Below are 51487 nucleotides of genomic sequence, written 5' to 3'. Positions count from 1 at the left end.
AAAGTTCCTGTTTTTTCATTCTCACTGACAAAAACCATAAAACATACATAAATGTGAGAAAGTTCCTGTTTTTTCATTCTCACTGACAAAAACCATAAAACAGACATAAATGTGAGAAAGTTCCTGTTTTTCAATCTCACTGACAAAAACCATAAAAACATCCATAAATTACTGTTGACATCCATGAAAAACATCAAATAAATTGACCAACACACATAACCATCCATAAAACATCCATAAAAGTGACAAAATTCCTGTTTTTTCATTCTCACTGACAACAAACAGACATAAATTATGTAAACAAAAAGTTGTAGGTGGCAGCAGGGGTTTCGTCTCGGAGATATTAGGGCATCTCTACTGATGTCTTGTCAGGGTTGGGGGGGGGGGGGGAGCATGTAATGTCATTTTGGGTTGAACTACAGCTTAAAAATTAGGGTAGAGACAATAAGAATTTTTCCCATGGAAGAGTTGAAAATCTAACAGGTACTCAAAGAATGGATATTTTCCTTAAAAGCTGTTAATATGTCTTAAATTGGCATGTAATATCATCTTTAGTACTCTGGTATTGCTTGCTAGGGGGGGGCGTAGTGTCGCGATAGTGTGAAATCTAAAATCCTGCGCTAAGAAACGATACATTTCGTTTTATCGTTGTTAATATCTTGAGAGCAAATGTCCCCTGGAGTATATCAAATCGCAAGAGTAACGCATCATTCTAAAGAGTGCCAAAAAAATGGGGAATCTTAGCTGTCATGCAATAGGTTATTTTTAAAATGTGGTTCCTGATAAAAAATACTGTGAATGGTTTCATGGACGACTTGCTTGGGGCGCTGTACCATTCAAAGGGAATGACCTTTCGAGTCCTGGCGGGATCAAGAACTATAGAAAAAGAAAAAATATGAAAGGTCTTTCGAGCGAAAAATGAAACAAAAAAACACATACACACACACACACACATACACAAAAAGAGACACGCAAACACACACACACACACACAGACACACACACACACACACACAAACAAGCGCACACACACACACACAAACAAACACACGCGCGCACGTCATTGGAGTCCAGAGGGGTGTGTCACGGTGGCTTGGCAACTGTGTTCCCTTTAATAGAACTGGTAATTGTATTGCGTCGGTGTGACGACTCTAGGGGTTGGTAGCTCCACTTATCTGACCCTTTAAAGGCGAGGGTGTGTCGCGTGGAGTAACATACGCTTGAAACGGGGGTGCTTCATATGACGTCAGAGGGCATGTCATAGATTTACACCTTACCTAACCGTACCATTGAACTCTTGCCAAGGACATTGAACTCTTGCCAAAAATGGGAATCTTGCCAGCTAGGGAGAGGTGCGAGGGTGTGACGTCAGAGGGCATGACTTTGAAATCCCATGGGAAACGGGATAGGGATAACTTTGAAACTGGGGAGGGCATGTCATAGAATCAATTATGGCCGCACTACTCATATAGGACCGTAAAGGCAAAGGTATACTAAAAAAAAGGCTGATCAATTTTTGCGGATGCTTGAATTACGTCGGCCTGTATTAGCTTTGACAAGATTTTTGAAGACGCTAAATTTCATCTTAGGAGGACTGAGGTCTGGAGGAGCGGTTAACCCCCCGCCCCATAGCAAATTATGCCCCTGTGTATATCCCAAGCATTATATATTATTTTTATTTAATTGCACTTTCATTATAATATTTGATGCCACGTTTTATAGAAGGGTTTGAATTTGTTTGGAAACTGAAATTTGTAGTTCCCTATCTAAAGACCAAAAGCTATTGTAGGACAACCAGCCTCTTTCTCATGCGCTTTCTTTGCCCTGTGGCATCCTCGTGACCCCAGTGGTATCGGATAAAGCCTGGTTTAACAGGATAGGAATCAATCCTTATTAAAATAATAGTAATAAAATAAAATAAATAATCAATCTTAATAAAACATAGAAAGTGAGGAATCAACCTTTTGAGTAAAAATTTTTCATTGCCATTGTTTTCACAACATGCCTCCACAAGTTTAGCTTTTGGTGCGCTTCTGATTAATTGTTCTATAGGGTATATAATAGATTTTTTTTCTACAACTACTACTGAGAAAGCAAATAATGCTGAAGGAAAATAAAAAGCGGGCGAGGGTCGAAGCCTCAGCCAATCGAGGCCACATTTGCGAGGGTGGAAGACTCGAGCAAGTGGAAGGAGGTATGCTTTTTGATAGCCAAAAGGTCCGAGAAGTCGGCCCTTTTTGTTATTGCAAAAATAGTAACTACAATTACCTATTGTTAATCCAGTTGGATAATTTTCACAGATAAAGTTATCCTGTGGAATACGACTTCATCGATAGCATAAGATGGTATCTTGGGAGTTTTGAAGACACTCTAAGTTAGTAACTACCTAAAATGAACACTTTTGTTTGTTTGGTAAGTTAGAGTCTGCTTTAGTTTTGTTTAATTGCCAGCGCTGAAGTATGCCCCTAGACACGTGCACCGTTTTTAATATTGTATTTATATTCATTTTAAAATAAAATTGATCTAATCTACTGGGTTGTTTCACGTAATTGAGCAAAAACTACTATACAATCCGATAAAAATGATTCATCCATCCCAAGGTGTCGTTCCTTCATATGTAAACCTCTTTACAGTGGTCCTACTAACACACAAATAAGCTTGTTTTTTGAAAATTCTTGGTTTGATCGGTTTCAGTATAGGCTATATTCATCAACTAGCTTACCCGTTACACCCTAATGCGATCCAAAAAAAGAAGAAATTCAAGGAAAATCCCTTCCCACGTATTAATATTTTTGAATTTAAATGTAATTGAACAATTCCCTTTACGCCAAATTCTATACCGAAAAATATTTTAAAAATTTTAGTTTAAAAGTATTTGAAATAATCAGGTTAGGATTATTAACTGACTCGCCAGATGCTCATTCGTCACATGATCTTAATTACCATGAGGCGAAATAGGTGCACCATTTTTATATGTGTGGGATAGTGGAAGCGGTGGGGGGGGGGGGGTGTTTACAGAGCCCTGATTTTCGTTATTTCTTTAGTAGTTTTAGCACAGTGTATTTTTCACTTTAGTAGAGAAACACACAATTTTTTTCTTACACAGAATAAATATTCTCGTGTTTTTTTCATTTCGAAAAGATATTATATGTCCTCCTTTATACTAAAACGAATCTTTGCAAGTCCCTGTTTTAAACAAGCTTTTCGCAAAATATGATGCCCTTACATCTGGGGCTGGACGCATTAATAAATAAGTAAGTAAGTTTATTTGTAACCCACAATATAAAATAAACGCGAAGTAAGAAAAGAAAAAAAGAAAATAATATAATTTACAAGGAAATAAGAAGGAAAACACAACATAAATAACGTAACAATATCCATTGAATCACTGATCTGGACAAAAATAAGTGAAAGGATCACTGGCACATATCTTCTTTGGAGTATTGGTCCTCAGATCCTTAGCTATGTTGTCAAGCAGCACTAGAGGGTCGATAAGTCCAAAATGAAAAACAATCTTGTGATTTCTGTACCATCTTGGTAAATATAGCAGGAATTTACAATATTTAAAACAACCTCTCTTTAGCTGAAGAAGGTCTTTTTTCTGCAATAGAGGCTTAAAACCAGAAAGAAAAAGAATTGTAGGAGAACAAAAACTATGGTCATAAAGTTTACATAAGCCTCGGCGGTTGTACCTCCCTCTATTAGGCGAGATTTTACCATATGAGATGCGAATACACTGCCAACCAGAGACGAGCATGTAAACGAAAGTGTATGACAAAAAGTAATCCCAAGCCATTTCAACTTTGAAACACACTCGATTAGCATTGTACCCACATGTAAAGGAGGAGCTGGTTTAGAAATATGAAAACACAGAAACTCGCATTTTGAAGCATTCACAGAAAGTCCAATCAAACTCAAAGCATTAATCAGAACATTTAGATTCTTTTTGAGGCCTGACCCAGTATGACTAACTAGCAGTATGTCATCAGCATAGCTCCAACGTCTCTGATGCTAATGATCCGAGAAGTCAAATCCTGTTCGCAGCCTGCCTGAGTCTGCGGGTACTGAGAAACAGAGCAGACTTCACGTATGTGCATAATTCCGGTCCCACGTCCTCGCTCGACTTTCTGCTCTGCTCGTCCTGACTTGAGGACTCACGGTGACTATGATGTTGATTTCGACTTCTGTATTTCTGATCGCCATCCGGTGGCTAATACCTTCTTTATGAATGACCTCCTGAATGATACTCCAAATGGGAAAAGGTGGTTCCAGAAGACTGAATGGCAAAAAGCTAATTTAGCCCTGTTCAGATCTGTGTGTGACGGAATCCTGGAAAAGATTAAAGGCCCTTTCCAGCTATTACTCCAAAGCTCACCGATTGCATGTGATGAGAAACAAATACTTCTAAATATCTACTGTAATGAAATAACCCACATCTTGCGCTATGCAGAAAACAAACGCGGTTCCTATTCGTAAAGTGAGAATTGGGTCAGAAGTTCCAGGATGGTCGGAAAACCCAGCTTTGGTTAATGCGTGTCAACAAGCTAAAATGTGGTAGATTTTGTGGATTGATTCGGACCGTCCTAAACACGGTGTCGTAAACAGTGTTCAATTGCATACAAAGTGACAGTTCTTCAAATATCTCGCCTCGCATCGCTCTCGTGTGATTGATGAAAACAGTGAGTCGCTACGAGTCGATCCAAACAAAATTTGGAAATTCATCAAGAAGAATCGATCTGCAAAAGCACCCAGTAACGAATCCGCCCCTAGTGAAAGTGAATGGAATAGTTATTTCACGAGCGAGTTTGCTTCACCAGATCCTGAATTGAAGTGTAAGTTTGAGAGAGATCTTGATCTCTGTTTAGAATCTTTGGAACCGGGTCTTGGCCACGTAGTGAGCATTTCGGATGTTTGTTCGGCTATCCTTAAACTAAAAAAGAAGTACTCTAAAGGAGTAGATACTATTTGTGGTATGCATATGATTCTCGGTAGTGAACTGTTAACAGTACATCTAGCACTTATGTTCCAAATGATTTTTAGTTGCGGCCTAGTGCAAGATATTTTTTGTACCGGTGTAATTACCCCTGTCATCAAGAGAGGTAAAGACCCATCCGAATCTTGTTCTTACCGCCCGATAACTCCCGTTTTTTGTAAATTGATGGAGTTATTAGTTATTGATAAGATAAAGTATGTCTCTAGTACGCCAAATTTGTAGTTTGGTTTCCAGAGAAATATTAGTCGTGAACCCGTGAAAAGCTTATTATGTAGTGTTTTGTTGGACGCAGATGCTAAAGGAGAATCCGTGGTACTTGCAGGCCACGACGTCCGCAGGGCTTTTAATTCGGGTATCCATGCGCAACTGCTTGTCTCTGCGTTTAAGAGAGGTCTTGACAGATCTATAATTGCCACATATAGGAACATACATTTTAAATTGAAGGTTAGAGTAAGGGAAGTAAAAAACCAGAGCCCGACTGTATCCGATTTCCTCATACCAGTACGGAAAGGCATTCTCCAAGGGGCTTTATCATCCCCGCCTCTTTATAATAACAGTATCATCGAGTCTCAGAAGCCGGTGAAAACGTGCTTTATTTTTCGTGGAATTGATTTGTCTCTTGTTAATTATGCCGATGACATTTTAAATCTGAGAGTCAGTGGCATAGAGAGTAATTTCAGAGTTTTGTCTAACGAATATGCTAACATAGGCCTAGAATTCAACTCCAGCAAGAGCGAGGTGGTCGTCTTTAATTGTCATAAGAAAGAGTCGGCGCCTGTCGTGTTTGCACTAGGTAGTAATACAATTACTGCAGCAGCGTCAATGACTTACCTTGGTTTGCCAATTGGGTCTAATATTAAAGCTACCCGGTCCTATCTAATAAATAATCTTAAGCAGAAAGTCTGAAAAGCGTATGGGATGATTTTGTCATGTAAACGCCTATATAGCCGCCGCTTTCTAGCACGGATCTTCAACTCCTTTGCCACCCCTCATATCTTAGCTTTGTCACCTTTCTAGTCTTTGTTTAATTTTGATGATAAAAAAACAATCCGTACAGTGTTCTATAAGTTTGCAAAATATCTGCTTAGCCTTCCCTCTGGCGAAGAAACCGCCAGATTTCAGCACGTTACGGACTCGATGACCCCTTCGTCGTGATCGCGACCAGGAGGGAAAAGTTCCTGAAATCTTTAGACCCAACGCATAGTATATATGAAGCTATAGTCAGAATGGGTAATAGTTGTCTTTTTATGTAAATATTTTCGCCATTGTTTTTTTTTTTCTTAGTTATTGAAGTATTAATTTTAAGTTGTTCGTTTGTTTGATGTGTTTTGTTTCTTTTTTTTAATTTTCTCTCTGCTCCATTTTTACTTTTTTGTATTGTTAAATATTGCTTGTAAAAATCCTTCGTTCATTCAAAAATGGGGCTATAAAAATTGATAGCATAGATGGTGTGCCAATCTACCTGAAAAAAAATGGCGCTGATGAAAATACCCAAAAAAGGCCTAAAAGTTATTATAAACACTACTTAGAAAAAAAAAATATATCTTTAGAAGGTAAACAATAATAGGAAAAAAACCTCAAAATAATTCAGAAACTTTATCCTGATAACAAAAAAGAAGTAAACTCAGCCACAATAACATTGAACATACTATAGAGGCATATTTTTTGGCTTCTTGGCAATTTTGATTTAGATGGCTATCTAGAAATTTTGATTTAACATCATATGCGGTGCCAGGAGCAAAGTCCACACAGCAAGAGCTTTTATGCCCTCCAATAGGTTTCATTACGAAAAAATGCTATTAGATGTCGTAATTTGCGATCACCTGAGTCCTCTTTTAACTTTTTAGAATTATTTTGATGTGGCCAAAAAAGACTCCGAAAACGACGTAGAGCCGCTTAGAGGCTTCCATCTTTTCAGTAGACTCTGGGACAGAGATTGGCTCTGCTACGTCGAAGTCGTTGGACATGACCGTGCCTCATGGAAAAATTCTATTGGTAAAATTATGGATGCCAAGCGAGGCGAAGCAGCTTCTAGTTCCCGTCAGAAGTATGTAAAGTGAGTAATTTTCATCAATTAGAGATATGATTGCAACTGCGGTTCTCCAAAAGCTCAAGACATTCTGGACTGGATGAAACTTGACTCAACCGTGTTAAAAAAAGGTAAACAAAAAAGAAAAGAAAAAATAAGGGTGAAAGATCTAGCTTTACCAATTGCCTTTTGCTGAACCTTATAGGTTCAACAGATTCAATCTTTTGTCCCCAACGGTTTCTGAATCTCTTTTATCAGTATCAGTTACTGTTGAATTGTTCTATTACTCTGAACGGAAGATAAGTTATAGAGTCGTAGATATCGTTACGGTTTTTAGGATAAAGCTGCCTAAAATGACTTGCTAAGAACGATGCCACATTATGAGGGAATAATTCGACGAGGAAGGTGTCGCTCATAAGTCTCAAACGACCTGTTTAGGAAGGACCTTACCGATGGTAGATGAAAGATATGAGAAAAGATGAGAGCAATTCACACACCAAAGGTAGTTCTCCCCGAGTAATATTATTTCCAACCTGCCAACCGAAAAAAACTAGGCTGTCGTTTGATGGGCTATAGTTTTTGACACAAGCAAATAGGGCACAAGTACCACCGTTCAGTGGTGAAGAAATAGCAATCTCACCATTATTCTTTATTAAAGAAAATTCGACAAAAGGCACCGGTTACTGAGCAGTACACTCATGACCGTAGTAAAAGAGTTTCAAAAAGAGTAAATCCAGGCCTGTGTATGAAGTTTGTTATATTGCAAAGTGAATTTTCATTTTTAGACATAAAAGGCACACCGGTAAAGATTACGTAATGAATCTGGATGTTCTACTACATATAAAAATACTCTAAATTTACTATTCATGCACCAGGAAAACCTAATATCCAGGTTATTGCAAAATTTATCTCAAAGGAAAACCAAATATTTCCTCTTTGAGTAATTTGGGAATTAATAGTCTTTTGATGGAAGTGATGTTCTTCGAGCCCCTTTTTTCGGAAAAAAAAATCCAGCTATTATTCACAACTACAGAATTTCACTTTGTGTCAGAAAACTCAATTATGTATAGATCAGGGACGCTTTGACTCCAAATAAATTTTCTCTCCTAGTCTTCCCATTTACACTGTCAAATAAAACTAGACGACTTGGAAATAATGAAGAAGGATTATTAATTTATTACTAATCGTTTGTGATCACAACACAACGTAGAGTTTATCCTTATTTTTTTGACTTGCTCACACAATATGGTAAACCAAAAGGTCCAAAAATGTACATGTTTGGCAACATTTCAAACTTAGAAAATATACAACCAACAGTAAAAAAAAAGGGGTAAAACCTAAGATAATTAATATCATAATCCATTTACATAAGTTCACACATTCAGAAACCCAAAGAAAAATCAAGATTTTTCCAGGGGGGAGATATCTATAAATTAAAAAAAAGCGCGTTCTAGGCTCAACTATTCCTTTTTGCGTCCAAGATATTTTTCTCTAGATTTCCCTTAGGGTTGGGGTCCTGCGTTACCTTTGGGTTTCTGAACGATCAATATTGTATCTTAAAGGCAGATATAGAGAAATAAATAAAAAGAATTGTCATTAAAAAAATATACTGATACAATGGTTTCGTTGACTACCGACAACAGAGAACACCGTTGGACCTAAATTTTTAGTTTGTCTAGGAAACAAAAATTAATGTAAATATTAAAGATACGAGGTTTTCAGGAGCCCACAGTATTTTGACCTAATAAGTCCATCGCTTGAACTACCCATGTATGTCAAAGTCAGATATACAAAAATACATTAAAGGAACAATCGATAAAACGTATAGATACGATAATCACTGTCCGTATAATGTATAATGACGTATAACGTATAATCATTATAAACGTATAATCACTGCTCATTGTTGATATGATTTACAATCAGGGAAGATGGGCACACCTCCTCAGTTGCACAAACAAAACAAATTATTGATATCGCATGCCAAAAGAATTTTGCTGCTGCTGCTGCGAGTTGTTGCTATACATCACATTGGTATTACTTATGTGAGAATGGTAATCGTTACTAACTTGCCCTTGTTGAGGCATTCCAGATGAACTAACAGGGTGTGGAGGAGCCATTCTCACTCGTTTAGCTTGGGGACCGTGGTTGGGATCCCCAGTTTGAACAGTTTGCTGGCCACCCTAAAAAGAACGAAATGATTATTAGAGGTATGAAATGGAGTAACAAAATTGATCAGAGTTGAAGGCCATAATCCAAATAAAAGTGATAGATCAGTTTCTGGAGATTTTCGGAGGATACATAATGTTTTTACCCCGAAGAATTTGATCTAGCTCTTGCACTAGCTTTGATAAAAAAAAAATGCAATTAAAATGGAACTCCTTTTAAATTATTATAAATTCTTTAACTTCAAAATGATAATAATTCAAATAGCAAAGTAAACGTAAAATAAAGTTAAACTCCACAATTTTATTGAGAATAGGGTAACCTCATTTATTTCATCTCTGAAACTTAAAAACCTTAGCTGAGGTTGAGTAATTAATAGCTCCTCCAACGCTTAGAACCATAAATTGATAGCATACGGAAGTTGATGCAGTCGTATTAACTATTAAGCAAATACAGGCATTAGGTTCACACAAAATGCTTAATCTTTTGAAGCGTCACATTAAACACAACCCATTAAACGTCACATTTTTTTTTTGGCGAATCCAACCTTTTTATACCCGAACAATTAGCACGTTTTACAAAAGCCTTAATTCCAAGTATAGAGCACAATTTAAAACGCTTCTTTATGCTGAAGAAAACGTAGGATGCACTCTTGAACTAATTTTTGGTTTAATGGAGTTCTTCACTTTTTTTTGAAAAACTTATTTTGTTGAAAATTTTTTTTTAATTAATCTCTAAACGGGTCAGCTACTGGACATATTCGAGCAGCCAAATCGTATTTGACACGTCCTTCTCCATGTGAGTAATCGATGATTCAACACACTTGTCGATTGTCATGTTGGTTTTACCAATAAAAGATTGCATCAAAGAGTTGATTTTCTCACACGTTGGCCTGGCCGATGCCCATACACTGCCAATACAAGACGCACGAAAAAAAACAAAAACATAACAAACAAGGATAGTTTTTAATTAGTGAATAAAGAAAGTAAAATAGATGTTTTGCCATATATATATATATATATATATATATATATATATATATATATATATATATATATATATATATATATATATATATATATATATATATATATATATATATATATATATATATATATATATATATATATATATATATATATATATATATATATATATATATATATATATTTTAAGAAATCCCATCTCCTCTCCTCTCAGTGACGATAAGTTTTAAATTCAAAATACATCTAATTTTAACTTTAGACGTTACCTACTCTTTTTTATTAATTAGCAGCCAAACTGGACACACTTCAAGTCACCATATACTTCCAAAAACACTCCAATAAAAGAAAACAAAATTGCCATTCCCGTGGAAAAGGGCGTCTTCCCCAAAAGGAAGCCTTTCATACGGTGGCTATTTCTTACCAAACCAAACGTTATGAATTTTTAGACAAATACAGTAGATAGCACCATAAGAACATCTTTGTGTGTGCATCTTATAAACAAAGCAGCAATGAAAGTTTAAAAAAAATTTCATCGAAACGACGGCATATATTTTCGAAGGCCGAAGAGCCAACCCCTTTCTCATTGGGAACGTCAGTACGTTCATAAAAAGCCCGTTCCTAGGATTTCTACTAGAATCTTTCGTCTAGTTATAGAAGAATTTAGATTGTTCAAAATATTGCAGGTCACGGGCTAAAGCATACAGCCTAACTTTATTGATTACCTTACCTGTCTTCTCTGTTTGTCTTACCGTTGGGAAATTCAGCAGAAACTTTCAAAAAAATTGTTTTATAATCCTTACAAAATAATATATTCTATGGTGCTTTTTCTTTTAAATGCCTGCCATCCGTAAGACTCTTTGGCTCTTGAAGACAGAAACAGACATTAAATCAGAAGCCACAAGCCTTACTTAAACCAAAAACCATAACATAATTAAACCAGAACCAAGTTGGTTGAATACTTTTTGTACATTTCTTGAACTGATTTACTTTTTTGAATTATGAAACTCTTATTTACCTTGTGTCATTGGCAGACTATTCTTTTTGCAAAATTATCCTTCAAACCATGCCTGAATATGGAAAAAAACTTTAAACTGATCCGTTAAAATGATTCAACACGAATAGTCGTTCCTTTCTTTTTACTTCAGTCAATTAAGCTCGTATTCTCAAAGTTATTAGTTTATTATGAAAATATATAAAAATAAATATATATTATCGATAATTTTTGACATAAAAATATATGAAAATAGTTGAAAGAAATAAAAACGAGTTACGAAAACGAATTATAGTATATAACCATTCACCTCTTATGTGTGACACATTTAAAGATTTACATGTAGAGCCTCAGCTTAACGGAGCTGAGATTTGCAGAAAGAAAAAACTTTAATAAAGACTTTAGTAGGTTTTCAAAAAATAAACGTCAATATCTGATTCAAACAGCAATTGCTATTAAAAATAATAAGGTATTGCTAAAAATGGGTAATTGTTTCTAACGGAGTCATCGAAAACGGTAAAATATAAAATTGAAGTGCTTAAGGGACGTCCCAGGTTGAGAGCAAAAAAGTACTTCTTTTAACAAAAACGTAACTTCAGTTAAATTTTGTTGTCTTGCACTTGAAATCTTAATTTAAGACAATTTTAAAGCCTCTAAACCTTAACTTTTCGGAGAGAGTGGAAAACTTTGTAAATTTTTGTAACAATGACGAACATTGAATGTATAGCCGAGGAAAGAATTTGGTCCAAATAACTACTTGTTAACCATCCCCCACCCGTTTTGAACCGCAAACTAAGAAAAAAACAATGAAAAACAAACTGAGGAGAGAGAGAGAGAGAGAGAGAGAGAGAGAGAGAGAGAGAGAGAGAGAGAGAGAGAGAGAGAGAGAGAGAGAGAGAGAGAGAGAGAGAGAGAGAGAGAGAGAGAGAGAGAGAGAGAGGGATAAAGGGGGAGAGAGGGAGGCATAGAGACAGACAGACAGACAGAGAGAGAGAGAGAGAGAGAGAGAGAGAGAGAGAGAGAGAGAGAGAGAGAGAGAGAGAGAGAGAGAGAGAGAGAGAGAGAGAGAGAACCTTAGACGCATCAGACTTGTCTTCTTGATCGTCATCTGTAAGGAATTCCCTTTTGGGATACGGGATGGGATGCCCTGCAAAGACGTCACTTGTTGGTAATGGTTCTTCCTGAAAATATGGATCTTGTAGGGACTGCTCAGATGTTATTCGTTTTGTTGGGTCCATCAATAGCAGCTTGGATAAAAGTATGAATGCTTTCGTATCCGGCTTAATCTTATATCTGTCCATGTATTTAACTAGTGAACACGATTGGTAGCTGAAAAAGAAAAAGAAAAGGGATAAAAATTGAAATTAATTTTAATTATAGAGAATTAAATTAACGAAAATGCAGGGTGAGGGTGGACAATTTTTTATTCTTTTAATTGCTCATTCGACGCATTTCCTGTACACCAAATTAATGAAAAAAAAACAGAAAAAAACGGAACAGCTTTGAGCAAATATACTTGACACAGGGGGTATTTGTGGCAGAAGGTATAATAGCTATGAAAAAGGGAGGCACAGGGGTGACCAATACAAACGACCAGTTACCCAAAGTTACTGGTTTAGAATAGAAATACTAGAAATAAAAAAGATTTATCAAGGCATTTCCAAAAATCTAGGCGAGAGCATCCTTCCCCAGCCACCCCCACCCCTAATTAGCACCACTATTAAATTTACTCATATCAAGTGCTGTTATGTTTATATAAGTTGTAGGTAGTCATAACTACAGACGTATTATTAATTAAAACTGGCGAAACAGTACTTTGGTATTGCCAAAACTACTTTATTCATTAGTTACTTTGTGAATGTTCATTCTTTTTAATTAAAAGAGACAATTTCTATTTGTTAACTAAAGCTTAGCTAGAATTTGGGTATCAGCCCAACAATTCTATTGGGTAATTTATTCTGGAGAGAAAAAGGAAAAAGCCGAGGTTTCAGTTAAATATACATTAAAAATAGGATAATCCTAATTCCACAGAGAGGAGAATTATAACAGGTAATCTCCGATCGGGCACTCGCCCAAAGAAACACCCTACATACCTAGAAATAAAAACTGGGTCTAAAGATAGGCCTTTTCCAACTCTTCGACCCCCTTTCTTAGAGAATGGCAGTCCGGTGCATGGCTACAAAATGTTCTATTGCTACAAACCCACATTAGTCACTAGTAAATTCTTCGCCATGACAAATTTGTAGGTACCCAACCAGTGTTTGAATTGAGTTGAGCTCCTATGAGGAAATTTGCTATTTTCTTCCTGCCAGGTTACAATTTCGTTCAATGGGGTATTAAGTTGCAGCTGAATACATAACATTTGACTTAGTTCACAGTTGCTAATGGATAACCCTTCAAAAACATTGTCATTGAGTAAATTTCATAAATGGTAAAGATAAGAACCTTTTATTTATCCCAGTTCAACTAGTCCTCATAAGCAATGCATTATGTCTGCTCCCTTTCTGATTTGGTGGAAGCAAAGAGAGGGGGTAGTGGAGACCCTTTAAATAGGGATTTACCCCAGTCTAAGATTCTCAATGCTATAGGAATTATAACATGTGCAGTATAGAATCCAACTTACTTTGCCCTTTTGAAATCCTTCATTAGATTTCCATGTTCAGGCATTTTTCTAATATCTTCCCAATCCTTTTCCTGGGGAAATCCCATCACATTAAATATCCTATCCAATTGGTCATGATGATACGGATTTGACGTCTTTATGTCCTCTTGCCGACAATGAAAAATTGGCTCCGATGTAAGAAGCTCAGCGAATATACAGCCAATAGCCCATATATCTGCAAAAAAAACAGGCTTTTGATCAGAAATGCAATTATAATAATATATTTAAAAGAAAAACACAAATAAAAAAATATCTTTGCAGCACGGTCAATTACGGGGCTTCCAATTATATTATTATTTCAATATAATGTTAATTAGAGCCGACAATAGAATTTAGTACCTAGTAGAGGTATCAAATATCGGGGATATCAAGTTTCTTCATGGTAACTTTTAAACAAAAAATTATTCAATTTTTTTGACGATTTCAGTCAGCACATCTTTTTTTAGATGTACAGAACATGTTTTTAATAATTATCTTTAATACTAAACAGATATATATATTTATATATATATTTATATTATATATATATATATATATATATATATATATATATATATATATATATATATATATATATATATATATATATATATATATATATATATATATATATATATATATATATATATATATATATATATATATATATATATATATATATATGTCATCATAAACCCAAAAATAAAAGCACCTCAAATCAAATTTATCCCGACTTATCACCATCAATTAGGGGTCATCAGAGAAACACACACTAGCTTTTCACCATCTATTAGGGCTCATCAGTTTATATATATATATATATATATATATATATATATATATATATATATATATATATATATATATATATATATATATATATATATATATATATATATATATATATATATATGTATATATATGTGTGTGTGTGTATATATACACCCAATCAACTAAAAAGGGGGATCCATGGACATACAAGGTTGTAGTTTTAGTGAATATATGTCATCATAAACCCCAAAATAAAAACACCTCAAATCAAATTTATCCCGACTTATCACCATCAATTAGGGGTCATCAGAGAAACACACAATATCTTTTCACGATCAATTAGGGCTCATCAGAGAAATACACACTAGCTTTTCACCATCAATTAGGGCTCATCAGAGAAATACGCACTAGCTTTTCACCACCAATTAGGGCTCATCAGAGAAATACACACAATGTTTATCATATCAAGCATTTTCACATGAATGTACATCTCCTGCGACGTGAATAAATTTGAACAAATCTTACAAAAAAAAAATTAGAGCACCATTCTGATGTTCAGACTATAGCGCTCTGGAAATACTATAATGAACCGTCTTCGGATCTGCCAAAAAATTTCCAACAATTCTTTTTTCTTCAAATTATGCAACGATGGAAACCGTTTTATCAGCCTATTTGGCAAGTTTTATCAGCCTACAAGGATTTTATAGAAAATCCTGCTTTGAATAGTTTTCAATTGAAACACCCATTCTGGGATCTTGGTAGTTGATCCGTTTGGGAAATAAATATGATTCTCTGAACGACTTTTGGGTGAATTTTAACACATTTGGTTACGTTTCTTATTCTGTCATGTTTACCCCATTAAATTTACTAGGGATACTACAGATAGAGGATCAAAAAAGGTAAAATAAGACAATAATGAACCCATCCCCTTTTCTTTAGTCAATTCTACAAACAAAAACTAAAATTTTACCATTTTACCAAATATGTCGGGACTCTAAAAGTTGAATGGTACTCTAAATTGAACTAAAAGTTGAACTTTTTTTTTAATTCTGGGAAGATAAAACTGATGCATGTACTTGGAAGTGGCGTTTACAGAATCTCGTTTTCTTTTGGGAACTTTTACATATACGGAACGCGTCAAAAGTTGAGAGAAAGACTACACGAGCACAAGCTTACAATAAACAAATCTCTAAAACATGAAACCAAAATAATGAGCTTGATTCTGCTTTGGTCCTCCACTCCACGCTTTTGAACATCCAGATCTTTTATTTCTTTTTTATTTTTCACAGTAAATGGTTTGCCAGAATCTTTCTAGGGAAAAAATTGAAATAAAAAATACATAAGTAAAGACCTCATTTTAAATATAGATACTGGGGATATTCCTATAAACCCAATTTGCAATACTTTAATAAAAAGGGAACCAAGTAAGATCTTTATTCATTTTAAACGAAATTCTTCTCACCGTATTAGCAAAGATAAGGTTAGCAGACGGGCAGGGTTAATCACCAGGGATATACATCTTGTCCAATCTCATTTTTGAATTACCTTTCATTTGTTCTGAATTTTTTTTATTGTGTCTTCTGTTTTGTTAAGTTTCACTTATTAAGGATTTTGTGTGTGTGTGTTTGTGTTTGAGGACTGAAATTTAAACAGTTCTGATTATCCGACAAGCACAAAGACGAGGGAAGGACCTACTAAAGGAGGTCCTTCCCTCCTGATCGCAGATGGCAGGAACCTGATCGCAGATCCTGCGATACAAGTATTGTCAAAGGCGTAGGTCCATACATACTCACAAACAAATTAAAAAAGCAGAAAAAGATTTTTTAAATCCAAAAAAGCAGAAAAAGATTAAAAATTATGAACAGGTTCAGTTATCATGTTTTGCAAGACAACTTACAGCCCATATTTGGCTGTAAGATGGCCAGATTTGGCCAGTACCTATCATCTCTTCCTCCACACTAGGAAGTGGCTCTCAGCACTTTGACGATGATGAAGAGCTGAAAGAAGAGTTCACAGGCTGACTCAAGACGGATGCTGCAGATTTCTACGCTGATGGAATTTTTCAAACTGGTGCAGAGATATAATACGTGATTGACAATTTAAGGTAATTACTATGAAAGGTAGAGCAAAGACGTCAGTCCAAGTGTATATAATATGTTCTTTTTATTTATTTTCTTCATAGCCAATGGGATTTTACTTTCCAAAAGACCCCTTATACGTTACTAGTGAAATATGATCCATATGAGTACTTGATATCTACCTTTAATACTACAGCTTTCGTCACAAACACGTATGTCTGTGTTGATACTGCTAAAATGACTGCCAATGATTTTTACAGCAATGTTTGTTCACTCAGTACCCAAATTTTAGTTTCACAGTTTTGTAGAGTAAATAGAATTGTTTAGCTTTGTTTAATTATCATGCTTATTCGTTTCGGGGAATCCACGACTGGCTTTGATTAGCAAATCTGCCAAGAAAGATAGCTCCGTATATATGCACACACCCGAGCCTGTAAACGATAAACTGATGTTAGCTTGTAAAATACACTTTGCCAGATGGTAAGACTGTCAAACATAACAACTCTAAAAAACCAACATCAGATTCACAAGAAGAGGAATGGTCAAATGATCTTATATTTACCATCAGCAAGGCTGGTATTAACCCTTCCAAAAGGGTCAAGAGAAGATAAAAAGGCACCCACAACACTAACACTTAAGGGGGTAAACTAAACATCATGATTGCAGCAGTATCTGAAAAGTAGTAAAGAGCACAACACAAGTAACAGTAGCCCCCTCCCCCCAAGAAAAACTGATCTTAACGGAAATTGCTTATGAAATAAATATTTCTCATGTAACACCGTTTTGGAAACAGTTATTTTCATCCAGATTTAAAATGACAGTAATCTGTAGTCGCGAGAAGACTGTTTCGATAATTTTGAAAGAGCCTGAAACTCCACAAAGCAACGCCAAAGTGAGCCAAAAAACAAATCATTAACAATGCCATTGACGGTAACCCTTGACGACTGAAATTCCTGGGGTACAGCCTAAAAAGGCCGTAACCCAAGAATATAACTTTCTGCCATTTTTGAAAAAAAAACTTACAGAAAATGACAATACTCAAAGTACTGCCTATGTTGATGAAGAAATAGCGTTATGTCCTAAAACAGCTACTGGGCCTCCCTAAACTTGTGTATTGAGCCATGCCATTTTTAAAAAATAAATGAGACAAACTTACCAATGGCTTTTGTATAATGTCTAGCACCGAGTAAAAGCTCGGGGGCACGATACCAAAAAGTGACAACGACTGGATCGAGATCGGCTAATGGCTTCAAAGGGGAATTAAAAAGTCGTGCAAAGCCCATATCGGCAATTTTAACTCGACCTCGCTCTGGTCCTTCTCCCATTACTAGTATATTCGCTGGTTTCTGAAAGAAAGAAAAGTCAAATATAATTAAATAATTCTCAAAATAATTATTTGAACGTTTTAAGCTTTTGACTCTAAATGCTTTTTCTATTAAACTTGAAATATAACACATATCAGAAATCTTGTAGCTGATTTTTTTTCTCTTTAAACTAGCTACTTGTGTAAGAAGTTACACACAAATCAGATGTCTATTCATATTTACTATAAACCTTTTAATCTTTGCATGGCAAATACTGAATCAATTGAAAAGATTCTGTTTCTGGTTAAATAGAAGAAAAATTTCCAAAATACAGATTTTAACTATTTAAGTGAACTTTAAATGAAGTTAATAAAACAAACACGGGAAAATTATGGTTTTGAACCAAAAAATTGCTTTGCAACTCACACTGTAATAATCAACCACTTTTTTTTAACGCTATGATGTGCGAAGGAATCAAATAGTTATTAAAAAAAGAAAAAGATGCTATGGTTGAAAAAGACGTTAGATGCACAAGAGCGAATCAACGCAACCAAGCTGGTTTCACCTTTAGCACAGACGTCCGGACCCGAATTCTATGTGAATCAGTTTTAATCCAACCTGATGCACAATTCAGAAGTGGATACGATATTTTACGAAGTATAAGACCACAAGTCTCGTCACCTACGTTTCTCTTTTTAAATCTGGCGCCCATTATTACCAAAAAATGCATAACTGCACGTGGAACTCTTTTTCATTAAATATTGGATTCCAAGTTTTTCCTAACCTTTTAAGATATAAATGATTGTCTCAGTTTCCATTTTCGGGACTATTTCCTACTTTTTAAAAAAAAATTTGAATTTACTTTTATTTTTAACGTACATACAAAAAGAGGCAAACAGCAAGAGGATAGAAAAAAGGGCAATACGTTAGCAGGAATGTGCGCAAGGGAGGGGGGGGGTGTCAGGAGTCTTAATATAGTAATGATAATCAGGGTTGCCAACTTTCTCACTTTTTTTTTTTACCTCAGAGGGGATGCGTAAGAGTGAAAATCAGTCATTTTGAGCGTCAATTTTCATTCGCTTTAAATGTCAGTAGTTGGCAACTCCGTGAGAAATGTATTTAACCCAAGGAACAGGGTTGCCAACTTAAACACTTTTCGTGTGAAATGCACTCTTTTTTACCTCAGAGGAGATCCGCACTCGGAGGCAGCCGAGCATATGCCAATTTTTTGACTTGCACTCTTTTTTTAGCAAAAAAATCCTCTTTTTGCCTTGATTTGCACGCTTTTTAGACGTTGGCAGTTGGCAACCCTGATGAGAATGTTCTAAACCACTAAAGACACCACAGGAAGCGTATAACTGAACCGTTGGAGAGGGATACAAATTCAATACACTACTGTCTTGGAGATTCTGTGTGTAAGTGGTTATCACTTCCTCTGTATATCCTGTAATGCCTGCTGGAGAGTGCTACTTGAAATAAAGTATCTGCTCCATAGACAAAGAAAACTCTATAAACTCAAACTAGTTCTGAAAGTTGTTTCAAAAAGATCCTTGGAGGTTGTGTTATCAGTCTCAAAACTAATTCTTGAGTGGCAGTTAGTATCCCAAATATTAGCCTTCATGAGTTTGACCTTAGGGGCTATTTTAAGGACAAAGTACTTGGAGAGAGTCTTAGGACCAATATTAGAGCCAAAGAAGCGATCATGAAGGAGGCCCTAGTGGTTAGCTGTTTGCATAAGCGAATTATGAAAAGCCTTGAGCTATTCTGAAAGAAATATTCAGAAGCAAATTTAGGTCATCTCTAACGTTCACTATAAAATGAACAAGAAAATTTTCAAAGTTTAATGTACTCAGTTATGCACAATGAACTATTTGAACTAAGCTGTCATTCAGTATTTAAAAAAGCCTATTGAAATCTTAGCAGTACATTTTCTTTAGCCACCCTGTTTGTGATATTTATAAATTAAGGCTTTATAATGAAGACTCTCTGCTAGTCATGTGGTTTTTCGTTCCATTTCGTTCTTCGTGCTTGTCGCTAAGGTCTGCGAAATGAATTTTTTTTTATTTGACGTTTTTCTTTATTTCTTCATAGGGTGAAGTATCGGATCCCTCCACTCTTACGAGCAGTTTCTACTTTTTGTATGATGCTTGAATCATCACCGCGCCAAGAAGCAAAATGTGGGCAATAACTGTCTTTATTTATTATAATTATAACAGTGCAGTAGTGTTTGTCGTTATCAAACAGTTCGAATAACGAACTGTAAGTAAGGAGCGACACGGCTTAATAGTAACGAAACACTAAAAAATTGGAATTTTAATACCAATAAATGTATCAAAAGAATTGGCTTATTATGCTGATTTCAAATATACAAATTTCATTAAGTTTAGTCTTACCCCTTAAAGGCTAGGAGCATGAGAAAATTTGCCTGATTTTTAAAAAAAGGGGGGAAACACCCCCAAAAAGAAATAGAATCTTAATAAAAATCATACCATCAGATTCAGCGTATCAGAGCACCCTACTGCAGAGGTTTGAAGCTTCTATCCGCAAAAAAGTGGAGTTTTTTTTTTAGAATAAAGATTACACATGCGTGTTTATTTGGTTTATTTCGTGTTTATAAAGGTCTGACTTAATAACGTAAGCCGTTATTGTGATATTACTTTATCACCTTTTTGAAAATCTACATGATTATAGTTCGTTTTGATTTAGTTCAACATCCACCTAAATATTTCTTAGAAGCTTAAACCGTGAAAGCTTCACGATAATACCCTTAGCTTGTGAAGTAACAATAATTGTAGTAGCAGCATGAACATAGCACATATGTTTTGTTTTCAACATCTCCTTCAACACACGATGGAATTTTCAACTTAATACCATCAACCAGTCTTGAAGCATTGCTGATCCGTCCTCTTGACAACTTATTTGGGCATAGTGTGTTTCGATTTATTTCAATACCGTTTCAATATTGCTTAAAATTTTCACCTTAATACGCTTAGGTTTATTAGCAGTAGTAGTAGCACCAGCTGTTATAGTAGTAGCAGTAGGAGTACACTTAATAGTAGTAGTCTTAGCTTTAGTTGCAGTAGTAGTAGTAGCAGTAATAGTGTTATGATGCAAATGTTGTCTTTTGGTTAGTTCAACATCCCCCACAACAAGCCTTGTGAATTTTAATTTCACACACGAAACTGTTCCAAAGATATTGCTGATGACAATCTATCATCCCTTTTGACAATCTGCATACGATTGGCAGGTTGTCATCCGTACAACAGAAATTTTTAGAAATATTTTCTGAGAAATGCACGTTCATACCCTTAGGTATAGTTGTAATAGTAGTCACAGCAGTAGTATTACTACTCAACTTAATACAATCAGCCATTGCTAATACATTGTCGATATGCCCTTTTGTTAACCTGTATATTCAAATACTTTTTGAAATTTTCATCTTAATGCTCTTAACCATACAAGTAGTTGCGATAGAAGTAGAAGTAGGAGCTATAGTAAAAGTAGTAGTAGATCTAGTAAATGTTGCAGTAGTAGTAAAATTAGTAACAGTGTGCACATATTGCCTTTTGGTTAATTAATCTTCCCCTTTAAGTATTCTCTGAAAGTTCCAACTTAATACCCAAATCCATTCTTCAGATACGCCATTTTGACAATCTTCATGCGCATAGTGTGTTTTGATTTAGTTCAATATTCCACGTCAATATTCTGTCAAACTTTCACCTTCGTACATGTAGCCTTAATTGTACTAGTATCATAATAATAGTGGAAATAGTAGGAACAGTAGTAGCAGTAATAGTATATTATTAGTGGTAACAGTAGTAGCAGCAGTAATAATAGCGGTAGTAGCAGGTACATTTTCCCTTTTTGTCAACTGAACATCCCACTCATGATGCCCCTGAAGTTTCCACTTAATACGATAAGCCGTTCCAAAAATATTCCTTAATATACCCGCATCAGCAATCTGTATACACATAGCATGTTTCGATTTAGTTCAACTTTCCCCTCAACGTTTCCTCAGATATTTTCTCCAATATCCTCAGCCTTAGTAGTAGTCGCTACAGAAGTAATAGTTTTAGTGATAGTAGTGGTATTAGTAATAATAGTTGTGGTAGCTGCAGAAGCAGCAGTAGTTGTAGTATTAGCACCGTGCAAATATGGTCTTTTTGGTCAATTGATCATCTCCCTTATAATTTCCTGAAAGTTCAAAATTAATATACTCAGTCATTCCTGAGTTACACCCCTTTGGACAACCCATATACACATAACATGTATTGAGTTAGTTCAAGACTCCCTTCAACATTCCCTGAAAGACTCATCTTAATTCCCTTCGTATTTTGGGAAGGTAGAAGTCAAACATGCATACGTTTTCTCAATAACATGTACTATATGTAAACAATGAACAAATTTCCTAACTTACAGCCCTTTCTCTGAGGCCTCGGGGGGGGGGGGGGGGGCGGGCATCCCAAACGCACAATTACTCAACCTTTCAATGATGCCGAAAGAAAATTAGGTCTCAAAATTTTGTTTGGATGTTTGTTTTCGGCAATGATGGGCGTGGAAAGGGGGGGGGGGTCTCTCAAATCACTTTGACTCTTAAAAAGGGCACTATAACTTCCAATTTCAAACCAAATGAGATCCATCTGAGTTTTATACGACCAATAATTCCATAAAAACCTTATATGCCCCCAGGGAATGACTTACAACCCTATCCCCAGGGCACTGGGGTGTTGTGACAACCCTAGAGGCATTGTTATATGTTCTTTGTTCTATTTTGAAGAAAATCACCATCTTACGATTTTAATTAGATTTTTTTTTGGTGAACAAGAGGTGTAGTCAGAGGGGGGAGGGGGTCTATCTAATCTCCATCACTTTTGACTCTTAAAAGGGAACCAGAACTTCCAATTTTCAACCAAATGAGTTTAAAATTCTAAAGTTTATACAACCATCCGTTCCATAAAAATCTTAAATGCTTCCGGGGCATAACTTACAATCCTTGCCCCCAGGCTTTGGGGGTTTATTTCAACCCCAAAAGCCATGTTACATAATACTTGAACTATTCTGAATAAAATGGCTATCTCAAAATTTCTATAAGAGGCATTTTGATAAAATACGACGTGTGGGTGGGGGGGGGGGTAGATGCCCTCCAATCACTTCGACTCTTAAAAAGAGTATTAGAGCTTCTGATTACCAACCCAATGAACCCCCTTCAAACTTTATACGACCACGCCTTCTATAAGAAAACCTTATATGCCCCCAGGGCATAACTTATAATCCTTGCCCTGAGGGCTGTGGAGTGGTTATAATCCTCAAAGACATAATTTCCTGTCTTTTTAACTACGTTGAACAAAATGGCTATCTCCAAATTTTAATTGGATGTGTTTGGGGATCATGTCTTAACTCACGAGGTGGCAAACAGCTACAAGGGGCGAATATCCTAACAGTCATTCAAGCAGATGGTAAATAAATACCACGAGAGGCTTTACCCACCAGCTCAATTTAAGGAAGAGTCACGGGTCTAAGACAACTGGGCTGAGAAATACACATACAGAAGGATATAATAGCTTCTAAAATTAAAAATTGTGCCATTTTACTTGTGCTCGACGTTCGACGTTTGCAAAAATCAGCTAGGGCTCAAATGAAGGAAGCATAAGCCATAGTTAATGCTTATATTAGTTACAAATTGTTTTTAAGGAAAACAGAGAAGAAAAAACAGGCTTTACCAGATCGCGATGCAGAATCCAATTCGTATGCAAGTAACGAATGCCATCTAGAATTTGATGTAGCAATGATTTGACCATTCCTTTTGGTACATACACATTCTTTTTATTAGCTTTGGCTGCTCTGTGAAACTTGATAATGTGCTGGAAGAAAAGAAATAATTTTATTACGATTATCAGATAATTCTATTTCTCAACAATCAATTCCTTTTTGTACTGCATTTTTATTTTGAGTGTAGTTTTACGGCTACAATTCGAGCAACTATTCCGCATTTGAAATCAAACTCTTGAGTCTAAAGAAATATTTGAGGTCAATTTGGATTGCTATGGTTTCAACACTTCCATTGCTTAAACAAATATTCTTTTTAGATGAATACTATCCAACATGGAAACTAAATATTGTTTATGCTCAATCCACATAATACGTCATGCAGGAAACCAATACAAAAAATACTATTTTTTTTATGATAAAATACAATTCATGAAAAAGCACGCTTATGACTCGGAAGAATTGCAAGCAACGAAAAAGAAAAGAAAAATGAAATATTTGAAGCCTGACACTACTACAGCTATTATTTCAATTTTCTTACTATACAAAAATTCTCGATACCAAACTGGCAAAACCAATTTTTCAGAAAAATCATTCATTTTCCGGATGCCTTCTAGTGTAAATATTCTAACGAATGCCCTGCAATTTTTCATGAATCCTTTCTAAATGACTAGTTCAAAGTCCAAAAAACTGCACTGTTTTTCAGCAAATACACCATATGGGAATGTAGGGTTAGGTGGAAGTGGCCTCTAGTCTATTCAGATGGACTCAAATTCGATCTATAGCACACTGGCACAGTAAGCTTAAACGACGCATCTAATTTTTTCGATCGAAAGTATGCAAAAATCATATTTCTTGAATAGGCACGGTAGACAACTATATTAAAATACAAAGTTCGACTTTTTTGAGATTCGTTTTTACAATGTGGATATTAAGGGTGACTGACTAGATTTTCATTTTTAAATTTTTTTCATATATTTTCAATTTTATCAGTAGGAATATTTAGACAGGATTAAGCTTATTGTTATATCCCTTTATATTAGCCATTTTCACAATATTATTGCGTCGTCTGGATTTTGTATTATTATTTTTAACTGTTCAGATTGTTCTATTTTATTATAGATTTGTGTTGTGTAGTGTTGTTACAATTGTTTGGTATGTGCGGTATTCTGTTCAATTTTTGTCGCGAATAATTCGTTTTCAACAAAGATACCATAAATACTACACATTTCATTCTGGTCAACTCATCAGACTGATTTCAACCAATCAGAAACGCCTTAAACTATAACGTTTGCTTATTTTCGGTTTAGGAAGATCGGACATATCAGAACAAGAGTCATCCATTTTTAATTAGTCAAGTTTTTCTCTTTTACGAAATTTTCTGATCTTAAAGACCAAACAGGCAGAATGACCGCAAAGAAATAAGCGAAAAAATCGCTGTGAATAGCGAAATAAGCGAAAAAATGAGAAATTGCTATACGAAGCTGTGTCAACATTTATTATTATTTGACGCCGACTTTATTATTTTTATTAAGTTTTAAACGAAATTTTCCCCAATTATTATATTTTTCGTCAATCCTTTAATGATGATGCTAGCCAAAGAAGCACGGAGGACTGAATGGTTTTAATCCTTCCCTGAGAAAGAGGAAGCAAGGTTGGAAAAGTAAATAAAGTGAATTTATGTCAACTTGAGTACAGAATGATATTGGTGAAGCATAACTTCCTTTATGTCTTTTGCATATGTTTTCCCCCTCTAGAGATAGTACTACTCTAACAAAAGTGCATATATTATAGTAACCAAGATTGTTGTTTAATCACATTAATGCTAAAAGAGTGGAAAGTCGCAGAGAAGATATTTTACTCTGCAGAAAAGTCTGCAGTAAGATACTTTTGAATTAATACTTTTCATACCAAAGCTAAAGAGCGTATCTCACACTTTTTCTAAAAGCGGTTTATTCTACCCCAAAGAAACCACTAACGGGTCCTTACCCACTGATCACAATAATAAAAGGTATATTTACTTTATAGAAGGCAGGGGATATCATCCATATTTGGGACAAAAATCTTAAAGTATCTCTAGATAAAAGACTGCTTGACCTAATTATATGCACTGTGTACCAGAATGAGGCCTTTTGTTTATACTTATCGTCATAGTAAGTTTCTACTATATATATATATATATATATATATATATATATATATATATATATATATATATATATATATATATATATATATATATATATATATATATATATATATATATATATATATATATATATATATATATATATATATTTTAAGAAATCCCATCTCCTCTCCTCTCAGTGACGACAAATTTTAAATTCAAAATACATCTAATTTTAACTTTAGACGTCACCTACTGTTTTTCTTATATTAATTAGCAGCCAAACTGGACACACTTCAAGTCACCATATACTACCAAAAACACTCCAATAAAAGAAAAAAATTTCCATTCCCGTGGAAAAGAGCGTCTCCCCCAAAAGGAAGCCTTTCATACGGTGGCTATTTCTTACCAGACCAAACGTTATGAATTTTTAGACAAATACAGTAGATAGCACCATAAGAACATCTTTTTGTGTCCATCTTATAAACAAAGCAGGAATGACAATTTTTAAAAATCTTCATCGAAACAACGGCATATATTTTCGAAGGCCGAAGAGCCAACCCCTTTCTCATTGGGAACGTCAGTACGTTCATAAAAAGCCCGTTCCTAGGATTTCTACTAGAATCTTTCGTCTAGTTATAGAAGAATTTTGATTGTTCAGAATATTGCAGGTCACGGGCTAAAGCATACAGCCTAACTTTATTGATTACCTTACCTGTCTTCTCTGTTTGTCTTACCGTTGGGGAATTCAGCAGAAACTTTCAAAAAAATTGTTTTATAATCCTTACAAAATAATATATTCTATGGTGCTTTTTCTTTTAAATGCCTGCCATCCGCAAGGCTCTTTGGCTCTTTTGTTGAAGACAGAAACACACATTAAATCAGAAGCCACGAGCCTTACTTAAACCAAAAACCATAACGTAATTAAACCAAAACCAAGTTGGTTGAATACTTTTTGTACATTTCTTGAACTGATTTACTTTTTTGAATTATGAAACTCTTATTTACCTTGTGTCATTGGCAGACTATTCTTTTTGCAAAATTATCCTTCAAACCATGCCTGAATATGAAAAAAAAACTTTAAACTGATCCGTTAAAATGACTCAACACGAATAGTCGTTCCTTTCTTTTTACTTCAGTCAATTAAGCTCGTATTCTCAAAGTTATTAGTTTATTATGAAAATATATAAAAATAAATATATATTATCGATAATTCTTGACATAAAAATATATGAAAATAGTTGAAAGAAATAAAAACTAGTTAAGAAAACGAATTATAGTATATAACCATTCACCTCTTATGTGTGACACATTTAAAGATTTACATGTAGAGCCTCAGCTTAACGGAGCCGAAATTTGCAGAAATAAAAAACTTTAACACTTTAGTAGGTTTTCAAAAAATAAACGTCAATACCTGATTGACGTTAAAATATATAGATATATATATATATATATATATATATATATATATATATATATATATATATATATATATATATATATATATATATATATATATATATATATATATAATATTCTTCAAAACAATAATTCCCTCAAAATCTGGGAAACTGTATTTCCACCCCCTGAAAAATTATGAGTGGAAAGGTGTCCTTTACTTTTGGGCACGATGATTTTTAATTTTTCATGCAAGTTATCGTCAAGCAAAAGCCTCAAAAATAACAGTTTTCACAAAAAAAACATCATTTTCGCCCCTCTACAACATTAAGAGAGAAGAAAACACGCCCTTTGGTTTTGAGTGTGACGAATTTCGAATGCAAGTAATTATAAACCAAGTTAAGAGAACTTGGTAAAAAAAAATCGAGCTTTGCAGGCACTTAGCTTGAGACAGTCTAGATTTGACTTTAAAAACAGTCTTTAAAGTTGCCCAGTAAATTTTCCTTATAGAATTATAGTTTTACTGAAATGAGAAACACAGAACAAAAAAACTGATCCATTTCATTCTGTTAAAATTGTTAAAATTGCCAAACTCTTCTTTTGTATATTCTGCTTCGTTCATGTTAATAGTTGAACCTATTTTAGATTATCAGTTTTTCCTTTTATTGGCAAAATACTTGCCTTCTAGTTTTAAGACAGGCAACCTATTCTATCAATTTTCCTTCCCTATTCATAAAAGAAGCAGAATGAATATTTAACGATCATTTCGTCAAATAACCAAAAGAGCAGACAAAGGGAGCTTTGCTTTGTTCCAACGACTTTTTCTTTGAAAAAAAAAGAAGCAAAAAGCTTACCCAGAGATCATGTTCTGCATACTCAATTAACAGCCAAACTTTCCTGTCACTATGAGACAAAAAAACTTTCTGTAAGTTTATTAAATTTGGATGCTTCAGTTCTCTAAGCAACTGAAAGAATAATACACATTAGACAGTAAAACTCGGACATCATAATAATAAAAACAAAACATATATATAATTTATTTCCACACCTCGCCTCTTTACACATACATACGATTGCAATCAATAATAGAAACTCTTCACAAAAATCTTTAATCATTGTAATTTCAACCTAGGACCTGCTATATACTGACAGAAGATCTAGACAACTAGAACATAATGATATATCCGAGGAACATAACAATTGAACAAGTGACAACGCACATAGTAATCCACTAATTTCATAGACATAAAACTTCATCAAGAAGAGTGTGGAAGGCACTATAGTTATTATTCCAAAATTACAAAAAGAAAATGTCCCACCCGTCCTCATTTATTTCAACAGCCTGTATTCTGAATAGTGGCCGAGGCGGCCCCTGATAATACAGACTCACTTAATAGTCTCTGATCCACGGCTTGCAATCGTTAAAAAGGGGCTTTGGTGGCAAACTTCTGCTGCAGTTGGTTTGAAGATGGTTTTTAAGGCAAATAATCGCGCTGATTTCGAATATCGGAGTGCACCAGTCTATATCCATGCACAGAATGTTCATTTTAGCCTAGAAAAGCCTACAGAAGCATGATATCCTGCTAAAAAAAAAAAAACAAAAAAAAAAAAAAAAAAAAAAAAAAAAAAAAATCAGTAAAACATCTATTTTCTACCGCTGTCAGAATATATGCGCCCTTAAACAAAAAAAATCAAAAAATCGACACAAATTCTCGAAATTTCCACAGAAAACACGCATTTTTTTTCTCGGAGAAGCCCAGGTTTACGTGCAAATTTTATCTCGTCAAGCGAAAGATCACTTTTTGATGAACTAGTATATATTTCCTTCTTTCACAAAAATCCTAAAATTACCAAGAAAAAAAACGCGCGTCGCTGCTTCGCAGATACGCTGTTTCCTGAGCGGTTTCTTTTTTTTCAGGAACGTTTTAATAGCGTTTTGTCTTTGAGTGAGTAAACAACCAAAAAATAAAATTGCTGCAGACTAACCTCTATTCTGTTCTGAAACAAAGCTAGACACTTCAAAATCTAGTGAGTTAGCGGCAGCCTTCCCTGTCCTGCAGATACTACCAGGAGCTCTGAAGTCGGAAACAGAAATCTCCCAGGATTTAAAGCAGACTCAGACTAATAAACACAACTTTGGACAGCTCTTCTCTATTGCCAAAGAGCATAAACATGCTCTTCCACTTGTCTATAGAGCTTTCCTTTTGCAAAAACCGTACCCGCGACTTCAGCTGAAGGTGAGCGGATCTTTAGTAAGACGAAAACAGTAAAAAAACCTTTTGAGGTCAACCATGGGTGATTATAGACTTGACTCACTTATGCTCCTCTACACTAGAAAAGACATAGATGCTGAGTTGGAGTCATCAGCACTTGTTAATCAGTGGAAATTGAAGAAAAAAAAGGCGTATCCATCTTAAGATTTGTTCCTTTGTAATCAGTTGGTTTTTGTGTATTAGAATTCTGTAATAAATCAAATTAAACCCGATAACTTTTATATATTCTTAATTTAGCTTATGTGTCCGCATTTTTCGGTACACTTGACGATTTTGTCAACACATTCTTTGTATCCACCTCCAAACTCAAAACACTAGCTGCGCCCCTGACCTCAACAACAGTTATGCTCAATGAATCTATATGTGAATCACTGTTCACCAATATACAAGTTTGTCTCTCTTAGTTTCGGTTGTTTATTTTCTTGTCTAGTTTCACGTTCAAATAAGGGATTTAGGCGGTTACAGATATACATTCCACGCTCTGTTTAATCAAGACAGAAACCAAAGCCTGCTCTTTTCAGAAGAACGTTAGACCGAAATATATTTTCGCAAATGAAACGGCTCAAGCTCATGAAACTGCGTTGATCAAACACCTTGATCAACACTGGTGATATTCCTAGTTTAGGGTTTACTCCAAAAATCTCTATGTTCATCAAACCCAGCCCTCAATTTGACACATGGCAAATTGCCACATATCTTTCCGTAAAGAAGAACCTGTGTTTGCAGGATCAAAATTATAGAGAACCAAATTACATCTTTCAGACCCATTTTCCAACCGTTACAATTTCAAAGCAGCATGCGATAGTTAAGCCTGTAAACTCAAATAATCCTTCTTCAGCTTCGATGTATCTTTTTTTTCCAAAATATAATTGTTTTTACTGTTTCTCTTTATGCTCTTGTCACATCAATTGCTTCACTTCATATTCGAATCCCATACTCATAATTATGCATACTTTGTAAAAAGCAGCCGACATGTACCATGACAATGTTCCTATGACCATGTCACAGGTTTAGTTAGAAAATATAGAACTCTCTCAAAAAATGTATTTTCACCACCAAAGAATATGCACAGTTTGTTACAAATCACTTTCAATTTCATACATTCAGAAAATAGACTGTGCAACTTTGGAATTAAAGGCAAAAAATTAACATGTTTTACAACAGTTTCGAGCTGCTTCGCCCCAATAATCGAAATTAGCACTATTGACTACCCTAAAAACCACCCTAAAACTAATTGCAAGAGATGTATACCACCCACCGACAGATATAAGCCCCTGGATCACAGTTTATAAATGGCTGAAGAGAACATGTAAAGCCTCATTGTGAGAATATAAGAAGCTTTGAATTTTCCGATATTCATAATTCCTTCCCCTGATTCACAATGTGGTTTAATCTTTATTCGTAACTTAATCTGGCTTTCCAGATTAATTTACGCTTTACAGCAGCGAAAAAGTTTTACAGTTTCTACCACATATATGTAATGTCTACTTTTCATAGATATGAACATACGCGGACACGAGACAAATTTAAAAATATTGTAAAAAATTATGTCCTTTCCTTATTTTGCCCCAAAAACAGGCTAGACTTAAGGGTACTTGAAATCAAAAGCGTGTGAATAACAAAATGTGGCTAAAAGTGGTGATTTCTTGAAAAACTAAAATGAACCTTTCTTTAAAAATAGAACCCTTAAAATTTATGTTTTCTTATCAAATTTAAACGATCTTTCACATTTTGGCAACATAGCCTACGTAAATATCAACCACGTTCTCTTTTCTTTTAACTTACAACACTGTTTTCTTAAATTTTCCAGTAGTTGGATTTTATTAAAAATGGAAATTAAAAATAGAAGCTCTTTCCCCTTTTGAGATTCTCCTTTTACTAAAACCATTTTGACTATTTTTCTACTATATTTTGCTCTTTTTTCTTCTTTTGCTATTAATAATGTAGTTTTTATCAGATCTTGGCAATCAAAAATTACAGTTCTTCCCCAATTGGATTCTTCTTTTACTTATAAATATACTTTTACCATATCTTGATAACCACAAATACTATACATTTAGTACAATAAAAGACATTAAATAAATCTTAAAAAACGAAGGAAAAATAAACTACCACCATATACTATACATAAACTTAAAAATAACTTACAGCAATTTCACGACAGGCAGACATTGATAGGCCAGTACCTTCTATTAGTTTGAGAGCATACTCTTTCTGATCGCCCCTAGAATACATTAGTATAATTGAAAGTATCAGCAGAAATCGTAACGAGTCTGATACTGCATAAGTAGCTACACTTTGACAAGAAATGGCTTTCTGTCTGACCCTCACTCTCTAAGCCTTAATCTGTTCATTTGGACTGAGCAATCACATGCAACTATGCATGCCTGAACATTAACTATGCAGCAAGCTGCAGTAGAACATAATCTATTGCTTATAAGGTTTTAAATTGTTGAATTAAATATTTCATCCATTCTTGATATTCTCCTTGTCCCTTAATTTTCAATATAAGATTCATTAAATTTAGTGATATCCACCAAAAACCACGAGCCTGAAAAATTCCCTGATTTTCAAAAAAGGGGAGTAACATACCACAAAAACAAGCAATCTTAATAAAAAATCGCACCATCAGATTCACCACAACAGAGAACCTCACTATAGAGGTTTCACACTCCCTTATGCAAAACTGTGGAATTTTGTATTTTTTTGCCAGAAGAAAGGTCACGGATGCGTTTTTATGTATTTTATTATTATTTTTCTTTCCCCTCAGAGGTGATCGTATCAAGCCAATGGTCCTAGAATACGGGGGTTGGCTAATCCGAATAGAAATTAAAAGTTCTAGTACCCTTTCTAAGGGACCAAACGATGGAGGGCTTCAAGAGATTGAAGTTTGAATATTGCTTCTTTTTCTTTTCTGTGGGAACCTTTGACCAGTCTTGGGGGAATCATCCCAATCCCAACATGTGTGCATATATAACAGAACATTATTACAAATACGGGTGTACTACGGAATTCAATTAGGTGAGTGGGAGGGAGGGGTCAAACACTATAAAATAGAAAAGCTTTTGCTTTGCTAATGAAATTAGCAAAGTAGCAGATTTTCTTCAGTAGACAAATTTAGGACACTTTAAAGCATTGGAGCCCTATGGGGGAAAGTCCTCTGTCTCCCCAACCCTATCCTTCATGATTGCACCCTTGGTTATGACCCATCCTGAGTATAGCCTAATTAAGCACATTTTTAGAATCAAAGGATAAATAGGATCATGGATAAAATTGCCAGGATCCGTAAAATGCAACCAGACAACACAGAAAATGAAAGGAAGCAGTTAGCTTGGACTTTTCCAAGTCAAAGAGCGGAATAGTCTTAATTAGTGATAAAAAAAAAAACACGAAATCGGTAGAGCAGAATAAAAAATTTGTCAACAAAATTGGAGGTGAAAAAAGATTGATTTTGTGAGGTGTTAGAGACAGCACTAATAAGATTGAAAAATAAAGGACTCATGTGCTGATAGTGTTGTGATTCCATGAAAAATGGTGGTTGTAAAGTTAGAGATAAATAACTGAAGATTACAAATACAATTTATCCAAAAGTGCTTATCCAGAGTGTCATTAAGAGTGAGAGCCATCACTTTGATTTCTGCAGGAAGCAAATTAATAAGCAAGATGCTGTTTACTAGACTAAGCATTAGTGTAGATAAAATTTAAGGAGAAGAACAGTGAATTTTCAGGGAGGGGGGGGAAGCATTGACCAAGCCCAATTCATCAATCATCAGACCCCTTTCTTCTTCAGTTTTATACACTTTGAACAGGCATTTGATTCAGAAGATAAAAAAGGTTTAGTTCGATCCTGTCCTAGTGTGGCATTCCCAGAAAAGTGCATTAACTGAATTAGTGCTATGTATGAGAATTAAATAAAAAAACAAGTTTTTTTTAACTGAAAGTAAGCAACGACGTTAACACTTAAAACGAACAGAAATTATTCCGTGTATGAAAGGGGCTGTCCCCTCCTCAACGCCTCCCTCTTTACGCTAAATTTTTTTATTTAAAAAAAAGCAGTGTTTTGAGAAAGTCAAACTTTAGCGTGAAGGGCGAGCCGTTAAGGAGGGGCCAGCCCCTTTCATATAGGGACTAATTTCTGTTCGTTTTAAGTTTTAAAGTCGTTCCTTACTTTCAATTAGAAAAACTTGTTTTTTTTTATTTAATTTTTGAATGTTTTTGAATTAATACTGGTTTTGATTTTGGCTCACCGTACATGAATAATTAAAACAAAATCTGCATATTAATTTTACTTTTATTTGGTTAAATGGCTTTCTTGAAACTTGTTTAATTTTATTTAAAAACGTTTTTATTAGTAATAAATATACGTAACTTACGAATTAACTTACGTAACGAACTTCTATATTCATATGTTTTTAATATGTATATTAGGGGGCTTACCCCTATTTCCATGCTATGCTCTTTAAGATAACGTTCAGATGTTAGTCTAATTCTTTAAAATCACACCACAGTCACGATTATCGACTATTATAATAAATAGCAGTGTTTAGCACACTAAAAAATCTCCTGCTTAAAGAGCAAAACACAAACATGGTGGTGAACCCAATGATACACTTAATACTTTCTGTTTGTTTTAAGCTTTAATGTTGCTCCTTACTTTCAGTTGAAAAACTTGTTTTTTTTTATATTTAATTTCTGATCTTTTTTAAAATAATGCTGGGGAATCCGGCGCCCCCTTCATAGCAATGTCCCTTCCCCCATGAAAACTTCCGTCACGGATATATCCTCCCACATAACCCCTAACCCCCCCCCCCACCACTACCAGAAAAAATCCCCCCTGAAAACGTCTGTATACTTCCCAATAATCAATACTATATGTTAACCTTGGGTAAAGTTCATAGCTTTCAGCCCTCCCCCCGGGGACTTCGGGGGATTAAGTCCTCCTAAAAGACATAATTATCATATTTTCGATCACGCTGAACAAAATGGCTATCTCAAAATTTTGATCGGCTGACTTTGGGAAAAAAATGAGTGGGGGAGGGGGCCTAGTTTCCCTCCATTTTGTTTGGTCACTTTAAAAGGACACTAGAACTTTTGATTTCTGTTCCAATGAGCCCTCCCACGATACTCTAGGATCACTGGGTTGATACAATCACCCCTGGAAAAAAATAATAATAAAAATAAACACTTATCTGTGATCTTTCTTAAGGTATATGATCTTTCATATCTGTGATCGATTTTCATCAAGGTTCTATAACATTTAGGGGTCTTTCTCCCTTTTTTCAAAAATCAGCCAAATTTTCTCAGGCGCGTAACTTTTGATGGTTAGGACTTAACTATGATGTAACTAATATATTCGAAATCAGCATTAAAATTTGATTCTTTTGATGTATCTATTGATATCAAAATCCCGTTTTTTAGAGTTTTGGTTACCATTGAGCCGGGTTGCTCCTTACTTACAGTTTGTTACCCAGAGCAGCTTCATATGGAAGGGGTGGTCACAGAAAGTTTGGAGGGTGTTCATTCAACTGGAAATTGAAGGTTCTAGTGAGCTTTTTGGGAGTCAAAAGTGACCACGAGGCAACCAGGCCCCTTCTTACTGTTAAAAAGGCCTCACCCCCCCCCCCAAGTCCCTGGGGCAAGGGCTGTAATTTATGTTTTACCTGTTGTTCACATAAAGGATTAGTTTGTGTAGGGAAGTGAGGCATGTTTAATCCTGGGTCTCCAAAAAAGCTTAGGACATTAAGGTTTAACATTCAGGAAGTTTTGAGCAGGAGGTTGAAAAAAATCACAACACACTAAGTGCATGCTGGTTGTCAATAGGGCGTATCAGTGATATCTTAGGAACAGTTGAGGGTGCTATGGAGAAACTTTCAGGGCATGTTGAAGGAATGTTGAAAATAAATTGGAAGGCAACCAGCCCTCTCGTCATTTTTAGATTCTCCCCCTTAACACTCATCAAAATTCAGAGATAGCCATTTTTCAGAATAGTCAAAAGGTCTAATAACTATATCTCCAGGGATGACATGGCCCCCCATAGCCTTCCGGGCAAGTGCAGCAAATTATGCAATTTGCCCACTGTTTACATTTAAAGCTTATCATTGGGAAAAGGGGGATTGCTCAATCCTACCTGGGTCTGAAAAGGCCAAGGGTGAAATTTCAGGGAATGTTGGCCTAGACCAAAAGACACTATGGGCATAAAGTTTATCAAAAGGGCATATCTAATATCTCAGGAATGGCCAAAAATATTAGGTTAAAACTTTCAGGGCATTTTAAAGAGGATGACAAAAAGTGATCATAGGGCATAATAAAACCTTTGATAGCCTTTAGCTGCCCCCTTCCAAACACATTCGATAAAAAATTTTGAGATAACTATTTTGTTCAAAATAGTCTGAAGGTCAGATAACAATGCCTTTGAGGATCTCACAACCCCCCCCCCCACAGCAGCTCGGGCAAGGACTGTAAGTTATGAAAAATTGTCCATTGTTTGTATATACAATTGTTTTTGTCTTTCAGGAAATGTTGAGGGGGTTGTTGAACAAAATCAAAACACACAAAGTAGGCTACATGTTGGTTGTCAAAATTATGTATCAGCTAAATCTAATGAACTTCTGAGGGTATTAAGTTGAAATATCCAGGGTATGCTGGAAGGTGATCAGAGGGAAACTAACCTCCTTCTTCTTTTTAGACCTCCCCCCCAAACATTGATCAGAATTTCTTTTCAGGGCAAGGGTTGTCAGTTATACCCTGGGGGCATATAAGTTTTTTTTTTTTTTTATAGAAAGCAATGTTGTAGAAACTTCAAAAAGGGCCCATTCAATTGGAAATTCAAAGGGCTAGTGCCCTTTTGAATAATCAACAGTGATTGGAGGAAAACTAGCCCCCCTCTCACACCCACCATTTCCCCAAACACGTCTAATAATTTTGAGATAGCCATTTTGTTCAATGTAGTTGAAAGTTCTGGAAATTAGATCTTTGAGGATGACACCCCCCCCCCATACCCCTCAGGGCAAAAGTTTTAAGTTATGCCTTGGGGGCATATAAGGTTTTTATAGATAGCGTTGTTGTAGAAACTTCAAAAAGGGCTCATTCAATTGGAATTGAAAGGGCTAGTGCCCTTTTTAATAGCAGAAAGTGATTGGAGGCCTACACACCCACCATTTTCCCCAAACATATCAAATCAAAATTTTGAGATAGCCATTTTTTTCAATGTAGTTGATAGTTCTGGAAATTATGTCTATCAGGATGACAACCCTCTCCCCCTCAGGGCAAGGGTTGTAAGTTATGGCCTGGGGACATCTAAGGTTTTTATAGAAAATGTTATTGTAGAAACTTCAAAAAGGGCTCATTCAATTGGAAATTGAAAGGGCTAGTGTCCTTTTTAATAGTCAAAAGTGATTGGAGGGCAACTAACCCTCCCCTCATGCTGACCATTTCCCAAAACACATCCAATCAAAATTTTGGGATAGCCATTTCGTTCAATGTAGTTTAAAATTCTGGAAATTATATCTTTGAGGATGACAACCCTCTCCCCCACACCCCCCGGGACAAGGGTAGTAAGTTATAGAAAATGTTATTGTAGAAACTTCATAAAGGGCTCATTCAACTGGAAATTGAAAGGGCTAGTGTCCTTTTTAATAGTCAAAAGTAATAAAAGGGCAACTAATCCACCTCTCAAGCCCACCATTTCCTCAAAAATACATCCAATCAAAATTTTGGGATAGCCATTTCATTCAATGTAGTTTAAAATTCTGGAAATTAGATCTTTGAGGATGACACCCCCCCCCACCACACAACCCTCAGGGTAAGGGTTGTAAATCATGCCCTGGGGGCATATATGGTTTTTATAGAATGCAGTGTTGTAGAAACTTCAAAAAAGACTCATTCAATTGGAAATTGAAAGGGCTAGTACCCTTATTAATAGTTGAAACTGATTGAAGGGCAACTAACTCCCTCTCACACCCACCAATTCCCCAAACACATTCAATCAAAATTTTGAGATAGCCATTTTGTTCAATGTAGTTGAAAGGTCTGGAAATTTTGTCTTTGAGGATGACAAACCCCCCACAGCCCTCAGGGCAAAGGTTGTAAGTGTTTTCGTAGAAACTTCAAAAAGGGCTCATTCAATTGGGAATTGAGAGGGCTAGTGCCCTTACTAATAGTCAAAAGCAATTGGAGAGTGAATGCCCCCCATGCCCATCATTTCCCCAAACACTTCCAATCAACATTTTTATATAGCCATTTTGTTGAACATATTTAAAGGGTCTAAAATTATGTCTTTGAGTGTGACAACCCTCCTGCCCACAGGGCTCAGTTTGTAAGTTATACCATGGGGGCATATAAGATTTTATAGAAAGTGTTGTTGCAAAAACTTCAAAAAAGGGCTCATTCAATTGGAAATTAAGAGGGCTATTGCTCTTTTTAATAGTCACAAGTAATGAGAGATAGAATCACCTCCCCCCAATGCCCATCATTTCCCCAAACATTTCCAATCAACATTTTCATGTGGCTATTTTGTTCAACATAGTTGAAAGGTCAGGAAATTATTTCTTTTAGAGTTGTGCTGTAAAAATTTCAAAAAGGGCTCATTTGATTATAAATTGAGAGGACTAGTGCCTTTTTTATCAGTCAAAAGTGATCAGAGGGCAAATGCCCCCCATGCCCATTGTTTCCCCAAACACTTTCAATCACAATTTTGAGATAGCCATTTTGTTCAACATGTTTGAAAGGTCTGGAAACTATGTCTTTCAGGATAACAAATCCCCACAGCCCTCAGGGCAAGGGTTGTAAGTTATGGCCTGGGGGCATATAAGTTTTTTTTATAGAAAGCATGGTCATATAAACTTCAGAGGGGGCTCATTGGATTGGTAAACATACGCTCTAGTGCTCTTTTTAAGAGTCAAAGTATTCAGAGGGCAGCGCCCCCCCCCCCACATACACATGTCATATTGTCCTGAAATGCATCTAATAGAAATTTTGAGATGGCTATTCAATTGAAAATAGTCTAAATATCATATAACAAGGCTTTTGGGGTTGAAACAAGCCCCAGAGATTAGGGGCAAGGATTGTAACTTAGGGGATATTTAAGGTTTTTATGGAAGGAATGGCTGTTCAACTTTAGAAGAGGTTCAGTTTTTTCCATGAAAAAGACTATGTCAATATAAAACCAACAGAAATTAATTAAAAAACTTTTTCCACAAAATAAGTTTTTTGAAAAAAGTAAAGAACTCTATTAAACCAAAAACAAACAAAAATAGAATCAAACAATCTACCAAGCATACAACTACCACAAATCAGTGTTAATAAATAAATGAAACCCCAAACAAACAGAAATTAAAATAAATAACAAGTCAAACTCAAAACAAGCAGAATTAATATGAGCAGGGTTTTAAACCTTTATCCTTTATAAAAGTCAAAATATAATTTGTACTTTACTGGAAAAATTGTTTTAAATGTTTTTTTTTATTTTTATAACTTTAAGACATAAAATCTACTTTAGTTACTTTTGGCTATCTTGGAAAGCAGTTGGGTTAGGAAAATGAAACTTTCAGGGATGGATGTACATGCTAAGGTTTGTCCCGGGAAGGTACTTTGAAGTACCTACCTCCACTCATCCCCCCCTCTATATAATGGTAAATTGCTGCACATTACTAGTTGTTTTAACTCATATTTCGTCCTATATTACTATCATAAATATAAATCACTGCTTACCTTACACAACTTCTGCTTTTAACCTTGTTCATTAAAATATATTCCAAAATCCTATTTAAATCCTAAGCCATTTAATTTTCAACCCATGCCAAATTTGTTTATGGTATATGAAACCAGGTTTGTTGTGATGTCACACTTGCCTTTTCAGAAACCCTTACCCTTAAGGGTAGCAGGCACATGCCAAACAACTCTGTTGATAAGACCATTTAAACTATATTAATTAGGGAAAGGATTTGACAAGAGAGAACAGTGAAAATAACCTGATCTTTTTTAGAGGACAAATTATGTTATGGGAAGATGTTTTTGAAATTTCCCTTCCATCCAAACTTAAAATTTTCTAAAATTCTACTCTAGAAGCTTTTAAAATATTTCTAAAGTACTAAAAGATAGAGTACAAAAAACATCAGAATCAACTTCAGAGGACACATTATATCATGGGAAGAGGTTTTTCAAATCACCCTTCCCCCCAAACTCAAAATTTTCTAAAATTCTACTTTAGAAGCTTTTAAAATATTTCTAAAGTACTAAAAGATACAGTGCTAAAAACATCAGAATCGACTTCAGAGGACACGTTATATCATGGAAAGATGTTTTTGAAATCCCCCTCCCCCCAAACTAAAAATTTTTCAAAATTCTACTTTAGAAGCTTTTAAAATATTTCTAAAGCTCTAATAGATAGAGAGCTAAAAACATCAGAATCGACTTCAGAGGACAAATAATGTTACGGGAAGATGTTTTTGAAATCCCCCTTCCCCCCAAACTCAAAATTTTCTAAAATTCTACTTTAGGAGTTTTTTAGATATTTCTAAAGCGCTAAGACATAGAGTGCTAAAAACATCAGAATCGACTTCAGAGGACACGTTATATCACAGGAAGAGGTTCTTAAAATCCCCCTTCCCCCAAATTCAAAATTTTACTTTCAAAGCTTTTTTACATATTTCTAAAGCGCTAAGACATAGAGCGCTACTAACATCAGAATTACTTTAGAGGATAAATTATGTTATGGGAAGACGTTTTTGAAATCCCCCGTCCCCCCAAACTCAAAAATTTCCAAAATTCTACTTCAGAAGCTTTTTTAAATATTTCTAAAGCGCTAAGATATAGAATGCTACAAACATCAGAATCAACTTTAGAGGACAATTCATGTCATGGGAAGAGGTTTTTAAAATCCCCCTTCCCCCAAACTCAAAATTTTCCAAAATTCTTCTTCAGATGCTTTTTTAAATATTTCTAAAGCGCTAAGACATAGAACGCTACAAATATCAGAATCAACTTCAGAGGACAAATTATGTTACGGGAAGATGTTTTTGGAATCCCCCTTCCCCCCAAACTCAAAATTTTCCAAAATTCTACTTCTAAATATTTCTAAAGCATTAATAGATAGAGTGCTAAAAACATCAGAATCGACTTCAGAGGACACGTTATATCACGGGAAGAGGTTTTTAAAATCCCCCTGCCCCCCCAACTCAAAATTTCCAAAATTTTACTTTAGAAGCTTTTTTAAATATTTCTAAAGCACTAATAGATAAGAGCGATACAAGGTTCAGAATAGACTTCAGAGGACACGTTATATCACAGGAAGAGGTTTTTAAAATCCCCCTTCCCCCCTAACTCAAAATTTTCCAAAATTTTATTTTAAAAGCTTTTTAAATATTTCTAAAGCACTAATAGATACAGTGCTAAAAACATCAGAATCGACTTCAGAGGACAAATTATGTTACAGGAAGATGTTTTTGGAATCCCCCTCCCCCCCCCAAACTCAAAATTTTCCAAAATTCTACTTCAGAAGCTTTTTTAAATATTTCTAAAGCACTAATAGATAGAGCGCTACAAGTTTCAGAATCGACTTCAGAGGACACGTTATATAACGGGAAGATGTTTTTAAAATCCCCCTTCCCCCCAAACACAAAATTTTCCAAAATTATAATTCAGAAGCTTTTAAAATATATATAATTCACTAAGTGATTGATTTCTAAACACAACAGAATCAACGTGAGAGAACACGCTAGCTTGCATATATTCTTAATGTATATCCCCATTCACTCCAAAATAAAAAATATCCAAAATTTTTCTTTCGGAACATATTAACTACGTTATATTGAAATAAGTGTTCGAGCACTAAAAGTTTTAGAATCGACTTCAGAGGACACGTTATATCTCGGGAAGAGGGTTTTAAAATCCCCCTTCCCCCCTAACTCAAAATTTTCCAAAATTCTACTTTAGAAGGTTTCAAAATATTTATAAATCACTAAGATACAGAGTGCTAAAACAACCAGGATCGCAGTCAGAGTACAAATTATTTTGTTGAAAGATGTTTTTGAAATCTTCCTTCCCCCCAACCTAAATATTTTACGAAATTTTTATTTAGAAGCTTTTCTAAGTATTTGTACATCACTAAGACACAAAATATGCAGAAATTCATTGAAAAAAACTACGTTTTTAATGTTACTACGTTTTACGTTAAACAGGCTGAGTCACAAGTTCGAACGATAAAACGGACAGGGATTAGGAGGTACAGTTGGGGGGCCTGCCGCCCCCCAAACTCCTGCTTTTGCAGCCTTTAGATAAAAAAACAAGTTTTTTAAACTGAAAGTAAGGAGCGACATTAAAAATTAAAACAAACAGAAATTATTCCGTATATGAAAGGGGCTATCCCCTCTTCAATGCCTCGCTCTTTAATCTAAAGTTTTTTATTTTTTAACAAAAAAAAAGTTGTGAGAAAGTCAAACGTTAGCGTAAAGAGCGAGGCGTTGAGGAGGGGAAAGACCCTTTCATATACGGAATAATTTCTGTTTGTTTCTAATGTCGCTCCTTACTTTCAGTTTAAAAAACTTTTTTTTGTTAAAGGCTACAAAAGCAGGGGTTTGGGGGGCGCCCGCCCCCCAACTGTACCTCCTAACCCCTGTATGTTTTAAGGTTCGAACTTCTGACTCAACCTATTTAGTGCCCGCCCTCCCCCTCCCCCTGCGATCAAATACCCTTGCAGCTAACCTTTCCACCCTCGAAAGAAAATTTTTATATAAGTTCCAGCATTTTCTACATATTTTGAATTGCGGATGTAAAAAAGAAAAGCAAAAATTTTCAACATTATTGGATTAAGCTATTTGAATATGTTTTATGTGGTTACCCAACTCAAAATGTTAAGGGGTTTCCAAAAAAAATAATCAAAACGAATATAGATTATTCGGTACTTGTGCATTATAAATAACCCACCGCTATAGACTTTACAAGGAAACCAGACAAACGGGTATTTGTTAGACAAATGGATCAAAAAGTGTTATTTCGTATTGCGTTTACAATATTTAAACTGTTGTTTTTTTGGGTTTAGGGAGGGAAAAAGTAACCTAGGTTAGATTACGTATTTAATATATGCTATAATTTACCCCCACCCCCTAATGAGCAAATATGTAGCCCAAATTTTTTTTTAAAATCGTATGTTCGTCCTTTTTTATTTTATTTCATTGGCAGCAACAAAACTTAAATTATTTCGTGTATAGTGGTGGGTTATTTATGATACACAAGTACCAATTATTCTCTAATTCATTATGTAATTCCGCCCCCTCTCTCCCCCTCAAGGGGGTCACGTCGAGAGCATCTCGCTGCTTAAATAACGAATAGTTATAAACTAACCACTTGGGAAAAAAACATTTCAATTGCTTTAATAACAAATGGGGTTAGATATCGAAAATTTAAGTATTTTCCGTTAAAACGTTTAAAAACTGAACTAGTAAATAATACCCATAAAAAACAAATTAGTTGGGGTTATAAAGCTCCGATATATGTTTCATGAAATGGTGCATTCTTGAGGAGATTGAATATTTTTTTTGAAATAGTGCTCTGCTAGATATCCTTCCATATGTTCTTCTCTTCTGCCATATGCTGATATATTTTCTTAAACTTTAAACCAGTGTCTTTCAATATTTTGTGTGAGCACCTGTTGCTGCGTCAGCGAAATTTATGCTGTGGTTGACGTGTAAATGCTGATAGCCCTGGCTAGCCAGGCAATTGTAGGCCCTCCAACAGTCACTGATAATTGTTGTCCCCTGCAAGATTTGGTTTTGGATAATTCCCAATAATTTGGCACTACTTCTATCTAACACATAAATCATGAATGAATTAACAGTTCCTCGCTCCATTCAACCAAACGCCAAACCATCCACAAGAATCCGACCACGATTAAATTTACGCTTCCCAAATTTGGCTTCATTTATCTCAACAATGACTCCGTCTCCTTCCACCGGAGCAGAGTTTGAATGATATCTTTTCAGACAAATCTCTCTTTAGAACTGCCTCCAATCAGAACTGTTTATTTTTACAACCAATAGCATTTTTGATCATAAAATTCTCCCTTGGAGGTAGTATTTAAAGCCAAATCATCAAAAAACAGAAATCCTCTAGCAGAGAAAGGTGTGAACCAGCCATCCATGCTTTGTCATAGACTGATTTTTAAAAATTACACTTTACCTGAGAATATTCTCGGCCACCTCGGATAGGTATAAGCCCATACTTCTGGCAACAAAATGAATTTCTATATTTTATACAAGTCTGGCCACAATTGCTGCTTTTCAACAACAAGCTATGGTTATAATACAACTCTAAGACTGCCTCAACAGTAGAAAATTGAATCATTTGGCTTGTTTAGTCCCAGATTGCAGAAATTTAACTTTGGCAGAAACCATAATGCTTTCGAGTCAGCACTGATGTTTGTTCAAAAAAAAAAAAAAACTTAAATGAAAGATTTAATTTACTTTATACAAGGATGTTCTTTTTTTTTTTTTTTTTTTTTATTTAAAAAAATTTAAATAAACCACGCTATTCTTATTTAATTTTTTAGTGGCCCTATTACCAATACTAAATTATTTTATTACTTCACACTGTCCAAATACTTTACCCCCCGGTTAAAATACCCCCCCCCCAGCGAACAAAAGTATAGACCTTTAAAAATTTGTTTGTTTTGGGCGAAGGGGGAGTTAAAAAAAATAGGTCCACACTATACTGTTTTCTATAACGGCGAGGAGTACGGTTTTATCACGAGATGTATTATCGATTCACAAATACTTGAAAAGATTGTAAAGTAGAATTTTGGAAAATTTTGAGTTTGGGGGAAGGGGGATTTTAAAAAACTCTTCCCGTGATATAACGTATCCTCTTAAGTCGATTCTGATGTTTTTAGCACTCCATCTATTAGTGCTTTAGAAATATTTAAAAAGCTTCTAAAGTATAATTTTGGAAATTTTTGAGTTTGGGGGGAAGGGGGATTTTAAAAACATCTTCCCGTGATATAAATTGTCCTCTGAAGTAGATTCTGATTGTTTTAGCTCTCTATATATTAGTGCTTTAGAAATATTTAAAAGGCTTTTAAAATAAAGTTTTGGAAAATTTTGAGTTAAGGGGGAAGGGGGATTTTAAAACCCTGTTCCCGTGATATAACGTGTCCTTTGAAGTCGATTCTGAAACTTGTAGCGCTCTATCTAGTAGTGCTTTAGAAATATTTAAAAAACCTTCTGAAGTAGAATTTTGGAAAATTTAGAGTTTGGGGGGAAGGGGGATTCCAAAAACATCTTCCCGTAAGAGAATTTGTCCTCTGAAGTCGATTCTGGTGATTTGAGTACTCTATCTATTAGTGCATTAGCAATAATTAAACAGTTTTTAAAATATTGTGTTGGAAAATTTTGAATGTGGGGGAACGGGGGATTTTCTAGAATTCTTCCTGTGATATAACGTTTACTCTGTCTTTAAAACTTTTACTATTAGCACTCTTATCTATTAGTGCTTTACAAATATTTAAAAAGCTTCTAAAGTAGAATTTTGGAAATTTTTGAGTTTGGGGTGAAGGGGGATTTTAAAAACATCTTCCCGTGATATAACATGTCCTCTGAAGTCGATTTTGATGTTTTTAGCACTCTATCTATTAATACTTTAGAAATATTTAAAAAGCTTCTAAAATATAATTTTGGAAAATTTTGTGTTTGGGGGGACGGGGGATTTTAAAAACATCTTCCCGTGAGATAAAGTGTCCTCTGAAGTAGATTCTGATGTTTTTAGCACTCTATCTATTAGTGCTTTAGAAATATTTAAAAAGCTTCTAAAGTATAATTTTGGAAAATTTTGAGTTTGGGGGGAAGGGGGATTTTAAAAACCTCTTCCCGTGATATAACGTGTCCTCTGAAGTCAATTCTGAAGGTTGTAGCGCTCTATCTAGTAGTGCTTTAGATATATTTAAAAAAGCTTCTGAAGTAGAATTTTGGAAAATTTAGAGTTTGGGGGGAAGGGGGATTCCAAAAACATCTTCCCGTAACATAATTTGTCCTCTGAAGTCAATTCTGATGTTTTTAGAACTCTATCTATTAGTGCTTTAGAAATATTTAAAAAGCTGTTAAAATAAAATTTTGGAAAATTTTGAGTTAGGGGGGAAGGGGGATTTTAAAACCCTCTTCCCGTGATATAACGTGTCCTCTGAAGTCGATTCTGAAACTTGTCGCGCTCTTATCTTGTATTTAATTTTAAATATTTAAAATATATTATTAATTTTAATTTTTTCAAATTTTGATTTTGGGTGGAAGGGGGGTTTTCAAACCATCTTCCTGTGATATAACGTGTCCTCTGAAGTTAATTCTAATGTTTTTAATACTCAATGTATTAATGCTTTAGAAATATTTAAAAAGCTTCTAAAGTAGAATTTTGGAAAATTTTGAGTTTGGGGGAAAGGGGGATTTTAAAAACCTATTCCCGTTAGATAACATGTCCTCTGAAGTCGATTCTCATGTTTGTAGCGCTCTATCTATTAGTGCTTTAGAAATATTTAAAAAGCTTATAAAATAAAGTTTAGGAAAATTCTGAGTTTGGGGGTAAGGGGGATTTTCAAGACCTCTTCCCGTCATATAACGTGTCCTCTGAAGTCGATTCTGAAAATTTTAGCGCTCTATCTATTAGTGCTTTAGAAATATTTAAAAAAGCTTCTAAAGTAAAATTTAGGAAATTTTTGAGTTTGGGGGGAAGGGGGGTTTTAATAACCTCTTCCCATTATATAATGTGTTCTCTGAAGTCACATCTGATGTTTTTAGCACTCTATCTATTAATGCTTTAGAAATATTTTAAAAGCTTCTAAAGTAGAATTTGGGAAAATTTTGAGTTTGGGGGAAAGGGGGATTTCAAAAACATCTTCCCGTAACATAATTTGCCCTCTGAAGTTGATTCTGATATTTGTAGCGTTCTATGTCTTAGCGCTTTAGAAATGTTTAAAAAAGTTTCTTAAGAATAATTTTGGAAAATTTTGAGTTTGGGGGGAAGGGGGATATCAAAAACATCTTCCCATTACATTAATTGTCCTCTAAAGTCAATTCTGATGTTTGTATCGCTCTATGTTTTAGCGCTTTAGAAATATTTAAAAAAAGCTTCTAAAGTAAAAATTTGGAAAATTTTGAGTTTGGGGGGAAGGGGGATTTCAAAAAAATCTTCCCATGATAAAATTTGTCCTCTAAAGATGATTCTGATGTTTGTAGCGCTCTATGTGTTAGCCCTTTAGAAATATGTAAAAAAGCTTCGAAAGTAAAATTTTGTAAAATTTTGAGTTTGGGGGAAGGGGGATTTTAAAAACCTCTTCCCGTGATATAACGTGTACTCTGAAGTCGATTCTGATGTTTTTAGCAATCGATTTCTTAGTACTTTATAAATATTAAAAAATCTCCTAAAGTATAATTATAGAAAATTTTGAGTTTGGGGGGAAGTGGAATTTCAAAAACATCTTCCCGTAACAAAATTTGGCCTCGGAAGTAGAGTCTAATTTTTTTAACACACTCTGTCTTAGTGCTTTAGAAATATTTTAAAAGCTTCTAAATTACAATTTTGAAAAATTTTGAGTTTGGGGGGAGGGGGGAGTTCAAAAACATCGTCCTGTGATATAATGTGTCCTCTGAAGTTGATTCTGATGTTTTTAGCACTGTATCTTTATGTACTTTAGAAATATTTTAAAAGCTTCTGAAGTAGAATTATAGAAAATTTGAGTTTGGGGGGAAGGGTGATTTCAAAAACCTCTTCCCATGATATAAGGTGTCCTCTGAAGTCGATTCTGATGTTTTTAGCACTCTATCTTTTAATACTTTGGAAATATTTTAAAAGCTTCTAAAGTAGAATTTTAGAAAATTTTAAGTTTGGGTAGAAGGGGAATTTCAAAAACATCTTTCCATGACATAATTTGTCCTTTAAAAAGGATTGGGTTATTTTTACTGGTGTCTCTTGTCAAATCCTTTCCCTAATTAATACAGTTTAAATGGTCTTATCAACAGAGTTGTTTGGCATGTGCCTGCTACCCTTAAGGGTAAGGGTTTCTGATAAGGCAAGTGTGACATCAAAACAAACCTGGTTTCATATACCAGAAAGAAATTTGGCATGGGTTGAAAATTAAATGGCTTAGATTTAAATAGGATTTTGGAATATATTTTAATGAACAAGGTTAAAAGCAGAATTTGTTTAATGTAAGCAGTGATTCATATTTATGATAGTAATATAGGATGAAATATGAGTTAAAAACAACTAGTAATGTGCAGTAATTTACCATTATATAGAGGGGGGGATGAGTGGAGGTGGGTACTTCAAAGGTACCTTCCCGGGACAAACCTTAGCATGCACATCCATCCCTGAAAGTTTCATTTTCCTAACCCAACCCCTTTCCAAGATAGCCAAAAGTAACTAAAGTAGAATTTTACCTTAAGCCCTTTTTGAGCTCTTGAAATGACCAAAATATTTATAGTTTTTGGTTATAAAAAAGGCTTAAAACATTGGTTTAATTTAATTGTAGCCTAAAGATGGAACACCATGTCATAGGATTGATACATGACCAAAAAGTCTATGTCAAGAAAACAACAAAACCAGTGATGAAGGCTGTTCCACTTTTCCATGGCTATACCTTCTTCTGTCAACTTTAATATTTTTGATATTTTGTCAAAAATGCATACTTGAACTTTTGGCATCAAGGAAGAAGAACACAGCATAATATTACAAAATTTATTTGTAGAAATTTTATTTATCCAACTTAATCATGGAAAATCAGTGCTTGTGGATTATTTAACATTAAAAATAATGGATTTATAATGAAACTGTACTTTTAAAACCAATGTTTTAAGCCTTTTTTATACCCAAAAACTAGAAATATTTTGGTCACTTTCAAGAGCCCAAAAAGGGCTTAAATTTGAATTTGTGACAGAAGCAATTATTATATTTGTAAAGAGCATAAAAAGGGCATTGAGTGGTATATTCTCTTTATTTGTAGGTCAATACTCTAACATGAACTGCAAAAAATTTACCAAATTGGGATTGAGAAAAGTTGTGAAGCTGAAAATAATTTTGTTGTAGGCCTATGCCATTTAAGCAGATGACCTATTTTGCAAGGTTTCACATTTATAGCTTACAGATTTTTAAAGGTCATCAAAGGTCAAAACCCTCTAGAGGGAGAAGGAGTGGAGGTAGGTACTTTGGTACTGTTCTATTAGCTACAAGATACACAAGATAGATGATAAAAGAAACTAGACAAACAGGTTCTTTCAACAGAGAATTGGATTGTAAACAGAGGTTTCTAACTGTGTTTACAATATTTAAACTTTAGTTTTTTGGGGTTCAGGGGAGAAAAAACGGTACCTAGGTTAAGTTATGTAGCCTATTTAATATATGCTATGCTTCCCCCCCCTAATGTGCAAATAGGCCTATAAAGCTAAGATTTGTTTCTAAACTAATATATTTTCATCATATTTTGTTTTATTTCATTAGCATTAACCAAACATAACTTCTTACATGTCTTTTAGCTAATAGAACAGCACCAGTACTTCAAAATACCTTCCTAGGAAATACTTCCGTCAATATATACCAAATCATATTATTGAGTTAGGACTAGGCCTAAAGTGAATACACCATTTGATGCCTTTTTTATGCTGATTACGAATATAATAAGCATTTCTATCGGAAATTAATTTCAGCCCCCCCCCCCGATATAGGCTATACCTTACCTAACCCAACCTAACCCTAAATAGGGGGGGGGGGGCTGAAATAAATTTCCGATAGAAATGCTTATTATATTTTTAATCAGCATAAAAAAAGGCATCGAATGGTGTATTCACTTTATTCCTAACTCAATAATATGATTTGGTATATATTGACCAATACTTTAGCCTATAGACTCATACCTGAAAGTTTCATTTCCTAATCTAACCCCTTTCCAAGATAGAAAAAAGTAGAATTTTACCAAAACAATTTCTAGGAGATATTATAGCATACCCCCTCCCCCAATTTTAGTCTAACTCCAAAATTAGCCTAGGCTTCAAAACAAATCACTCACTCGTTCTTGCTTTTAGCCTTATAAACGTGACCGTATGTTCCTCTCCCTACTTTGCATCCTTCATATTCAAATAAGTCTTCCACTTTGAGACGCTCTCCAGCAAGTTTGACTTTAAAATCATAGTCCATCCCGAAAACACATTGACCACATTTAAACAGCCTAGATGAAATATAACCAGCATTGCCAGATATTGCACTGAAAAGGTAAAACGACGCTTTGAAACATAAGCCACGCAATGTTTTGCCTAAACTAAAACACGCATTTTATCTTGTGCCCTTTTTTGCATTGGTTTGGATCATCTCTCAATTAATTTAGGTTTTAGTGTGGCATTTAGTAATGGTATTTTCAAAACGTTGATTTTGCCCACTGGTATTTCCTAACCCCAAATCCAGAGCAAGCCAAAAACTAAACCTAACTTAGTTATTTCAAATTTTTGAACCTGAAAATGCCAGATTTATATAATTTCTGAAAGAAAACAGATTTTTATAGGTTTCGTAAGCGGCGTTCTTGTAGTACGTAACTTTTGGAGGTAATGAATGATTTTCAAATGATGGCGGATAATGGTATTTTGTTTGATTGTATTTATATTGACTTTTCCAAAGCATTTGACAAAATTTCCATCCCACTTCTGATAAGGAAATGTCAACTATACGTTATCGGCCCGCAAACTAAAGCATGGATAACAGAATATCATAGGCAGTGAAATAACGCTGCTTAAGTAAAGAACGATCTTGGCACAATATATTATTATTTTTTTTTCCTTTAGACCAGGGCACTTAGTATCGAAGGAATTGTCGTAGTAATTTTGAAAAGGGCTCATTCGATTGGAATTTTATGTGGCTAGTGCCCTTTTTAATTGTTGAAAGTGATTGAAAGGCAACAAAGTCCATGCCTAATGACCCAAACGACTGGCTAGCTTACTTTACGAACGAATTTAGGGCCCCGAATGCCAGTGTAGCTAGACCGTATACCAAACAACTTAAATCTGTTCTATCAAACTCGAGTTTTCTGGACTTTACCGTATTTGTTTCAGATGTAACTGCAAATGCCTATAGGCTTTAAAAGAAAAAATCACGTGGAGTTGAAAGTTTGTGTAAACTTCACCTTGTGAATGGTACTCGTCTTTTGTATGAAATGTTAACATTGTTTTACCAGATAATATTTGTAGTCGGTTTTGTACCCGATGTTTTCTGAAGAGGGCAACTTACCTATGCTCCTTGTATCGCCCAATTACTGTGTTGCCAGTTTTATGCAAGCTTCTAGACATACTTAGATTGCCAAATATTAGACACTGTTGCTAAAAGCCACCAGTTTGGTTTAAAGGTGGGGCTCGGTTGCGCCCTTGCTGCTATTTTGTCGGATTCTGACGAAACGGGTGATCCACCAGTTATTGGCTCTTTTGATGTGAGCCGGGCTTTTGACTCGTCAGTGCACGTGCAGATCCTTCTAGAAGCGTATAAACAAGAGCTAAATTTGTGCACTGTCAGGGTGTTATATTATATACAACCTTAGAGTGCAAATCAAAATACCCTCAAGTCTGGTCGATTCCGCTGTTGTACCGGTCCGTAATGGAGTCAGGCAAGGTTCAGTTGTGTCTCCGAGTTTGTACAACAATAGTGTACTGCCGGCGCAAGCCCAAGTAGCTACTTCTTGTGTTTCGAAAGGGATAAATGTTTCATTGGTGACGTATGCTGACGAATTGCTTAATTTGAACAGGTCCGCTGATCAACTATCGAAGAATTTTGATGTGCTGAATAGGGAATACAATAATATAGGTTGGGTGTTTAATGTGTCAAAATCTGCCATCTTGTTTTTCAATGCGGAGGAGTGCGAAGAAGAAATCCATTTGGGCGATTCAGTTGTGAAACCATCTGAGAGCATAACTTATCTTGCTTTAACAATCGGTCGAAGCCTCCACTCCACCGCAA

General features: G+C 35.0%; 1 protein-coding gene across 1 annotated transcript; it reads right to left on the bottom strand.

Annotated features, from left to right (window-relative positions):
* Positions 1-7650: 7650 nt before the first annotated feature.
* Cdk8 (cyclin-dependent kinase 8) lies at positions 7651-49701 on the bottom strand. Its single transcript, XM_089108223.1, has 8 exons — positions 49560-49701; positions 31673-31748; positions 28106-28216; positions 23680-23820; positions 17812-18001; positions 13789-14002; positions 12239-12494; positions 7651-9205 (listed from the first exon to the last, which is right to left on the bottom strand). The coding sequence occupies exons 1-8, from the start codon at positions 49685-49687 to the stop codon at positions 8990-8992; spliced, it is 1332 nt and encodes a 443-aa protein (XP_088964349.1). The 5' UTR covers positions 49688-49701; the 3' UTR covers positions 7651-8989.
* Positions 49702-51487: the final 1786 nt, after the last annotated feature.

The sequence above is a fragment of the Artemia sp. Qi Xiang Cuo genome, chromosome 2 (assembly GCF_049724085.1).
Source record: "Artemia sp. Qi Xiang Cuo chromosome 2, ASM4972408v1, whole genome shotgun sequence".
NCBI classification, from domain to species: Eukaryota; Metazoa; Arthropoda; class Branchiopoda; order Anostraca; family Artemiidae; genus Artemia; species Artemia sp. Qi Xiang Cuo.
The sequence above is the reverse complement of the archived record's forward strand: the minus strand, read 5'-3'. Positions and strand labels throughout refer to the sequence as shown.

Coding starts and splice junctions, on each gene's coding strand:
- Cdk8 (XM_089108223.1), bottom strand. CDS start 49,687: ATGGACTATGATTTTAAAGTCAAACTTGCTGGAGAGCGTCTCAAAGTG. Junction 28,217..31,672: donor CTGCCTGTCGTGAAATTGCT/GTAAGTTATTTT, acceptor TTATTCTTTCAG/TTGCTTAGAGAACTGAAGCA. Junction 18,002..23,679: donor GGATTCTGCATCGCGATCTG/GTAAAGCCTGTT, acceptor TCTTTCTTTCAG/AAACCAGCGAATATACTAGT.